At 41.3% G+C, this 72,089-nt stretch overlaps 1 protein-coding gene across 1 annotated transcript; it reads left to right on the top strand.

The window, feature by feature from the left end:
* Nucleotides 1-30,368: 30,368 nt before the first annotated feature.
* On the top strand, nt 30,369-70,434 carry ANKRD50 (ankyrin repeat domain containing 50). Its single transcript, XM_054633745.2, has 5 exons — nt 30,369-30,557; nt 31,348-32,625; nt 52,673-52,902; nt 61,662-65,209; nt 67,437-70,434. The coding sequence occupies exons 2-4, from the start codon at nt 32,147-32,149 to the stop codon at nt 65,204-65,206; spliced, it is 4,254 nt and encodes a 1,417-aa protein (XP_054489720.2). The 5' UTR covers nt 30,369-30,557; nt 31,348-32,146; the 3' UTR covers nt 65,207-65,209; nt 67,437-70,434.
* The last annotated feature ends 1,655 nt before the right edge of the window (nt 70,435-72,089 follow it).

The raw sequence follows: 72,089 nt of genomic DNA, 5'->3' as shown, positions 1-72,089 counted from the left end.
ATCATAGACAAGACAAACAGAAAGCAATGATGCCCTGGGATTCTGTTTGCTCTTACCAGGGGAGTTATGGAGAGCCCATCCCTAAAAATGCAAGCACAGCCTATTTAAGGCGTCCCCACATTTGCTCACTTTTTGGTTTCCACTATGCTGTGGCTGAGTTGAGAAGAAAGTTCTTCAATCTTGTGGCCCTGTGGTGACAGAAGAAGGGCAGCTGAGGGTCAAATTTAAGTTTTATGCAGCTGTATTGCAACACTTTGGGTGCTCTGGAATTAAAAGGGGAAAAAATCAACTTGGCTTTGATTTCCTGCGGTGAACTGTTTAATGGTGGGCAGGAAGGATAGTCCATGGTTTAGGAACTGGCTGCACACTTAGAGGATTAAAGTTCAGCTCAGATGAACATTGCAAGGGGGCTTGTGTTTCCACAAGCAAATATTCTTAAAAATATTCTTAAAAATATTTAAAATCTTAATATCTTAAAAATTAGATTTTAATAATGTACATATTATCAGATTATATAATAAAGCCTGGTTTAGCAGCTATGACGGCCTGGCACATGCTGGGGTAAGAAAAATTCAAACTGCAAAGTTTCCAAAAGCCTTCCAAGAGCTACTGACATGGTGGCGCCTTGCCAGGCTGATTTACAGACAAGGCTCATTTTTATTTTCCCAAGCTGTCTCCTGCTATCACTCTGGATACCCAGATGTCATACATTTATGAGTCCTGAAGGAGTTCAGAAATAAAAATGTGAGCTGCTTGCAGAGATATGTGATCTCTCATTAAAAACAACCTCGGGTTTGGAGGACTTGTGGATAGCTGATATTTAAAACAATAATTCAGAGGTCAGCAAATCATTAGTGTGGATAACCCTGACAACTGCATGTTTGAAAATCTGGTCAAAATGTTAGTTATAAGCAGAAGTTGTCTGGTATCGTAGCAGAAGCGAGTTAAACCAATAGCCTTTGCGAGGAAAATGCCAGCTCACTTTCTATCAGAAGATTCAAACTGGAAAAATCAAGTAATTCATAAAACAAACCCTGGTTGACACTATAGGCACAGGCTTACAAAAAATTCTTGTCCTGGAGCATTTGCCATATTAAAGTCAGAACATTCTGATTACTCGGAAGCACAGTAGGCAGTTGAGGAGTGGTTTAGCTTTACTTTTTAAAAGTACTCCAAGGCTCTGTGTTAGATTAAATGCTTAATATACTTCCTAATCATGTGAAAGGAAGGTGAGCAGCAGGGAAAGGCTGCTCACTGCTGATGGAAAGTTATGACATGAGAAGTGACAAAGTTCAGTGCCAGAGGGAACTGTTTGCTTGCTGAGGTCCAAAAGGCTCGGTTTAAGAAAGGGACCTGGCAATAACCCTGCAGCTGTGCTTAATGATGCAGAAGTATCCCTTTCTTCCTACATACAGCCATATCCATCCAAAAGGGAATTAATTTAACCAGTGGATCAGATGACAAAGTACACAGGGAAAAACAGCATCAGGATTCAGAGTATGGCTTCAGCTACAAAAGTTGTATAGAATATTCATTAGGTCGTTTTAGAAAAGATATTGCAGATTAAACCTGAAAGATGCTGAGAGAAGGGCAATAAGAATGGTCAATGGGATGGAAAAACCTCTCATTTTAAATGACTTTAAAATATTAGGACTGTTTCTCTAAAGAGGTTTTACAACACTGGATACCATAGAAATATTTGAAGTAAGGAGTCATAAGTAAAGAAGCATATGAGACACTTCTACTTTTTTTTTTTCTGTGATTATTCAAAGTTATGACAATTTATGAAAATGGAAAGCAGAGAATTCAGATTTCATTTTAAAAAATATAATGGAAGGTTGAATCTGGCAAGGTGGATTCATAGGAACATAAGTTAAACAAATATTGGAATATTTGATAGCAGAGTTATTTTCCGGGTATTTTTCAGACACCATTGTAAAAAATGCAAGTACTTCAAAGTTTATGGCCATCTCTAAATAGCAAAATGACTAAGACAAGAGTCTCCCAGACACTCATGAGATGTTTTCTGCACATTCTCAAGGATCTGGCTGCAGTTTGATGTGCTGCTTCTGCATGGCAGCCTCTCTATTCCTAAATTATCTATTGCCATTAGTGAATGAAAACAAACAAACAAAAAAAGCCTCTTCCAAGACACTGAGTGTCAAATTTAAGCCCAACTACTAAAATAAGATGACATCAGCTTCACTCAAGGGATATGGTGAGGCATCTTCTAATACATTCAACCAGTTCCTTAACCTTGATAAAGATGCTTTTATAAATGTATCATATATATTTGGTTATGGGCATTTATTGTTTGGTTCTGCCAGTTGAGATTAGGATCAGAAATCAGGAGCCAACATGAAATATTTATGGCAGGCATCCTGAAATGCATAACATAATTGATAGGGAGAGCAGGAAATATTGCTCATTTGGCTTTTTTTTTTTTTTTTTTTTTTTTGTATGAATGCTGGTCCTATATTTAGCTCTGTTAGGAATTTTTGGGCTGGGATGAGTGATCTCATCAAATCACTGGTTTCCTGATTGCTCTTTCAATCAGGGTCATAAAGGATCGATGGATGCAAAGGTATAGATGGAGGTACAGAGTGCTAATGTAACTTGAGGAGAACTCCTCTGGAATTCAGGCCAGGAACAGCCCAACATAATAAAAATAATATATGCAATGCAGGGGTATTATAGAACAAAGCCTATGCTTGGCAGTATTTTTGAACCTATTTTTCTGTTAACATATTTAAATATCTGTCAGCCTGAGTTCTTATATACAGTGTCCCGAGGCATTAATCTCCTCAATAAAATGTTATACTTTCCCACAGAAGCCAGCAACATAAAAATACAAGGGAACCTGTGCTCATATTTCACAGTAAAAGTGATCCTAAAGAATTGCTGAGTGCAGGGTTTAAACTGTGTAAGTCTGCTGGCTAACCCCCTCCTTGGAGATAGGGGCTGTACTGAGGATACCCCATGAAAATGAGAGGTGGGAAGAGCATGTGAGCTGAAAACATGACTAGAAGGGTTAATACATGATTTTTGGAGTACTTTTCTGGACTTTTGGTTATTGCAAGTTCCCACGTCTCACTGCCATCAATAGAGGCACGAGAGTAAAATCTGTCCCTGGCTGGTCACAGAAAGGGCTCTGAGGCTTCTCTGTGCAAAAAATTTCATGAGCTCATGGTGGCATGGCTGTGCCTACAGTGACACTGTAGTAAACTCCCAGTGTGGCAGGAGAGTTCAAGAAGCAGGTGCAATACTCAGTTGAGGGTCAATAGTTTTACCCTTTGAAGCTTTTCCCCTGAGGGACTCTTTTTCCCCCCTCTCTTTCTGACCATCACCCTGCTGTGTGGCTTAGCCACTTGCAGGCTCCATCAGAAATCCCTCCTGGCACAGAGGGAATTATCTCAGGCACTGCAGGGAGCAAAGAGAGGACTAGTGCTGTGCACAGACTTTCTGTCATCAGCTGGGGGCTGCTCCTGTACAGCACCAAGAGCAATGAATGCTGCCTGGTACCTGATCCTTCTGAATGCTGTGGCAAAGCACAGAAAAGTACAAATGATGATAAATTATTCATCTCTGAGGTGGATGAGTTTGTCAATCCCATATATAAGATGCTATAAGGCACAGCAGATTTGTTGCCCTTAATTTTATCGTGCCACGCAATTGGATTCTGCTAGGGACACTCAGAGACCCAGTAAAACGTGTAAAAATGGAATGGGACTGTATGACCTGAACAAGGCAAAAAAAAACATATTTGAATCATAATTTGTATTAGATGATAGATCCTAGGGTAGTTTTCCATCAAATAAGTCATTCTTACACTCCCTGAGAGAATGCTTGTTTATAGTTGCCTGTCTGTTCTTCCCATCTCTTTTATTGATGTAGCAGGAAACAGGAGGAGGTTTGCTTGTGACCAATCTATTTGCTGCATATGCAATATGTGCAGGTCACACATAGTGCACAAGGTATGGCAAAGCATTTTTCTGTAGAATTTAGCAATGTGAAATTGCTTTTCAAGTTTCTTGCTTTTAAGTGCCTCTGGTAGAGATTCATGTGTTATTTCCCCGAGATTATTTCTGGACACAGATAATGATGCCATAAGCATTTGAAAGCTGTCATTTCTGGTCAGATCTCCACCCTGAAAAGGATTATTGCATATTGGTATCTAGGCAGCTTTTGTCAGTATAATTCAGCTGACTGGGGACTGGATATTCTAATTCTGTGAATTGTCACAGTCCCTGGACAGGTCACCCTGACTTTACAGCAGGGTGTTCATAGCTAAGGATGCTTGAGTTTAGCAAACCTTTTCCTTCATCATTTTTTCCCCCCTCTTATTTATTTTTTTCCATCACAGGACCCCCCTGCACAAGCAACAATTACCTCCCAATTTCAGGGAGTAATTTCACAGGTATTTTCACAGCCAGACCTATTGTGACCAAGGAGACAAAGTGATCTCCAAAGCTATTATGAGCAGCCGCTAGCCGTGCAAAAAAAAAAGAAAAAAAGTGAAATATCTCTTGCCGCTGTCCTTCTCTCAGGAGAAATGGCAGCTCATTACCAGTCTGTAGGTTTAAGTAACAAGTCTCTAGGCTGCAGATTTGTTTGACCCTGCTGTGTAGTGAAGCACAGTCAGTCAAATGCAACAGCAAAATCAGGATGAGTCCATAAGGACTGGTATCCAAGATATTTTCAGACAGATACTTGGTGTGAGCCTTGACTTTGAAAAATGAACAAATATTCATTGATTAGACTTGCCTTTTTATAACATCAGAATGACCAAAGCTACTGACATTTTTTTGCAGCCCACTACTTTTTCCTTTAAACATACCACGGCACTCATATTTCTCCTCCAAGTAGAAATGGCATAATTCCCCAAATGGGTAAAAATTCCACACAGTTATTGCTAAAATTTCTCATATAAAAATGAAATTATGTTTCCAAGTGCCTGGGGATTGAATACTATTTTCCAGAGTCATCCAGACAATCCCCCTTTCCTCTAAAGCCACGCTTTGAAATCAGCCACACAGCATGCTCTGCCACAGTATCCTGAATCTAATTATTCTCCCATTTACCAGAAGGTGTGAAACAAACCTACAATCTCTTGCATTGCTCTTACACTTCTAATTATATCTGCAGCTCGTTATCAGAAGCACAATGAGATGAGGTGCAGCGGGTCCCGGAGCTGGGTCGGGAATTGCGGCGGGATGGAGATCCGCGATCCGCCCAGCCCGCGCTCCGCTCCTGCTCCCATCGGGGCTCTTCTGGGAATCCAATAAACAGGGATGGCTGCTGCTTCCACACCACCCTGTCCTTTGTTTGCTTTACTCCACATCATTTTCCACTCCCCTTCGGGAGAGAGTTCAACTGATTTCAGTAATAGCTGCCGCTGCTGTAGCCTCCGCAGTTTATGAAGTAAGAAAATACCCCAAGTGTCACTTTCTAACTTTAGCAAGTTTGAAGTTAGCTAGGTGGATGACTGGTCTCTTTGGAATAGAGACATGGACATGATGCCTCGATGGAAATTCAGGCACTTTCTGATTAGTTTCAACTCATCAATCACCTGCATGCAAATGGAAATCTTTTAGTATTGTACTCATTTTTACTATCATCATCATTATTGCTACCATCATCATCATTGTTAATATTCTATTAAAAACTCTTTTGTTTCTGCATAAAGCTATGATCCTCATATTGATCCATGAATATCCAAATGATGCTTTGCTGTATCTATTCAGAACTACAACTTTCACCATAAAACTTTGTTTCTGATTCCAAACTGGATTGATTGAATTTCCTCCAGACCTCTTGTATACGGAAGTTCAAGTTTCACTCAGCTTTTTTAATTATTCAAATCATCTGAGTGTACCCAAGAAAAATGAGATTCAGAGTGGACTTCTAATGGATAATGCTGCCAGTGTGAAGACATTGTTTCTAAATGGCATTTCTCATCACAATATTTTTGCATAACCTCAGCTGAAAATAACCTTGCTTACCCGAACGTGAACAGAGAAATGAGCCACGAGAAAACATATTTTTATACAGAATATCATTATCTAGGCAAGTTGCAAATCCAGCTGAGATGTGTCAGCCTCTTCTGAGCGTAGCAGGAACCTGCTGAAGATCACCATACATTCCATAAAGATGTCATGCTGCTAGGAAATCGCTTTGAAATATGTTCTGAGAGGCAGGGAAATTGAAAATAAAAAGAAAGGAAAACGAGAACTTCTACAAGGGAAGTGCAGCTGAGATTCCATCGGTCCCCAGAGAGGTGACCCATCAGATGGCACTGAGGTCCCCACTGACGTCTCGCTTTCCCGAGCTCACAGCAAACAAAAAGCCATGCAGGGAAGTGCCTCCAAAGGATTTCATTCCCATGCAAAGATAATTGTCTCTCCTCAGTGAAATGCATGTCCCCTGGACATTTCTCTTTACACAGGGACTTCAAACAGCTTTCGATAGGTCCTAAATGACTGGCTTGGCTCAGGGACTTGCCTTTCAAGGGGATGAAGGTACAGGGGAACAAATATAATTCTCAGTGACAGGCTACAAGAATGAAATATCTTTTAGATAGCATATCTATCTGTCTATCTATCCAAAAATATGAATCCCTCTAAGTAAAGGCTCTTTTTTTTTTTTTAAATGTAAAAAGCATATTGGAAGCAGAGAGCACACTCCAGCCTTTTTCTCCTCCAGATGTGTGTGTGCCTTCAGCCTTCCTTTCCCCATCTTCTGCCCCATTATTTTCTTCTACCTCCAAGCTGAAGAATAAAGAATGTTCCTCACCTCACACTCTAAGCTGTATCTCAGTGACCACGGCAGATATCAATAAAACATATTTATTGCAGAATTTCCAGTGAAATGAAAATAGATTTGCCTCAGAAAGCAGAAGCAATGAGCTCCTTTAACAGAAAAGTTTTTCCTGCATTATGAATCCAGCAAAGCATCCTCAGAGGACCTTGAGATTAAATTAATGGTCCCAGGTGTCCTCAAGACTTTTGAGAACCCTGAGAAACTTGAAAGATTTCACACTGTAGGGCCAACAAAGGGACAAAACTGTCCCTTTTTGCTCTCTTGCATCTGCCCACAAATACACCTCACCACGTTTCAGGGGATGGAAGATTGATGATGGGATTATTTGTAATATAATACTGGATTCAATAACTCACATTGCCTTTTTCAGCTGCAGGCCATTTTATCCTGTGGTCCTCTGAAGCCAGAGAGGAAACTGGGCTATGGAAATAAATTAACCTAAAAAAGAATACACCTTCCACTAGGCAAGTAAGAAAATTATAAGATGAAACTGCCAATTTTTCTCATGAAAATATCCCTTATGATTTGTTTAATGACATATCATGAGTTAATTTTTAAGGCCTGTATTTTTTTTTTTTTCTGTGGGAAGTTTATCTGAAAACAAAACACTAATAAATGTGGTGGGAAGTTCCTGAACTTCCAGAGCTGCAGCAGGAAATATTTGACCTTAAGGGCCCCCTAACTGTGATGTTTTCATCAGGGAGAAATATCACTAAGCAGTGTCTACAGTAAAACTGTCTTACAACAGCAGTGTGGAATTTTAAACAAAATATGTCAGGAGTAATTAAAATCAGGAGAATGATCAAGTGTCTCTTAGCGTTGCTACATAAACAGCCACTACCAAAACAAGAAGCAAAAACCCCCAAAGATTATAGAGACAGCAAGAATCCTGTTTAAGAAAATGTACAAGTTTAGAGGTTTTGGGTGAGTACATCCATCATTTATTCCACTGGAATTTAAGCTGTTCATATTTGCCTTTTTTGGTGTCTTTCATGAAGTTTAATTACAATACAGTAAACAGACAGAGACAGAGAGCATTTCTGTTGTGCAATAAAGTTCAATCCTGACAGTTTTAAGAGGGATTTTTAGACCTGTGGCAAGTTTGAAAGGGAGTTTCCTTACACATTTTGCCAAAAGCAAGGAGTGCCTCCACTCAAACCACGGCAGCACAAAGAGGCTTTTTAAAGACTGGTGGTAAATAAACAAATAACAATAAATAAAGTAATCTCTTCCATTTTGAACTGACTTGCACCTTTCAAGATCACAGAACACCTTCGCTATGGGTCAAGCCACTCTCTAGAAGAAAACCATCAGAAGAGTCCAGAATAATTTTGAAGAGGCAAAAAAAGGAATGCAGGGGGACTGTCATGGAGAAAGTGCTTGTCTGGCCCAAAAAAGGCTGGGAACACCAAATCCATGTTACAGGTGTAGTTTGTGTTTTGCTCTCCTTTCTAGGGCTCCCACACACTTGGGGCTGATGAGCAACTCAGTGGAAATTTGTTTTTTTTCTTGGGATTGTCTCCTGGATGGGCCAGAGCAGACACATAGGACAGAGCAAAAAAAACCCATAGCACTTGGAAAAACAAGTTGAAATTGGCTGGGGAACTGGTTGTACATTGTGCTTGGATCCAAGACCTGATATTCCATAAATCCAGGCCAACTCCAGGTCCTGATGCACTCCCACTGTGATACTGAGAGGTCTTTCAGACTTAAAGGGGCAAACCATCTGAAGCACCCAGAATTTCTTTAATTTCTTCTATTTGCATACAATCAGCTTGCAAGGCTTCACAGGTTAAGGATGCCAGGTAGGATGGCTGAAGATATGATAAAATTAAATGTGATCTAGATAGCAGAGTCCTACATGCTGACCGTGTAAGTTACTGTCCCTGGATGGTTTTAATATGGCTTTGCTTACACCATCCACAATTTCAGCTCAAAGAGTACCATTACAGCTAATTTTCTGGTGGTTTTATGAGGATCTCATGCCTGACTTCTAAATTAGGGTAGCTCCTTAAAAAAGACCTTTTAAGCAAGCTCCTATCAGAACAAAGTTTCCCTGATGTTCAAGGTGATAAATCCTACAGTCCAATTTTTCCACTTGGAACCTTACAGGGCTTCTGAGGGAGTAGCCATTTGCCACTTGCTTCTTTGGAAAAAAATCCATTTTTTTACTGGCATGAGGAAGAGCCTTCTGGAATCCACACATTGCTTGAACTCTGGAGCTCCTTGTAGTGACTCTCTAGAACGTGGAGTGTGCTGAAGGCAAATTCAAACCACATAAAGACTAATGTTGACTAGTACATGATCAAATTATTGTTGATATCATTACTTAGATTCTTACTCCAAAGCATCAAAGGAAAAGTTATGGCTTTGTTGATTATTTTTAAAGGCAAGACTGACTAATGAGAAAAATAATCACAGCATAGGAAATCTTGGGCTTTTTTGGGCTCTACATGACAAAAGCCTCTTGAGATGTTTTTTTCCCAAGGTCAGGTTAAAGGCTTTACTTTGTACAAAAGGGAGAAATAGCAACCCAAGTTGTGCAGTCTCCAGTGCTTGAATTAAAACAAGATTCTACTGGAGATCTTCCCATCTTCTGTCTGGAAAACATGTAGCTTTAAGATCTTTTTCATTCTGTGTGTGTTTTGTTTTCCTTTGACTTGTGTTTGCTTAATGGAGAACATCTTATTGCCATAAATTGCTTTATGAAGTAATAACCTACGGATGTCATGAACTGGTGAATCAAACCAAGAATTATTTAAAACCTTATGTAGGTATAATGCTTTGCTAGGTCTCCCAGAAAAGAAGCAGGATTCAGAGGTGAATGTCATCATTTGCTCATCTGATTAAAACATAAGATGTGATAAAAGAATTTGAGAGAGAAAATATCTAGATTGTGGGTGCAGATGGTTGATTAGTACAAAGACAAAAGCATGCAGAAAGTGTATGGCAAATACTGTTTTCTTTCAAGATGTTCCTAACACAAAACACTATCAATGGGACATCATCAGGAACACTTTCTGAAAAGGAGCCACGGAGATTTAGAAATTAAAATACTTTGTGGTTTTGAAAGCACGACTATTAAAGCTGGAACTCATAAAATTTTGGGACGTTGTTTCTGTAAATAGAGGCTGAACTCTTTCATGCAGAGGAGCTGATTCAGTGTTGTACAGGAGCAAGAGAGGGTGTGTGTGTGTGATCAAAAGGAGCTTTAGAGGCCTGGTTGCTGTGCTGCACACTCAGTCCTGCTGCTCAGTGCTCTGTACTGCTTGGGGGTGTACGCTTGAGTGCAAGCACCCATTCAACCCTCTTGACAATGTTGGTCCTGTCTGAGGTAGAGAAATCAAAAGCAGTTTTCTGACATTATGGCTCTGCTGGAGACCATGAAGGTGACTGGGGTCAGCAGCACCTCCTGTGTGAGGCTGGGAGAGATGGGGCTCTTCACCCTGGAGAGGAGAAGGTTTTGAGGTGATTTAGGGCATCTTCCAGTACCTGAAGGGGCTACAAGAGAGCAGGACAGGGACTTCTTACCAGGACATGAGGGCATGGCCTTAAAATGAAGAGGGTAAAGTTCATTAGGGGTTGGGGAGAAATTATTCTCTACGAAGGTGGTGAGGCCCTGGCACATGTTGCCCAGAGAAGCTGTGGATGCCCCATCCCTGGAAGTGTCCAAGGCCAGGTTGAATGTGGCTCTGAGCAACCTGAGATAGTGGAAAGTGTCCCTGCCCATGGCAGGGGGTTGGAATGGGATGGGCTTCAGGGTCCCTTCCAACCCAAACCATTCTGTGATTCTATAATCATGTCACATGGACTAAGAGGCACATAGGGGACACTCAGTACTTAAAACAGGACTTTGAAAGCTGCTCCATTGCCTGCTGTAAATGGTGAGGCAGGGTGACAAGTGATCATTTGTCACTGACCTGGATTTTCTACTAAGTGGAATGTGAAAACTGTGTATCCCTGTCATAACACTTCAGCCCTTGTAGGGGGATACAGTATGAAGGTGGTATAGAATGTAATCTTATCCCCTAAAGAGTTGCAGCTGGACCAGTTACTAAAGGTCAGGAGCAGGCCTGATCCTAACAGGCCACACCTGTAGCCAATAAGAGCAGTGGCATAAAAGAGTGGATTGGTGGGCTCTGGAGTCAGGTGGCTGCTGCAAGGATCAGGAACAATCAGTGCTTGGAGGAGCTGCCCGTGAGAAACATGGAGGAGGTATGAAGCTCTGGTGATATGGATTCCTTGCACTGTAATGATAATAGAACTCTTGATATATGAGACAACAAGTCCTGGCTTGGCTTGTTCCCTGTTCTTCAGGAGGTGAACCAGTGGACAACAATTTTATTTGCTTCCTAGTACACCCATGCCTGTGGTAAATGACTGTGTTTCAATAGATGGTAAAGCTAAATGAGAAAATATGTAATTAGTGTCTCTCTCTGCATCCATTGGGGGAAGTGTTTTGGTTGTGTGACTCTAGGAAGAAAAAGCTGCCAAAGGAGCTTGGGCTGGAAAGTGCTGGGGTTTGAAACAGGCTTTAATTCTTCTGTAAATGAACTTCCCACTCTTTGGAGTACCTTCCAAGAGGACTGCAGCTTGAGATCAATGCCTTCAGCTGGCTGCAGTTCTGTAGAAATGCTGTGGGGAGTGGGAGGAATAGCCCACATTACCTCATTCCTCACATGTTTTGGACAGAATGACTGCACTTTGCCTTTGCCACCAGCCCTTACCCTGGGAGATCTTCCCTTCCTGCCTGGTATGCCAGCATACAGAACCCTGCTTCCAATTTCAGCCTGAGGAAAGCAAATCAAAGGAATCTGGGGACTCCTGTGATGTAGGTGCAGGTATGGAGCCAGCTGTGTCTCCCACCAGCACCCAGGCACCCAAAAGCTGCCTCTGTACCCAAAAAACACACACACAAAAACAAGATGCTGCAGGAACACAGGGGAGACCAGAGGCTGGGGGAAACTGGGAGGAAGGAGCACTGAGATGCTCTGGATGTGGAGGACCTACCAAACCAGCCTGCCTTCAGCTGGTGGCATGGCTTCCAGCCTGGAATATTCCTGTCAGGAAAGAGGTGACTCTATGCGTTCAGGGAAGGGCTGGCTCTCCTCTGAGCACGAGGAGCTGCAGCAGCCCAAGGGCTCCTTGTCCTTCCCAGGGCCTGAGAGGGCACCCCAGGGGTTGAAAGAAGAGTTTTAAAGCCTCCTGTTCGTGTGCTCCCCTCGCTGCTGCCCCAGCCCTGCCAGCAGGGCCAGGCAAGGAGCTCCTCACACCTCCTGCTCTCCTCTGACATTCTCATTGTGGCCACTTCTGCTGCTTTCCTAAGATTTCACAGCATGGATTCAGGCAGCCAAAGGATCAGAAGCAATGTCATGTGACACATAATCTGTCCTCTTCAACCTTTCAAACAAGACTTTTGAAGAATAACCATGACAATTCTTACAGTGACAATTCTTCATGAGTGTTTCAGAAATCCTTTTTTTTAATTTGTTTTGAGGTACATGAGCAATTTTTTTTAATCAAAAGGTAGTAATTTCAGCAAGGAATGTTCATTGTCTTCTGAAGACAGTGACTTTGCTAGAAAGCAAATATTTGCTTAAAAAGAGCCTAATTATTGATCTTTCAGCCAGGCAGTTCTGAAAATGGAAGAGCCCAAAGTATCTAATGGGACTCACGGAAACGCCAGAGCAGGCAGGTAATTAAAAAGGAAAGGAAATTTTACCAGTTGTACTTTAGATTCAGTCATATCTTTTAAATTCTATTGTATGTTTAGGAAATGTTAGATAACATGAGAAACCCAATTCTTTTGAAACAAGTCAGTAATATACCTGCATCTGGTTTACATCACGTATGGGATACAATTTCTATGAGTTAACCCTTCTAGGGATAATTTGAAAATGGGATTTGTCAGGCAGTTTGTCAACAGAATGCAAAAATGCAAACCATTTATCTGTTTTTGAAATTTTTTGTGTGTTTTGTTTGGGTTTTTTTGGGGGGGGTTGGGTTTTTGGGGTTTTTTTTCTTCCTTGTAGTGTTGTTTAAAAAGCAACATTCAAATCTTCATTGCTTTTGATGTGCTCCTGCAAATTACTACAACACAGCTTGAAATATTTTGTGGCTCTTAATTTATTATTGACAGCAAAATTTTAAACTTGCAAAATAAGAACTTATTTAAAATTCCAGGTTTAGAAATACGAACGTTTCGTTTGACGCGTTAACTGACCAAAAGTGAGAAGTATATTGTAATAAATGTTTCATTTGGTTCTCTCACATGAGCCATTCAGACTAGTACATCTAAATTTTTCTTATATTAATTTATATTATATATGTCAGTGAAGAAGCCCAACTGATTTATTTTTGTTTTCTTGTGACTCTTCAAATTCTCACATTTAATATCCTTTTTCTCCATTTACTCTAAGTTTGAGGCAGGGATAAGGCCTAATGACTCATTCTTACAACTGACTATAAAGTACTTACTCCACTTTAATTGAACCACCTGCAGAATATAATACAATTTATTGCCAGAAAGATTATTAAAAATCAAACTTTAGGTGCCTTAGTCAGGTTCAAGACTTGTTTTTGTAGAGAGACAAGAAAATCCATTCTCTAGGAGGTTTTTTGAATCCCAAAATGCTTTCCCTGAATTACTTTTCCAGTGGGCCTTCCTGTATGCCACAGGAAGTTATGAAAGCACTCCAATACTGAAAATACATAATTATTAAAGCATTTATCAGTGTGCAATATTAATTAATTTCTTTGGTGTTCATACATATTCTCAGAGATACTTGAAAAATGAAACTTTATCTTGTCGCAGGGACAGACAGGACAAATGGAAAGAAGGAAGGGAATTTTCTATTATTCTCTGGGGATTCCTTTCATCCTGGAAAAGGGATTTGTACCATATAATAGCATTAAATCACCTGTCCCTGCAAGTCAACTCATAAAACCCAGGCCATTAAAAATGAAGGTTGTAGACATTAAAATAAATGGAAAGAAAAGGTTTTAAAAATTGTTCAGTTAAATGTAAAAAAATTGCTGTGAAGTACTCTTTTGTCACAAGTTTCTGAGGGCAAGAAAAAGTGAAGAAAGGCAGAAAAGTGTAATTGTTTCTATGAATTCCTCTCACTTAGGGTTTTTCCTTAGGAAGAAAGGAGCTTTTCCTTGGCAGAAATTAGTCCTTACCCATCCTTTGCACCTTAAAAACTGCTGGGTATGGCCCCGCTAGTAAAGCCTTGCTTATGGCAGCTGACAGATTTAAAATGATTTAGCAAGCTCATTTCACCATTGCATTTCACAAAATGTCATTAGATGACACACTTATTAAAGTTTGGCAACTATTTGGGAAAAAAAAATCTGCCATGTGTAATGAAATCTAATAGTTATAAGAGAGGCTTAATTCACATGCTGCACCATAGCAAGGGGATTCATTTCCTCTGGGGGAGAAAATTAATGAAGAGATTTAAATATGGTCTTCAAATCTTGGAAAGGTCAAGATCTAAGGATATTTATCTTAGGACCCCCTGATAAGGCAGTAAGTCACATGAACACGTTATTTCATAGTAGATGGGTTATCTTGCATTTTCATTGCCAAATGGAGAAAATGAAGCCATTCCTGAACTAATGCTCTTTTAAATATTTCTGTTGGTCTTCTATGGATGATGGTTTGGTATTACAGAATTCTGTGTGCCTTCAGTTTTAGCTTCAGTTACTTTATTTACAGTGAAACTGGGAAGCACATTTTGATTTTTATTTATGTTGGGACTGGCAACTATGTTTGCCTCTTGTCTTGAAAAGAAATGTGTTTATGAAAGTATTTAAACTCCACATTTGCTAAAGACAAGTATGTCTGTGCTTCTTCAGAGCAACCAAGCACATCCCAGCTACAGCTCAAAGCCAGAGGTTATGGCTTCGCATTCCAGCTCTGCTCCCTACAGGGCAAACAGGTCTGAAGGAGAATACTTCATCCAAGAGAATGGAAAATAAATGTTCAGGGATATCTGTGCCATCAGGTGAGCAGCAATGCAGATCTGGCATTGCAACTGAGATGTGATGCTATCTGTGGCTGTCTCCAGTCGTGGGGGATTCCACAGCCTGCCTTCCTCTCACTGCTGGTGCAGCCCAAAGCAACTGGGACAAATTAAATGCACGAGGTTTTGATGACTGCAAGAGGGAAACTCATTCTGAGGTTTCGTTTTTCTCCCCTGCCTTCCATCCTGACCACGCATTTTGCTTCAAAGCTGCAGGAATCTGGTGAGTGATTTGTTTCCAGATGTTTGATTCAATGTCTTTTCCCTCAGTAAAAAGACTTTAGCATGTCCTAGAAGTAGCTGACTGGTTTCCCAAGTATTTTTTTCCACCATTAAATGGCTTGTAGAATGCTTTGTTGGAAAATGAGGAGTCTTCCAAACTTAGATCTGTGTCCAGTCCAATAATTCCTTCTTTCCAATAACTAAATATGCCCATCAACACTGAGCAGCCAACCAGACACATGAGTCAACAGAGAAATTGTGAACAAATACTGCCATACCACTATCCCATGTCAGATGGTACATGGAAAACCTTAAATATAAAAGATGCCTTCTTACCTACAGATAGAAAGGTAATTTTTCTTTTTCTTCTTGGACACAGCTACTTGCATGGGATGGGACTCATTTTAATGGGAAACAAAAGGTTCATTTTACTACAAACAGGTTAATCTTTAAGAATGTGTCTAACCACTTTGCATGCTCAGAGTACTTCATGTTCAGGAATGACCATAAATTAGTGCAGAGCTGGCAAAATTCTAAATGTACCCATTTTTGTAGCCCTTCCTGACTGAAATATGGGTGTGGATAAATAACAGTTTTGTCCCTCTGATTCCCTCTGATCTGTTCAGAAAGCAGCAAGCAGCTTTCATGCTGGAGGGACAGAGAGAACTGTCTGAGAGAGCTCATGCTGAAAGTGTTCACAGGTGGAGCTGCTCTCTCACAAGACCTAGGAGGAGGTACAAAGATTGTGTTCCTGTCACAGTGGATTGGAAATCTTGCAAGTTTTTGGCCTAATTCTGTTGGATTCACTGAAGTTCAGTGTCATTCTCATTTCTACAGCCTCTCAGAAATCCTGAATTTAAGAGCTGGATGGTTATCTCACAGGATCCATCCAGTCCCCTGCTGTCATTGCCAGAACTATTTTGTCATGTCTCAGTTTCATCTGGTTCCTCACCCAAATCCTGTTCCTGTCATATTTGGTGTCCCCAAGTCACAGCCTATTGGCTTCTCCTGATGGTGGTGTCGTCACATTGTGCTAGGACAAGGTTCCTGGGAAGCACTGACTGAAAATATAACTCCAAGAAACAGGGAGGTGCAAAGCCTTGACTGGCAAGTAGAAAGCCTTCCTGGTGTTCCCTTTCCCACCATTTAAATGAGAGGCATTTCCAGATGTCATGGCCAAGAACCTGCTGTCCCAGAGCTTAAAAAGAAATGCTTTTTGTCAGCTTGCTTGCAAAGCCCCAGTGCTGGTAGATCACCAGGAACTGTGCTCAGAGGTGATTCTTGCATAAGGACAGTGAGCAGCATCCTCTGGCAGATTGGTGTTTCACACCACTTCCCACCAAAGGACTAATATCCTTGGCTGGAGTCCAGGAAGCATGCTCCTGCTCATGTTTATGGGTATTGGCATGTTTATACCACATCAAGGGCTGGACCAATGTTTTAATTGTGGTTAAGTGTGCAAGGTGACCCAGAGAATCAGTCTTTGCGTGGGAAGAAAGCTGTTCTGAATTGCTCAAAGTCATGTCTTCAATTTTACCTGAATCAGATTATCAGTCTGTTTTCTTTCCAATACCTCACTCCCATCCTGGGGCAAAAATAGACTCTAAGCCTTACACATCAAGATTTCTTTTACACTTTCCTTGGATGCCATGAACTAATTTTAATTTTTTTTGTTGCCTTTGGGTTCAGCATAAGGAGAAGCAGTCCCACTCGGCATCTGTCAAAGCATTTTCCTATGAGAAATCTGCAGGGCTGTTACCCAAAATTCTCTTCACACATTTGCAGGGCTCTGCACTTGTCCTTGCCTCCAAGAAATAATGATTGATTTAGAGGGCCAGCTCTGTGCTGTGTTTAATTAAAGCCTACACTGCCCTCCTTTTTGCTATACTGTCTTCCACATCCCAGAACGCTTTACAGAGTGTATAGTTGGTGTTGTAATTAAATCCTTCCATTCTGGGACCTTGTTTTTTATTACTAACCACTGGTTTTTCACCTTTAGAGCAAAGTTTTGCTATTCCTAGAGTCCCATGACTTATGTCCTAGAGTACAGACTTCACTCTTCCCTGTCAAGGCTTCCTAACTTTCCTGCCCTGCCAATTTTCTGACTCTGAGGAGCCTCAGTACATCAGTGGCCTTGGTACACTGCTCTTGCCTGGACACATGTGGCATGCTCATGGTTTTATGGCCACAAACCCCATCTTTCCAGATATTCCTGTCCCTGTAACTCTTCAAAACGCTTCTCTAGACCCTCAGCAGCAGTCACAGCATTTCTAGTCTCATGTTTCTTGCAGAGGACCTTGTTTTCAAAGGTCTGCTGGGCATACCCGTAGCATTTTCCCCAGGTAAAGGCATTTATCAGCAGCTATTTAACCAAGGTGTGTTGGTGTTCACTGAGTGCTGCTTCAGGAACATTTCTCAAGTTCACAATGCTGATGTGGCTATGTGAAGGGGTGCTTATTCTTATCCAAAGACTTGCTGGTGAGTAATCTTTTTTTCCTTTACCAAGGAGTTTATAAAGTTTGCCTATTTGTGTTATAAATAGACCGTAACAAAACAAATTTGATATTAAGTGATGCTTTAAAGAGGTCTACATATCAACAAAGACTTCTAGTGGGTTTTCCATATGAATATATTTATTATGTATGAATCTGAATGGTTGCACACGCTGAATGCCTAAAGGAAAGCAATTCAGCTCTAAGGATCAAATTTTTAATAGGTGTCCAAGTAATCCATGATATTCTTCCTTGCATAACTTGGGTTCTCAGAGGCAGACAGGCATCTGTGGGGTAAATAAGCATGTGCTAAATGTCTGTATTTACACACCTTCCTGTGGCACAAAGGTACATCTGAAATACATCAGTGGAAGTTTGGGACTTAGGTGAAGGTTACCTCAGGCTAATGCTGCCATTCTTCAAAGCCACCTCCATAAAGAGGTCTGAGAAAACCAATTTGAATATGAAACCTTTATTAAAAAATAGCATTTATGGCATTTATATATTATCAGGCTCCCTCACTGAGCACAATATGTGCAACTTAATCCATTTTTCATCCACTTTTATCTTTGTCCTCTGTAATCTGGCTCATTTCTTCAGTGTGGGGAAAAACACAGGGAGTCAATCTGCTTCACCTTCTCCTCTAAATATAGGATCTGTTTAATGCAGCAAAGAGAGCAAAGCCAACAATGAATAAATATTGACACATTTAAAATGCATCAGAAATCCTTCCTCTCAAAGTATCCCATAATTTTGAAAAACTAACTCAAAAAAATTATACTATGTGGAAGACAATTTGGGTTTTTCTCCCTTGACTTGCTAAATGAGACCTTTCCTAATTGCAATGAGCACAGTTCAAATAATCTAAAAAACCAATTTGATTAAAACAAAAAATTGGTTTCATTTCAGTAATTTAAATGAAATATTTGAAGTACCAAAAGCTTAAATAGGAGAATGCAGATTTAAATTAGCACAGATGCTATTAGTAATAGAATATAAATTTGCAAATCACTGACAATGAGGATCATGCTTCATTATTAACTCAGCAGGATTAAGTCCAAAGTTGAACAACATTATTTGATGTGTGTGCTCAACACATTGACAACTTCAAGGTGTGATTTGAACAAACTGTATTGGATGTCATAAAAATGTCATAACATTTTAAAGGAAATGTTGTTTATAATTCTATTTTTTAAGGGTGGTAGAAGAATCTTCAGTGACTCTTTCAGTTTTTCTATATTAAGGATGACTGTTTCTCAACAGTAATGACTAAATCTTCTTTTTTTTCTTCCTGGATGAAGTAATCCAAAAATACCTGGCAACTGTGAAGAATGATATGACTGAGATTCCACCTTCCCTGGGATTTTGCTTCTGTAGTGACAGTAATTAATAATTATGAAGTCATTAGGATTAAATGGAAATGTGACATTGATGTTATTATTAATGAAGCAGGTTCTCCTAGAGGTGACAATGTGCCTCGCTTACAAACCAGTGTGATGACAGCCACTACATATTTTTGTGGCAACTGGTGTGGTCCAAATTTTCTATGCTCCCAGGAACAGCAGCAACATGTGTTGGAGTCATCTGGCTCTATAATCAGAACATGAATGTAATTACAGACACACACACACACTGCTCTGACTCCGTGCCCACGAGGGCTCCTGCTGCTGCTCTCTCCTTGCAGCACCTGGGGCCAGCTCCCACTTCATGCTGCTTCCCGGGCAGGGAATGCATTTATCCTGGGCTTTTGTCCCGTTCTGGAGCTGGAAACACTTCCTGTTCAGCCACAAGCTAAGGAAAAGTCTGGGTTTCTGAAACACTTGTGTTGCATTTTCCTAACTCGGCTTGTGCTCGTCATCCCTGCTCCCTCCCAAAAGCTGTGCATAAAAGCAGGCATTGGATTCAGAGTATTTAGGAATCTGATTTCCTGAGTTGATTGTAATTCTAATAGAGTTAATAATGTTTCTCAGAAAGCCAAATTATCCAACTAATTATTATACATTTATAGTGAGATAACACTGAAGCTGTCAGTCAGCAGCCAGCGATGCTGTATTTATTAAAAACGAACACAGTTTCTGCACTCCTCTGCTTGCCTTTAAGTGGTGGCTGGTTTAGTTTTGTTTTGTTTCAACTGCACAGCATCTACTAATCTACTTCTCATTAACAGCACCAAGGCAAATCCTTTCTTTCTGCTTTGGCTGGCAGTTTCAGAACTGTCTGTACATAGAGTGCAAACAAATTTTGCCTCATTAACACCAACCGCCCACCTCCCGCGCATCTGATGGATCCGCCTAAGCCATGGCGTTCGAGAAACACCTATTGCCATGGTGTAATTACATTGCCAGATTAAACAGCATCTGATTCCACTGGGAGGGAAACACCTCTTGTGGCATGGGTGGGTCTCATGGAAGTTTTGGAAGAAGCTCCTTAATGAGCTGCTGGGGGGTTTAGTGGTGGTAACTCTCTGGTGGGAAGGCAAAGCACTGAAGAACGTGACCAGCCCGCGTTTATGGGAGAACAAGGAGAAAGTGAAAGAGTGAAATTGGTGAAAAAAGATATTGATGGGAGGATGGAGCCTTGCTTGGACCACTGCTGCAGTCCCCACCACCCTTGTGTACTGCTCACATCTAACTTTGGTTTATGCCAATAGGATTATAAAGCTGTTGATCCACATGAATGCTATTACCTCCAGTAATAAGATGCTGAATTAGTAGTAAAATACTTAATCTTATTCCACTGAATTTAATGCTGTGAATATAGCGCAAGAGAAAACACAGACAAGTCTAAACTTCCTCAGAAACAGACATTTAGCTATTGACTTCCCTTAAAGGCACCTACTTGACTTCCAGGGATTTCTGAGATCTGGAACACTTGTCAAAGGAGGGAAATTATTTTTTTCCTGTGTTGGCAATGGCATTAATGAATGTCTTAACATGGACAGTTAATATAGTGGCTTCATACAGGGCCATAATTTATCATTGTTAATTAGAAAATCTTTGAGTTTGTTTTCTATTTTTTGACAAAACCTGACAGAACTTCTGATAAATATGCCTTGAATCAGTTTGGTTTGATTTACTGTAAGAGTAATAGTGATTAGTGGTGGAAGGGGCAGAGAATAAATAGCTGCTAAAAACTGCAGAAAAACACAGCAGATATGATGCTGAAGCCCCAGGCACCAAATGGATTCTTACCCCTTGAGAAACACAGATTAATCTGAAAACAGTTGCAAAAGTATTCTAAAATGAGGCTCTCGGCAACGAGATGGAAAAGCTGTTGATGTCATGGATACACTCTGATTTCTAGTGCATGTCTATCTGCTGTACAGGCAGCTTCCTCAGTTATTTTCAGACTACTTTCAATCCTCTCCTTTACAGTAAGATTGTCTTTGCCATGGTGACTAATGACTTTTTCCTACGTTTGTCAAGGTTGATTTTTGTGCTGCCCTTCTGTCTCACTTCACCGAGTCTCTAGTGAGACACTGAAGGTTCCTTCTCACACTGAGAATTATTCCCCAGGCCGTGGATAATGTGTGAGACACAGCTTCAAGCATTTCCACCACTGACTGTGTCACCTGAAGGGAAACTTAACCTGCACCAGCAAATACAAAAATCCCTTTAGTCCCAGCACTTCTCCAGCAATTCACACCTGACTCCCACCCTGATAATTTAATCTGTGGAGGCTTCAGAACTCTATTTATCATCTCTCCCTCTTCTCATTTACAAGACAGCTAAAGTTATCTCCACCTCCTTCTGCCTGGGTCCCATTACCCCCTTAATCCATTTAAATCCTTCTATTATTTTTTTTTCCCTCTGCTAAATCCTCAGCTTCAAGGTCCTATGTGCCACCCTGAATGTTTCCAAGAATATTCAGCACTCAAGTACTGGAGTGGTTTTTGCCAAGACTGAGTAGAGCCTTGCTGACAGTTAATCTTTGGCTTTTTTCCTGCTGCTTATGATTATGCAGCAAAATGGACTTTGGGTTTTTTTTCCAGTCTTCTTGCAGGTTCAGGATCTCACCTATGAGGAAGTGAATAATGATTGGACTCAATGATCTTAAAGGCCTTTGCCAACCTAAATTAATAAATCTGTGAATGGTCAATTTGTTTAGTTGTGTACAGCATGTCAACAATAGACCAGTTTTGTTTGGTTTTTTCCCCCGAGGACAAATTCATGCTTTTTACTCTTTTAACCTCAACTTCATTTGTATTTTTTAGACCTTTTGTTATGAGACTTGTTTCCAAGAGAAAGCTAAAATAAGAAGATGCGTGCTGCTCTACATCTAAATATCCTTTTGGGCAGCGTACTCCATAAAACAATCTCATAAACTCTCTGCTGCCTCAGCCAGGCCTTTACCTCCTCTCCCAGGTTCCACTTCAATTGTCTGTGTTGTAAGAACGTCAAAAGGATTTTATGAAGATGACACACACACATGGAAACAGCCAGAACCCAACCCCTTTGATCTTGTGTCCTAGATTTTGACTTCAGTTTGGATTTCTACAGGGTGCTAATGCCACAGGGAAGAGGCAGAGAAGGGTGCTGGGGAATGCGAGCTGAGTGGTGGGAGATCAGCCAGTGGAAGATGCTCAGGAAAGCACCACCACACTCAGGGCTGATGAAGAGCTCTTCCAAAGCTGTCATCGTGTTTGTTTCCCAGGTTCCCTGACACTGACTGGGCCAATCCCAATGCTACTGCTTTGGAAATCCAGACTGCTTTGGAAAAGTCTGCATCTGTCAGTTATGGGGAGGTTTTTGTCCATTACCAAAAAATAGGGAATTTGTGGAAGCTGTTCCTGTTATTGATATTACTACTATTATTCTGGTTTATGACATTTCATAGGAACTGCCAACAAATATCCAAACTTAGTATCTGCCCTGAATCAACTTAATGTACTTTCTGGATCTCTCCTGAGTTACCTTTACCTTCTGAAGTGTCAGTATATCATAAGGCTTATGTGTTTGGTAAGTGCAGAAATCACTGGTTTTCCCACTATGACACAGCAAATTCAATTCTACTTCAAAAACCCCGGATTATTTTTTTTTTTTATGTGGGAAAATAGCAAGTGGAAAAGTTGGTTGCTTTGATGCAAGTATGTGTCAAAAGTTTTGAGTTATTTTGTTGTGTTGCATGAGGAAACATAATTTGATTCTTTCCTTTTCATTCCCTTTAAAAGGGATTTTTTTGGATTCCTAAAATCCATTAGAATAAACAGTCTGGATGATGAAAAACAGAGCGAGTTCCTTATTTAGGGGAAGGGAATGAAATTCTGCTTATCAAATGACACTAATGACCAAACTAAACTCACTTCCACACAAAATGCACATGCTGTTTTTCAATCAACATTAATTTGTCTTTCTCGTTCTATTTTCAAAGTCTAATGGGACATTTCTAAGGATATATTTTAGCTGCCTCTTCTAGATTCAGAAGATCTGCAATTAATCTAAGCAAGCTTATCCAAAATATGCTCTAAAAATTCTTCATCTCACTGTGTCTCATCTGTGTTTAGAAATGTGTTAGAAGGGGACTAATCAAGTGGTTTCATAGATGCAGCGAAACAGATTAAAAATCTTTCATATTTACCCCTGTTGATTACAATTTGTCATGAATAATTTTATTTTCTGAGTGTCTACAAGGGTTTAGTAGCCTCAGCCTGGGAAAAAATATAGTTTATATTGCAATATTTTTTAGGATTATGCTGATTACTTGTATTTACTAACTTTGTGAGTACAAAAATGATTTTGAGTATTATGACTATTCAACTAGACCTTGGTGGAGCAGTGGAAGATGCTGAAACAGTTTTGCAGGGGCAAAGGCCACAGCTGTCCTATGAGGAATTTTGCCAGCAAGGGCCACCAGGACAGCTCTGAACTTGCTCCTTCTCCTCCTGGCTCCTCCAGTGCTCCCACTGAGCTCCTGCAGGTGCTCCCTGTTCCTTCAGCCTCCTCATAAGAAAGGAAGATCTGTATTTGCTATTTTGAGCACACTTTATGCTAAGGAACAAGGATGGGCATGATTGCATTCCATATTATCTTCCAAAGTGCTGATGAGTCTGGAAGCTGAGGTTATAGATAACCCCAGATTTGCATGTGATAGATGCAGCTCCCATACAGGTAAGGGGATGGAAGGCAGAATGCTGCCCTGGCTTCACAGGAAACAGGCTGGGTGGGTGAGGTTTGTTTGAAAGGATGGGCAAAATGAAATCCTGCCATTTTCTCACTTCTGAGGTGCTGAGTTACAGAGCCCCCACAAATTGAGAAGAAGGACAGCAGTCAGGGCTAAGTGACCTGGGCAGCCTGCCTGCCTGCCTAAGGACTGCAGTGGAGTGCCTAAAATGCACAAATTCACAAATAGCACCAAACTCTTGAGCCAGGGTGAACTAGATGGAGAGAAAATGTGTTAAAATGACTCATTGTAGTATCACAGTGTGCCTTCTTGCATAAAAGCTTTTGAGCTACTACAGGCTTAGGGCAGAAGTTTGTGAGAGCTTATACAGCAAAAAGTATTTTGGTTATTTATTACTCCTGGTTTAGCCTGAAGAGTTTATCTTGATTCAATAACATCAGTCAAACTTAGCTGGTTGGAGCAAGTTTATGCCTATCTTGTGTTACTGAAGTGGTACAAAATATTTTGGCAAACCTTACTTTAGCTTGCTATTTGACCAGGCAAAAGAAAGGAGATAGGAAAGATTTACTGTTTTTATTGTACTGATGGAGAAATAGAAGCAGGTAAGGTGACATGAGTTGCTCAAGATCACAGAGCAGGTCAGGGCAAGTGTTCAAACACTGCCTGTAACACAAACTGATAAAAACACTGAGATTATGTGAGAAATATACATATATATATATTTTTCCTTATGTTATTTGTACTCAAAATTTCCCAAAGTTCACAGCTTATTCATGTGTCACATAAAGCAAATATTTTGTTAGGTTTCACTAGGTTTATACAGAATCTTGTGCCAGCATAATATCTTTTCTAATTGTAGTTATTCTGCATATTCACATGTGAATCAGTTGCCCAAGAATGTAACAATTTCATTCATTCCTGGTCTGAGAATGGTACTGAATATACTTCTGGACCAACTCACATAAAAAGTCACTTTCATGATTTAGTTTTCTCTTTTGACTTACTGCTATGGATTTATTTTCTTTCTACTCCACAGACATTTTCATGCCATCACTTAACAGCATCTAAATTCTTCCCTTCCCAAGGAACAGACAATTATATTTTCATCCAACAGGACAACTTATCAACTGCAGCACCTGTTTTCAAGAATATCAATTGCTTTGGTGTTAATTTTGGCTGGCCTTGTGCATTGTCAACTGTTATTAAATGGAAGGGTGATGTTATACCACAATTCATATTGCACAAATATTGGGTAACGTGTTACTTCAAGGTAGGAGGAAGCTGAAGCAGATTCATGTTCCTGTACACACAGAAGTATTTAAAATAAGAATGACACAGGCTGGGCAGACCACAGCACTCCAGAGCACTACACCAACTTGTATTGCTTGGATACTAAAACCGGTTGTTTGGGATTTTTTGGTTTTTTGTGTAGCTGGCTAAAAATTGTGATGCATTTTGCAGACACCCAGCTAAACCCTTGCCCAGTAAGTATCAGAGGTTGAGCATCAATTATTAATCAGAAGATTCCTATCTTCCTCTGTGAAGATGCATATTTGTGTGTGTATAAATATTACACATACATATAAAAAAGATGTTGCAGCAAATCTTTAAAGCCAATGCCTGAGTTTTGCTCAAGAGGCACAAAAAGTGCCTCCAAGCCTATTGACTAAATTTAGTGTGCAATTGGGAGGACGGTGCTCTCCTGTCAGCACAGAGCAAGAAAAAAAGCTACTCCTGGAGGAATTCAGAGCATTTAAACTGATCCCCTATTTTGAACAGTCACCTGGCAGAGTGTTTTCCTTGACAGAGTAGCAGTGAGGAGCAATGGTACCAACAGGATGATAGTAACACACAGCAGTAGTAGATGTAAGCACAGTTATAACTACATGTGATCCAAATTATCCTTTCCAGCCATGGACAGCAGGTCTTTGGAGTGTATCTTAATTCTGTTATTAAGCTGCAAAATGAACATCCACCACTGCTGGGTATTCAATGCACACATGTATTTGTACAGAGGACGAGGATATGTGGGTGCAAACCTCCTGCTTTCTCTTTTCTGTGGCTACAGGACAGACCCCGGCCCCTGGGTATCAAGGGACAGAGAATGCCTTTTCTAACCCAAAGCACAATAGCCATTTCTCAAACAAAATGCAACTAGATTATGTTGTGGTGGCAGTTCTGTAATGACCTAGAAATGAATGCTGTCAGCCTGGAAACTGGAACTATTTCCTTTTCAGGGAAAATGCGAATTCAGCTCCCTCCTCTCCCGGCCAACTGTTCCAGCCACCACATGATCCTATCCCAGATCTTTTGTTTAATTTTGCTTCAACTTAGTCATTCTTGCATCCTTTGTTCACAGAGCTCCAGTTTCAATAGATGGGATAGATAGTACTCCTACCCAAATTACCTGGTAATGAGGAAGGGTGAGGAAAGAGCTGAAAGGAACTATTATGCTTCCTGGCTATATTCTTATGTAAAAGAACACTATTACCTTCATCTATTGAAAATCGAAATTGTGAGTGCAAGTCCCTGATAAGTAGGGAAAAAAAAAAAAAAGCCAAACAAAACCAACCTGCATTATGTTCCTCTTTAAAAAAGACGAGAAGGAACAAGATGGTCAGCCTCACTCAGCTCCTGAGGAGCTCAGGAAGCACATCCTCTTGGAGTCCATTCCCAAGTACGTGACTAAGTGACCAGCTGACTCTGAAGGATCACATAATTGTGAGTAAGAACTAACCAGCCCTTTCTGAGGCCTTTGACATGCATCCCATTTAGGAGCTGAGGGATTCTGACCTGGGGCATTGGATGACCAGAAATGGATGGATGGATGGATGGATGGATGGATGGATGGATGGATGGATGGATGGATCAGAGACTGGCTGTGGCTGCCAGACTGGACATGGGGCATTCAGGAACAGGGCTTCCAGGTGATTTTGTGGAGGCATCTTATATGATACTGACAGTCCCAAGTGCATCTCAGCCTAGACAGAATTTAGGACTAAGACCTGAAACATCAGTATCAGAGGAATGCTTTTGCCTGAATACTCCACATGATAAGATTTTCACTATTTGTTTGGGAAATTATAATTTTTTATGTTTATATTCCTATGTTATCCTAAGTCTGCACTATCTTTATTTACCATCAACCTCACTAATTTTACCTGTCAGAGAATGAAAGCATCTGAATTAAAAGACAATGATGCATGAAAATCAGTAACTCCAAAGTTACAAAAGCAGTAAAATGACTACTCCGTGCTTAAGCAGATAATCACGCCTCAGGCCCACCCTTGCAAAACATTTCTTTCTGGATGTGAATCGCGGCCTGCCCAAAGCTCTCCCCAAGACAGGAGGAGCTGGGGAGGACGTGCAGCCCCGGCTCCGAGCTGGCTGGGAGCTGCGTGCACCCCGACCACCCAGGGACCCGCAGGGGTGAGTCATGCCCCAAGCACCGCGGAGGGAGCAGCGCTCCCAGCTACACGCAGAGCCAGCCCAGGTTTGTGCACACACGGGACGGGTCAGATCCTGATGGCTTCGGGTGGGATCCGTCATGTTCTCCCGTCCATCAGGACTGCCTGCTTCCACACCCAGGGAACATCATACTGACACTGGTGAAATAACTGAACAGCACGTAGCAGCCTTTCCGAATACTTTGCAAAAGATGGGGCAAATCATAAAAGATTTTTGCTTAACCCAGCCCCTCAGGTTTTTCCACTGTTACTGCAGACTTCTTAATGTTACAACTTTTTGTTCAATCTTTTGACTCCAAGTTTCTTCTTTTGTTAGCCTTAACTGGCTAAATACAAAACCATACCTAAAATCACGCACAACACAAACATCGCATCATTTAAAATCAGGTGCCTCCATGTGGCTCAGATCAACCAGGAAGGTTCCCATAGCTTCAGACCACTGAAACAAAAAGTATAGAGTGTTTTTGAGTTGTTTTTTTGTTGGTTTTTTCTTGTTTTTTTTTTTTTCCCAGATAGGAAATTTTGCTCTGTTTCATCTTGTTTTAGGCCTTATCTGTCAGCCCTGTAGCCTGCAAGGTTGCAGCCAATTAGATCATGGCTTGTTTGCTGTCTGTGTCAAACTCAGTTATACAAAACCACAAAAATAAGGTTTGGTTCTTATCCTGATACTGTCTCATTAACTACAACGTTGCACAATTGTATCAGAAATAATCTGACCCTCAGCTATAATAATTCACCAGGATGATGTCATCTGAGCTGTCACCTTAGGTATAGGAGGTACTACACAAATAATCTTAATAACAAAATGCCTCCCTTGCTTTTGAAGGTTGACTTCAGGGTCTTAGTTTCTTGTGTACAGATGAAAGATTGTGGCTGCTCCTCTTCATGACAACCTTGAGTTTTTAACCCTTTGAACTTATTTTTAAGAGTTTTTTTCTTTTTTCTAAAAAAAAAAAAAAGGGATTTACCACTGAAAGTGTATATGCTGTTGCTTCCTAGTAGTAATTTGAGGGGAGGGTCAGTGCAAGGCCATTCACCTTTAGCTTGTACACAGAAAGTTTTTGGAAGGTCACACTTTGGACTTTGCAAGATTTTGCCTAATTATACTTTAGGCCTGCCACTTTTTTTTTTTTTTCCTAACTTCTGTTCCTCTCTCCCTTCCCCTCTCCTTCTTCCATTTGTAATTCCAGCAAGTATTTCATACTCCTGATGTCAGCTGTAGGAGTGATATCCTGAAGGGAAACTTAGCTGAGATAGAGTGCCCACCAGTCAGTTTTAGGGGGTCAATTATTTCATGTCCTCTGTACCACCCAAAATCAAATTATTGTCATCTGGTTTGGGATTTATGTATTAGCATAAAAGGTTAACTATTTTCACAGTTATTATCTATAACTCCATCATGCTAAATATCTGATTTTAGCAAACCATGCTGTTATTCCACCTGCTTCACAATATTCACACCGGATGTTGTGAAATCTGACAGCGCCTTTTCATCTAAATTCGGTTCTCACTTGTGTCTTGGTCATCAGAAAGGCAGAAGTTGCATTTTCCCCTGCATCTCATCATTGTCCAATTTCTTTTTTTTTTCCTCCTTGGGTCACCAATCTAATGCTTGTGCCAAGATCTCATCCTTAACGTGTTGAATCTGCAATTATTTCTTGTGGGGTTTTAACCTTTTTTTTCTCTCTATCAACTTCTGTTTTTTCTCTAGCCTGCTCAGCAGACTAGAGCTGCAATACCATCACTCCAACCATTATCTGTCTCTATTCCTTTATTGTTAAAAGAAAAAAAAAAAGAAAGAAAAAAGAAAATATTTTACAGTTCAAAGTCTCTTGAACTTGTATTAGCATTAGTTTTGGAAGTCTTGAGTTTCCACAACCATTCGAAATGGAAGGGTGGTGCAGCTAGGAAGAAAAAAAAAAAAAACAAGCCTAGAGAAGATTATTTGCCTAAAATGTAGGGTTAAAAAAAACCAACCAAGTCAGAAAACTTAAAAAACCCCAAAACAAAACAACCACACAGCATTTTCTTACTACTAATCTTATTTCTGTTTCTCCCCCACTCCCCATTGCTCTGCAAATTTGTAATTCACTGCTTCCAAAGGTTCTTCAAACTTGTTCTACTGGTTTTCAAAAGCAGACAGACTTGTTTTTCTAAGCTCTTCAGTACACCAACTGAATTTATTTAATTTTTCATTTTGCTCCTGCAAAGAACCCCGGGATGCTCCTTGAAGGGCCCTAAATCAATCACTCCGTTGTATCCTATGGATATATTCAGTGTGTACTCCACAATGCCATAATTACCTGGTGTACAAAGCCAAAGCTGTGCTCAAATGAAGGCACTATTTAACAACCATATAGACCTTGATCCTTGATGGAAAGGTGCTTTATCATAACTAGTGCAGCCAGCTGCAAGGGGAGCAAATTTTAATGAAAATCCTTCCCTTGCTCCATCACAGACAAAATAAAGGAGGAGAGCGATTGCTTTGCTGTCATGGGTGGAAGGGGCTTCACAAGGGCCCCGTAAAGGAGCCAGATCCACCCTGTTTTCTTCCATATCAAAGTTGTCCTGGAGGAAGCCCTGCCCTAGTTTTTTCCATATTAAGGTTCCAAGGGTTGGTTGGGATTCCCCAGCTGTAAAGCTCAAGGGTCATTTTAACATGGCAGGATGTGGGATGCCCCTTTGGAGCTGCCAGAGCCTTGGAAACATGATTTTTGCATGTGTGTAAACCCCGAAGCATGGTTGGGAAGGTGGAAAAGGTTCAGAATTGCTGCTACGATCTGGGGAGGCTGTCAGGGTAATTAATGGGAGTTCTGTCTGAAACGGGCCAGTCCGGGGCACGAGCAGAAAAGGCAGTGAGAAAATCTGAGCACTCTGAGGTCCGTGCTTGGCTCGGAGAGCCGACTCAGCCAAGGGCCCGTGCCAGCCCCGCGGCGAGGGGTTCTCGCCTCCAGCCAGGACCTTTTCCGCCCGAGTCCCGCGGCCGCGGAGCGGGGCCGGGCCGGGCCGGCGCCCCGGGCCCGCGGCGGGAGGCGCGGCCGCCCCCTGCAGGGCCGCGCCGGGAGGCGCCGCGGGAGCGGGCGGGACGGGGGCGGCCTCGGGGCCGGGACAAAGCCCGGGGCGGCGGCAGGGGCACCGCCCGTCTCCCTCCGCCCCAGATGTCCCCGCCGCCGGAGGGGAAGGGGGGCGGGCCGAGGCGGGGCCGGGGCGGGCGGAGCGGGGAGCGAGGGAGGCGCCGAGCAGGGAGAGCACCGGGCGGGCTGAGGCAGCGGCGGAGCGGGGTGGCCGCGGCCCTGGCACGGCGGCGCCCGGGGGCGGGAGCCCAGGGGCCGGGCGGAGGAAGAGGAGGGGCGCGGGCAGCGGCGAGAGGAGCCGTCTGGAGCAGCCGCCGCGCCGAGGCGGCCACGGAGGTGAGCGAGCGGCGGGAGGAGGCCCCTGCCCGGGCGGGGCTGACACCGGCCCCGGGGCTGGGGGGTCCCCGCCGGGCGCGGAGCGGGTGCCCGTGCGGAGCCGGGTGTGTGCGCGGCGGAGGGCGGAGGGCGGCGGGCACGGGGTCGGAGCTGAGGCAGGGCTGGGGCGCTCCCCAGCTGCTCGGGGTTCCCCGGAGGGAGGGGGTCGCGCTGCCGGGCGGCTCCGAGCCGTGGCTGCCCGGGCGGGCAGGGCAGGGCTGAGCCCGGGCCGGCTCGGGCGGTGCTGGGGTGCGCGGTGCCGGCGGGGCACGGGGCGGCGGCGCGGGGTGCCACGGCGTGACCCCGGGGCTGCCGGGCGCCGCTGCTGCCGCGAACAAAGAAGCGTGCGGGGAGCAGCGCTGCCCTGCTGCTGCACAAACTCCCGAAAACGCCCGCAGCCGGCAGCAGGAACACGGGGTGAGGAGAGGATTCGCTGGTGAAGCCTCGCTGGGAGGAATGTTTCTAGGATGGAAGGATATATTCGGTTCTCCTCGGGAGAAGATGCAAGACTTGCTGTGGTTTTGAGGCCACTGTCATATCTGCTCATTGTTGTTGGGGATTTTTTTTTGCATGTGGCTGATCACGCCTCGTAACGAAAAAATTTCTTTAAAACGGCTCTCTCGATTAATTCAACAGTATTAGGAAGAATAAGGAATACGAGCCCTTGACTTTGGTCTTTGTTGTCTGCGTTTGCAGCTGACTGAATTATGACTTGCATGTAGGGTTAAAAGTGCTGTCTCCTTTATTTCAGAGCTCTAGGGGAAGATGTTGTCTCTTCTGACATCTTGCGATTGAGATACCTGAGAACAGGTTCAGTAAGAATCAAGTTCCTGAAGAAGACACTACGAATGTATTGAAATAAGAAGCTGTAAACATTTTTTTCCCCCCTGTCGCCTGTGCTGCATAAGAAACCGTAATGTGAAGCACTTCTCGGACACTCTCCCAGATGTATGAAGTCTGCAAAGCTCGCCGGCCAGACTGGCTGCTTTAGTCAGTGGTACTTGCCACATTTGTGGTGTGTATATAGTACTCTGAAGAGAAATCGCATTTTTTTATGAAATTCCCAGAAGGAACATTTTATTATGGACAGCTTTTTCTGTATGTATATCCAGAGAGATTAATGCCTAGAGTTGAAAGGCGTTTAGTATACACTGCAGAGTTGGCTTTCCCTCAGCTTTTCCAGATGTATAGTCTCCCCTGTACGCTGGGAACACGCACAACTGCCTGAGCCACAGATGCAGCCATGGAGCTGCGCGAACTCGTGAGCCACACCAGGAGTCTCGCCGAGGGCTGGTCCCAGCCGCCGCTGCACGATGTCAGCTGAGCTGTGATGGTGCCGTGCTGATCCCGGCACAGCGCACAGATGGACTGACACCCGTCCTGCAGAGGAGAGGCTGCTGAGTTTTACCCTGAGCAAGGGTGCCCGGTCGCCGTCACCTCTGCCAAGTTCTGCGCGCAGGATCGTCCCGTGCCGGAGGCATCTCCCCGCTCCTGAGATGCTGAAGATGTGCTGCGGCTTATGACACATCCAGGAGAAGAAGCTTTATAAAATGGCTCAAACCAGCTTGCTGCAGGGAAAGCAGTTTTACTGTAGGGAGTGGGTTTTCCACAAGCTTCAGCACTGCCTCCAGGAGAAAGCGAGCTGCAGCGGCAGCGCTGCCAACAAACCATCTCTCGTAGCCAATCCTGGGAATAACAGCGGTGTTGTCTCCGGGAAAGGACCTGCCTGGGGTGTGTTGTTGGTAGGAGGGCCCGGCAGCGGGAAGACAGCCCTGTGCACTGAGTTACTGTGGCCAAGCTCACCTGCAAACCTGCAGCGAGGCTTGCATCGCCAGGCCCTGGCCTTCCATTTCTGCAGGGCCCAGGACTCTGACACGCTCTGTGTTGGAGGCTTTATTCGAGGTCTAGTCACACAGATATGCCGCAGTGGACTGATCCAGGGATACGAGGACAAACTAAGAGATCCTGCTATTCAAAGTCTCTTGCAGCCCGGGGAATGCGAGAGGAACCCTGCTGAAGCGTTTAAAAGGTAAAAACAAATTAAAAAAAAAACCCCAACAAAACAGCCCTATTGAAAACAAACCCAGAATAAAACAAACAAGAAAACTCTGCTGTTTAGGTCTTCCTTCCAGCGAGCCTAAGATGCAGATAGTTTAAAACATGTTTGTTTCATGGCTTGTTATCTCTGTCAGAGCGTGCAGACTTACCATGGAAAAATCTAACTTTGTCCTTATAGCTGACATAAATAAATATTTACTTTTAAAACAAAGTTTATTATTAATAGTGAATTTATTTACATTTGTATGTTAGTACCCTCAGATGTTACTGGATGTTTTGGAAAGACTTGAAAGTAATTGACTTCAGAGTGGAAAATACCTAGTCCGTGGTCTCTGTGTGCCATGAAGGTAGGGCAGTTGTCCTTCACAGACCTGGAACAGACCTTACAGGACCCTTGGAAAAGCTTCCAATAACATGCTCTGTCTAAGAGGAAACTGAGCTAATGGATCTCTGGGTCTGATCCAGCACATCGGTTTTATGTTTGTCTAAAAATATGTGGTAGGAAAATGTCAATTAACTCCTTATGTTTCTTCTCACAATATGCACAGATTGTGTCAAATCTTTATTGCTGCTTCTTCTGTAAGTACTTCAAAGTGTTGATGGGATCAGGAATTGATCAAGAAATTGATCACCCTGCCCCTTAAGAGGTTTGTCAGCTGTCTAAGCTGAATGGAAAAGAAACAGACTTTTTTACTCGTGTTCCCTAACAAACCATAGTCTCCTGAGTATGTCACTGATAATTCTGTTTCTGTGAGGATAAGGGTATATAAAAGGATACATTACATGTATATATAAGTGTATATCCATAGATCTACTTAGAACAATGTACAGTCTTGAGCACAGCCCGTGTCAGCCTGTGTCTATTGGTCTTTATTCCTTTGGGTCACAGTGAAGGAAAATTCATGAAGGGTAAGGCTTGTCTTCATCAACAGAGCGTCAGTTGAATGTGCTGCCAGCATAAAACTTGTCTGAAATATTGGTTAAACTGAATTTTTTTTTTGGTACCGTATAGTGGTGTAACTTTTTTGTGGTACTAGAGGGTTTATTGCATGTTTCCAGTATAAATTTCCTCTATTTTTTTCTCTCCTGCCTACTAGGATGGTGGAGGCAAGTACTGAGGTTGAACTGTGGTGCTTGCTCTCATTGTCATGGTGGTGTAAAAGAGCCTTCTAGTTCTGAAAGCTGTTATGTCCTTGCCTGCTGAATAAACAGGATGCATGTCTACATTGTTCTCAGCATAGTGTCTTAAAACAGATAGTCTAAACCGAGACTAGTTCTGGATTTTTTGTTTGCTGCTAAGTGAATATGCAACTTCTAACAGCTATTAGGGTCCTAATTTCAGAGGTATTAAGCCCTCTTAAATTCTAATGAATAAAAACTGGGTGCAATTAAGTGCCTATAAATGGAATAGCAGACTGGCCATCTAGCTTTAGGCAGTCTTTTAAAATCATGAAAGTGGAATAATCTGGTGTGTAAGAGCCTGTTTATGTTTAAAAGTCTATTATAGGGAAATCTGACTAATTTAGTACAGCCAAGTTCTCAGTAAGAGCTGGAATCATTCCTCTTGTGAAAGTGATTGCTGACTGCACAGAACAGGAGCTAGGTAAATATCTTTAGACGAAAATGCAACCTAGAAATATAAAATACAAGCGATATTTGTTTAGACTGATTTTTATAAACATAGGGTTTATAAATGATGGGCTGGTTCGAGGAGCTCAATATACATGGTTCTTGGATTTGTACAAAAAAAATAAAATAAGCACAAGATCCAGCAATGGTCATTTCCTTCTCAAATTGTGCAGCACTGATTGTGAACTCCTGTTATTACCCTAGAAATACTTATGGGGTAGTACAGCAGCTTCAGTCAAGGAGATTTTTCTTTTCACCCTTCATGTATTCCCTTGCTCCCACTTATGCTGATCTGCTGCTCTCAAAAGCAGCCGTGGTGGCTGGTCCTGGTTCTCCTGTTTCAGGTTTAAGGGAGATGAGGTGTTGGAGACAAGGTGCTGTGCAGGGAATATAAGTTTTCAGCACTGTTTTCAGCAGGGGACCAGGAGGTGGCTGCTGACAGCGGCACCAGGAGCTTGTTCTGCTGGGTGATACAATCTGTCCACAAACAAGAGGCACTTGGCCACCCCCTTCCCACCATCAGGCACCTCGATCGTTTGTTTGATTGAACTTCTGGCAGTGTATGAACCGTGCAGGGAATGTTTTAGCAAAACTGTAATTTAGGATGTTCTGTGGTTTCTAAGACTTGCCGCTGAGCACTTCCATCCTGGGCTCCGGTGTGTTCAGAGTTTATGTTAAGTGGAGGTTGTTGTGATGTGAAATGAGTTCTAGGAAGACTTTCCTGTCAGATGATTGCATCCCTCATTGTGTAAAGGCACTGAAGAAACACAAAGTGCTTCATCGATTCTTGCCTTATTTTAGTTTTTTCAGTAGAAGAGGAGAAAGGTTTTTCTTTAAAGGCACTGTCAAATTTTTGCTCTGCTTTTCACAGCTGCTCCAGACCCAGCCATGTATTCATGGCCTAAAATGGAAAGACTTCTCTTCATAAGTGCTAAACAAGATGATACCACTCTATTTTTGTGCTGATTGTCCTGGAAATACTGAGAAAGAAAAGCTTCTTAAAGTCTGGTAACATGCTAGTTTATAAACAATGTAAAGTTTGTTAGCTAAAATGGTGACATGTTTTCCTGAAGGATGTTTCTTAAATAGATTTTCAGCAGTCCTGATGGTCTTAGTGATACATATGCAAGGAGTGACCCTCAGAGTTAAGATGTTTCTCACACTGTTTAAACGTCTCCTCTTAAAAACTTCTTATGAATTTATAATATTAAAATGCCCTAAAAATTCTTTTGGGGTAAATCTTTCAAAGAACCAGAAAGGCTGAATTATACAAATCTATTTAACATTTTGAGTTTGTTGCTGCACTGACAGCTGAGAGAAAGAACAGCTACTTGCAGCACTTTTCTTATCAGGCACTCAGTGCTGGAGCAGAAAGCAGCTTAAAATGTGAGGGAGAGTGCTGAACCCTCACACTCAGATTTTCAGTGAAAGTAAAGCAGAAGGGAAGGAAAAGATGTTACAGACACCAGAAGTTAAGAAATGATGTGATAAACAAAGAATTTAATTCAAAAGGACCATTAAGCTCTTCTTCCCTGTTGATACAGAAAAGTTAAATTCTGAATAACCCAAATTTTGTAATGCTGTCTCTAGGGTTGTTTTGGTTTTGCTGCAGCAAGTTTGTGCTTCCAGTGATTTGGTAGGAATACAGGCAGATACCATTTATCCAAGGCCATGAGGGCATAGAGCAACTCTGATACAAGCTGTGGATAATGCTGAGCTTTGTGTAAACCAGGCTGCAGAAAGGCATTTCCCTTGTGTTCCTGGTTTATGTTTTCCAGACAGAGGAGATGCCATTGAACACCTTCAGGCAGTAGGGAAAGGAACACCATTCCCATGTGCTGTGATGCAGCTGGGATTATTGGTGGGAGGCAGAGCTTGCTTCATTCACAGCCCAGAGAGTGTCTGTCACTGGAAGTGTGGGCATAGTTTACCCTGCAGAGCTGATTCTTTTTTCCAGCCATTGCTCTTGAGTTTGAGAGGTACCCAAAACCAGAGAATTTAGAGGTGGAAGGTATTAAATAACATCATGTTTTTAAGCTCCTACCAAACTCACCTTCAGTGTGTGTTGGTCTGGTACAAACTTAAACCAAACTTGGAATTTTGCTTGAGTGTGTTGCTGCAATTAATAAATCACCAAAAAGTGGTAAATTTCCACATCTCCCAGCAGGTTGGTTGGAGGAGCTGCTTTGTTCTCACTCACAGGTGAAGTTTCTTTCCAGCTTCTGGGTGTCTTTTCAGGGAATTTCAAATCTTGTCAGACTTTTCACATCCTTATTTCTCACATACTGAATTTGGGTCAGTGGTGTCCAAGTGGTTTTTGCTTGTGAGGTATCCTATCATGTAATTACTAACGTATTTCTCATACAACTACTTTAATGTAAGAGGGTCTAAGTGATTTTTATCAGGGAAAAGAATGAAGCCGTGAATTCAGATTTCCACTTACTGCATTGCTAAAGTTGCATTCCCATGCAAGTAGATGTTGCATTCCCATGCAAGTAGATGTCCCTGATCAGTAGAGGCCTAAAAAACCCAGAAATTTAAAAGAAATAAAGCCACAAAACCAAATCAGAAAGAGCTGCTGAACAAATCTATTACTCTTTAAGAGCTTCACAGAAGTTCTCTCAAGCTGATCTTACATCCTCTTTACCAAAAGTGAATGTAGGGAAGCTGTATCCCAGAGCTTAAGTATATATATATATATTTTTTTTTTTTTTCAGAAAGGACACCAGATTCTATGCATGCTGGTGCTAAATTCAGTGCAATGGTTCCTTTTGCAGATTCCCAGACTATCAGAGCTTTTCTTCTAACTCCTCATCTCTTTGTGAGCATCAGGTTTGCCTTGTGATTTAACCTGACCAATAATGTTAAGTGATTAATAGTTTTATAGTTCTCTAGAATATGCCAATACCTGTAGACTTGAGTGTAAGAAAGGGGTGTGAGAGGTCATGTAAGGTTCTCTGCTGACTGCAAGTTTGAAGCAGGGGTTTATGTTGATTAAATTTGAAAGCCTTGTATGAGTTGTGTGAGTCACTCCCTTGGACAGCGTTAAAGTGCAGCAGGGCCTGTGCCAATTGCTGTTATCTATGTAAAGTTCCTTCTGCCTGCTTGGAGAACTCCAAAGGGTTGAGCCTCTGGTGTTTTGTCTTTGGCAATGTAATGGAAACCTCATAAAGGGCAGAATTCAGAGGAAAAACCTCTGAGTGTCAGCCAGAGCTAACAAGTATTTCCTTCCCCCAGCCCTTCACCTGTATTGCCTTTTCATGCTACTAAGTTATTTATCTTCCTTCTTCCCTCAAAAGTCGTGTATCATCAGAAAGTTGCAAATTGTAGGTGATAGAGTTTTTACTCCTATCTAAATTATATGGGAGTAACAAGTTTTATTCCAAGTTCTGGATTCTTTGTCTGACAATGTAGAAAAATAGTGGTTTGTTCAGTAAACCTTCTGTGACTTTTGTTCAGGGACTTTCAATCTGCTGTACTGAAGTGCATTTTTCCTACTTAGATGGAGGAAAAGATTCAGACATTGAGTTGTAAACGATGACAGATGAAGTGTGAAGAAGCTGCTCATTTTTAGATCTCTTTGTACCATCTTTGAAGTCAGTAATATAATTAAAATTATAATGGGTTGTGTAGGCTTTATTGAGCAATTAACTAGTGAGCTTTTTGTTGGTTTGGAGTAGCCTATTCTTAATTGCAAAAACCTGAGTGCATTTTGGAGTAAATTTGAGATGAATTAGGAGTATCCTGACTTTGTAGGGTACAACCCTACAAACTTGGGAGTTTCCCTTGCTATGAATTAACCAAGGTACGTGCTTCTACTGCAGTTTGCAGCACCCCAGTTCCAAGACTGCTGTGAAAAGATGAGAGGCAGCACATTGGAGACAGGTAAAGATACCTGAGCTTGGGCTACTGGAAACCCAAAAGCTGCTGGGATTTCTATCAATTTACTCTAGAGGACATGAGTAATTCAGTATTAATCTTTCATAGGTGATAAATGACTCAGTTTTTGTCACGCAGGTCTCAGACTGTCTGGGAGTGATCTGCTTCTTTTTTTCTAATCTACTTCCTTCTGGAAAGGGCTGCTGCAGAGCCTTTCCCTGTGCTTCCAGAGCTTCAGTACAATCTTGGGAGCTGTAGCTCTCCAGTGGTTGCAAGAAGGGTGTGAGTATATAGATTTTGTTAGACTCTCTTAATTTTGTAGAGCTGTAAATGGTAGAAACAAAGGCAAGCACTAACTGCATCCTGTGTTAAACCTTAAACCTTACAGGATCATTGCAGATCCTCATGCAAAGAAGGATCTGAATGCATAATACATTAATTTGCAAGATTCTTTAAGAAGTAAGTTAAACCTCCAGTGTGTTTGTTATACATTTACCACGTGTAAAGTTCAAATGTGCAACTGACAATTGAGAAGGTTGGGAGTTCAGAAAGATCAAGTCCAGCATCTCCTTCACCAGACAGGAAAAGCTGAAGATGCTGCCTTCATCTGCTCTTATGCTTCACAGTTCTTCTAGGAAAAAAAAAAAAATCCATATGTTAGCCTGCATTGATTTCTTCTTGCTATAATCCAAGTTTTTTACTACTTAGAATTTATTCTCCATATTTCTGGAGAACACCCTTTCTTTCCTTTTTGGGACAGCCTTTTACGTCTTTAAATACAGCTTTTTTCTCTTTCATCTCAGCCTGAAATACAATAATTCATTTTGTTAGTGTGTCCTCAGAGGTCACACCTAAGAATGTGGCATTAAAAATCCCTTACCTAAATAAAAGGGTTTGGTTTCTAAAGGGAATTTTTCTTACCAATGTTTTAGATGTGTAAATAGGCAACATTCTACTTCTGTACTTTGCCAGATTTTTGTCCATTCCTGCATCTTTCACTTATGCTTGACTAGAATCCTGAAGCTAGTTGGACCCTAGCCCAGAAGATCTTGATCTGGTTGAAGATTGAATTCTCCTTTTAGTGGGAGTTTTCAGTTAAAAACTATCTCATTACAGTTAGAATCATATTGTTTTATTTGTGGTTTATTTAATACTCAACAATGATGGAGGCAAGACACCAACTGAAAATCATACCAATTTATGGGTGAGATGAGAAACTGTTTCTGTAAGAGCATGCCACAAGAGGGTTAAAAAGAATCTGCCAGCTCAGCCTGTCTTTCCAGTGGAGTTGCAGAAGGTAAATTTGCTTTTGTGAGAGCATCTTGACTGTGCTGGAACTTCTGAGTGTTTATGTGTAACCGGGTCTTTGGGCTTTTAGCTGGTGCTGGGTTTCATAGGAAGCTCTGTGTTCTGGTGTTCTCCAGCCCATTAGAAGCGTTGAGCATTGCCTGAAGCTTAAGCACTTTGTGGCATGTTTCTCTTTAGGCTTTTCCCTTAAATCTGTGGAGTTAACGGGTCACATAGCAGCAGTCAGTGTTTCTGCAAGAGCAAGCTGTATGTTCCTCTTTCATTGTATGGAAGCACAGCCTACAGACTGAACATAATACCGTTTAAGGTTTTAACCTTTTCAGATTAAATTACCATAAGAAAGTTTCCCCGAGGCATTTTAATAATGACAACTTACATAGACCTTTTTGTCTTCTACTTCTATAGGCATTAACATTTTGGCTTTAATCAATGTGGCTCAGACTTAAACCTTACAGGTTTTCCTATAAGCTGTTTAGTTAGATGGACCTTCATAGCAATTCTTACTTGTTAATTATTTCCCTTCCCTTCAGTTTTCTGTGCACATGTTCATAGCTTGTGCAAGGGTTTAGGTTTCTTTTCCTGTCTTCTTTTTCAATGAAAAAATGAAAAGGATTTTGTGGATTGTGAAGTAGAAAGGATGTAGTGTGTCTTATATACTGGGAGAAGGTAGTATTGAAATACTGCCTCCTGAAAGCCATGACTTGAAGAGGTTTCAGTTTCTTGTCTGTGATGATGTGTACAATGCACTGGGAATGGTGAGAGATCTTCTGTCTTTGTCCAGGAGCAGGAGTCTCTCCAATAGTTAATGTCTTTACATTTTGTGATTGAAGAATGACTGCTGAAAAAGAAATAACCAGGCCAAAAAGGCAAGAAACTAATTACATTGACCCAAGGGTTGAGTTGTACAGAGGTGTTCAAAGTATTGCAGAGGAGGTGCCAGAAAGAAGGAAGTGGGTAGGTTCCTGGTCTGCTTGTTGACATCAAAATGTGAGAAAATAGCATGAAAATAGAACTGAAAATGAAATCATGAAAAGAAGGCAATTGGGGAAACATACATAATGAAGAAATAAAAGGGGCAAAACAATTGCTATCAAATTCCTCTCTCTGTCACATTTGCAGATAACTTCACACAGAGCGAGGACCATGCAGGCAGGTAGGAGACATCAGACTTTTGGGCTCAGTTGTGGTTGCTGCTGTTTAAATTGGTGGGAGTGAGAGGAAGGATGGAATAAAGGATCATATGTGATGAGTGGACTTTGAGTCCACAGACCACCAGCAGTGTCTCTTCCTTGGGTTTTTTACTTTGTCATGTCCTAATAAGAGCTGGTAGTGCTTATGGGGAGAAGGGAAGGTAGGCACAAGATGCAAGTTGTGTGCTACAGATCTGTGATATCTTGGAGCATGAGAGAAGGAAGGGGCCCTGGCAGCACCTTATTTTAGGTTATTTGCAGCATCATGGAGTTGTCCTGGAAGAAATAGAGCACTGTTCAGAAGTTAAGGAAAGGAAAATACCAGCAGTGTAAAGATGACAGTAGCAGGCAGGTAGGAACGAACCTCAGGAGGAAAATCTGTTCAGAATGGGATTACAGCATGATCTCCATCTTAGAGCAGTTAATTAACAAGTCTTGGTTTAACTACATCAGCTCTCCTCCAGCGATAGTGAGCATGATACACTAAGCTACACTCTATCCTTTCTCTACACTTTCCTGGAGTAGAATTCAGCAGGACATTAGAAAAAAAAGTTCAGTTTGTAGGTAAAGTGAAGCTGATCCATGGTAAGAGAAATTGTGTCCTGTAGGATTTTGGATTACCCTAAATGATCAAAGTCTAACAGATGGAAACTTCAGCAGTTGACAGCACAACACCAAATCATTCTGTGTTTCTATGGGTTTTTTTTGTTAATACCTTCTTTAATTTTAAATGGTGCTTTTCATCCACAGTAAACAATTTGTGTATGAATAATTGGAGGGAGGAAGTGGAAGTTGTAGTTTCTATCACTTGTATTGTAGCTAAGGCTAATAAATATTAGGCTACAAAATCAGTTCCAAAGCTAAATACAACAGTGCAGTAAGATTATAGAATCAGGGTTACACAGTGCTAACCTAACAGTGTTTCTTGAGAGTAAATTATGGTGACAATACAGAAAGCATCAATTGGAGCTTTACAGGCAAAACAGAAAAACTCTATCTGCTGGGGGCTGGGGATGAAAAAACCCAAACCACAAGGTAGCTGATAAGGCCCCAGAGTGATGCATGAGGAACATATGCTGTGAATTGTGCTTTGGGGAGTATGGGAGAATAATTTTGAATGGGACACAGGAAAGCTGCTCCATCTGTTGCCTCTTCAACTAAGTGCAATAAACATTGGGATAGTCCGTTTTACTAAGATGGAAAATAAGATGGATAAAGATATGTGGTAACAAACAGGAAAGCTGTCTTAAGTGTGCTTGACTTAGGAAGGTAAATTCTCAACAGCTTTTCATCTGGTATTTGTGCAGAGGATTTTCTCAGAATGAGGTTGGACAGTATAATCCTGCAGTCAGTTCAGCAGTGGAAGTGTGAGGTGCTCTGTGATGGCGTGCAAGACACGAGGCAGGCAGGTGTGGAGCTGCTTGATTAGGGAAGGATCAAGATTTTCAAATGTCAGTTGTTGGTTAGCCTGGTTCTTCCAGGCTGGCAGATCAAGAGCCCCCTGTTCTGAAGGAGCAGTTTGGTGTTGAAACAGCCACTGCAGCTCCTCGTCTTCCTCCTTCCCAATCTGTAATGTTGGGGGTTTTTTTCCCTTTGGAATGCATAGGACAAATCTAATTAATTTGGGGATTATCAGACTGAACTGCAGTAATGGTAGTGGCTCTTTTATTGTGTGTATTAATCTACTGTATTCTCTTTTATGGTCATGGAATAATAGAACATAGTAAAGAAGCATATAGCCTGACAACAGGCACACAATTGAATTTATTCAGTGCAGTTTTCTACCTGCCTCATCTGGGAGTTTTTCTGTTTCTTTTTGTGCTTAGCATTTCTCTCATGCCAGCAAATACAATCATATACCTGGAAAGAAATATCTGTTCCTTCAGTTGTGTTTATGCACTGCATAAATAGAAACAGAAAAAGGAAAGGGATTTTTGTCTATCTCCAAAATGTAGAATAATAACCTACAAATTCAAATGCCTGTAAAGCTACAAGAATTGCAACTCTGTTGCGTAGTAATGTGTTCAGATAACACAGCTTATAGAAGTTACATTCTTGTTTAACAAAGAAATATTAGTTTTGCTACAACTAGGGAATCAGGTAGTTAATAAGGAAAGCTGAAAAGACTGAATGTATGTGGATGTGTGTGTATATATATATATATATATATTTCCCTCATTGTACCTTTGATTTCATAAATGATTTAAAACTAACCTTGTAATTTTGATACATTCTGTTGCATATATAGACTTGGTCATTTTATTATTGTGGTGCCCCACTTTTACATGTTGCATTTCAACAACAGGCTTTTGAACATTTGCAAAGTAAGTTGTTATCTTAACTTTACATGTATGCAAAATAATGTGAAGTATAGGCAATTCTCTCATTTCTACTAATGATAGTTTTCAGTGAGTCTGATTTGATGCTTTCATCTCATGCATTTGATCTAAAGTGTACATTCTTTGGCACCTCCTACTTTTTTTATAAAAAAGAGATGGATTTGCAGGAAAAAAATAACATTGAGAACTTAATTGATGCTTAATAGAAAGAAAAACACTGATTTTTGACCCTACGTAAAGAGCTTTAAAGCAAAACCTGGTGGATGACAAATTCCAGGAATAAATCTAAATAACAGCAACATAGACAACAGCTCAAAAACTGGGGATGGAGGAGGAGGGGAAATAGGCTTAGTCATGTAGGTCATGGGACAGGCAAGAAGATAAGTCAGGGAGTAATCAAATGCCTTAGGTGTCTTCATACTAATGAAAAAAAGGTAAGGGGTGAACAAGCAGAACTGGAAATTTTAGTGTACAGTCAAGATTGAGTTCAGTGCTCCAAAAGATCTGTCAGGATAACTTGTATAACAGGTATGTGTTTAAAAAAAGTAGCTTGTTTTGTACATTATATGCTTGCTTGTAGTTCTAGACTAAAGTAAAGAAATTAAAGCCACTGGAAAGTCTGATTAAAATACATATATCACATGTGGTGGTAGTCCTACATGTGGGGTTTCCATTTGAAGGTTTGTTGGTCAGCCTGTTCTTCCATGGACTGTAAATCAAACTACCTATCAGACCACCTTGTGTGTCTGAGAGTTTACCTGCTTTGTCCAGATTGGGTTTGTGGTAACTCAGAGAGATTCCCTCGGCTCAAAACTTCTGTAAGATTCCAAGTGCTTTACCCCACCAAAACAGCAAGCTCAAGTAAGCAAAGCTGCTTTAAGATAACAAATGGTGTCACCCATGGCATAGAATTTGGATGATAATGTCTGTCTCTGGTAGAGTTAAAAATCTGAATAACAAATAGGAGATAAACATCAGCCGGGAAGGCGTGATACAAACAGGAGTCTGCCAGTGACCATGCTTCTGATGTCAGGAAAGAGAGAATAGTTAGTGGGGAGACATAGATTAGCTTCAGTCAGATTGGGAAAAATCAGCTGGGGAAGTGAAATCTTTTGGATACAGGGACTAGGAAATGATCTTAAATGCATATGTTGGGTTAATGGTTGGACTCAAAGGTCTTTTCGTAGAATCCTAAATGATTCTATGTTTCTTTGCTTAGAAGGGCAGGAAGAAGAAAGGCAAACTAAAAAGGATGGAGATGTTCACCATCTCAGAGGGTTTGTGAGTAAGATCTGATGAAGACAAGTGTAATGAGAGAAAGGAACTGGGAAGAGCACTGAGGTCCCAAAGCACTGTATTAAATGTCTGGTTCGGTGAAACTGAGCTCCTCCTCACTCACATGTTAAACTCAGCAGGAAGGAGGCAGGAAGAAAATAGAGCAGCCACTAAATGTGAAAGTGAAAGAGTAATGTAAAAATGAGAGCAAGACTGCAAGTTCAAGGTGCATTGGTCATGTTTCCTGTGAGGTGTGTTTTACAAGAAGTAACTCCATTTATGTTAGCAGAAAAAAGACAATATCCAGCAAGTGTTAGCCTGCTATTCCTTGGGGAGAAAAAACTGGTAACAGTAGGAAAGATAAAATTTCAATGCTCCTATGTATTGCCCTTTCTTTAAAAACAGTAATTTTGCAGTCAGCTAACATAATTAAAAGTAGCAAGAAATAGGTAAGGTTAAAGAAAACCAGCCCAGGCCAAAAACCTCAAACAGATATCCAACATAGAATAGGTGAGATGTTCTCAAACTTACTGATTGTCTGCAAAGGAGAGGTTATCTTTATCAGGATTGCTGAAAATTCAGAGTTGAAAGAAAAAATTGTGTATTTAGTGCCTTGATTTAAGAAGGACATAAAAGGCGTGGGGAATTAGAAGTGTGTCAGTGGAGATGAGAAATGCCAGAAGAAATTATCAGACAAACTATTTGCAGACAGCTGGGAGATAACAAAGAGGTGAAAAGCAACTAACACGGTATGACATGGTTTGGTTTTGATAAATTTAATCTAATGCCTGTTTGGAAGAGTCACAGGACTGATGGATAAGAGATAACCATAAATGCCATCTTGTCTGCAGACTTGCATGGGACTGCTGCAAACAGCCCATGTGCAAGGTAGAACTATATTTGACTACATGGAATAAGAGGTTAGTAACTGTACTTAATTATCAGTACTCCACTTTCAAACTGACACAGCAAATCAAGTTGGTTTCATACCAGCTTTTTCTTGTGGCTTTTTTTTTTCCCAATCTGTTCCCTAATTCTGTCAAGTGACTGGAGAGAAATGATTGTAAATTTTGGGTACTGCTGGCTGCCTTGTAATCACCCTGGTGTTATCTGTGGGGCAGAAGTTACAGGGCAGGAAGTACAAGGTTTGAATTGCAGGAAAGCAGGTAAAGGTTAGACACAGGAAGGGAAGGAAAAAACTTCTCAGTTTCAAGAATATTGAAGCACTGGAATGGATTGTTTAGGGAGATGGTATTGATTTGTGGAAATCTTCAGGAGTGCCTAGGCTTGCATCTCAGGGATGGCAGCTGTAGAGCTGATGCTGCTGAAGGCGTGGCAGTGGACTAGGTGACCTCTCTATCACTATAAAACAGAACTGTGACAGTTTGTTTTGAATACATTGCCTTTTTTTTTTTTTTTTAATTACATGTTTGGGGAAAATCTTTTCATTGTCTTGTGTGCTGTTCCTCTCTTCGCCTTTGGGGACACAGATTTTTGTATGTCAGACTCGGCGTAATTTAGAATTTATTTTATATGTTAGGACATATGGCAAGTATATTTCATTTAAAATACAGTCAGTTTGCTCCTGGTAGCAGTTGTGAATGGTTTTCAGCCACAGTTGTCTGTCCTTTATAATAGCCAAGTTGTTTGCAAACTGCTCTGGGCAGTCCACTATTACACCAAAATATTTGCTCTTAAGGCTTCTATTTTCTGAGGTTTCAAGTAAATCCACAAGTAGATCTGCTGGCTGTGCTTTGTAGCCAAAAATCACCTCTGTGTTTGTGTGAGACTGTAGGAGGGCTCTAATCAATACCCAGGGTCCAGCCTGGCCTGTTTCTGTGGGACCAGTGGCGCTGGTTCCACCATCAGCTCTGCTTTTGTCTGGCCTGATGCCCTAGAGGTGGCTTTTGTGCCCTCCTGCTGGGGCTGCAAGTCTGCCTTACAATTGCAGATAAAATCCAGGTTGCTACAAGACATTGCAAAATCAGGTATTGAGTTGCACAAGACTTGCCTGCTGTTTCTAATTCACCACTTCTGAAAAGGCCAGACCCTCGATTTACATCTGTGTACTTCACCTAGAGCTTTCCCAATAGGTGATTCTCAGGGTGGGTTTTGTTTGGTTTTTCTGCTTTCTGCCCCTTCCTTCATAGGATTAACCATGGTTGGGTGAAATTGTTAGAGCCAGTTTGTCTTCCTGTGCAGCCTGCAAATAAATAATTTACTAGAAACAATAATCTGTATTACACCGTAGCCCAAGAGTGTGCCTTAATTCCAGTATTACACTTAGTCAGAAAGTGATAATCAGCTGCAGTGCACTTTATCTTGTTGAGAAAGTCCAGAACAAGCACCTCGATAACCAGATCAGATCTGTCAGTGTGTACACAGGTGTGCCCACATCCAGCTGGGTCACTTCACTTTTGCCTTATGGGTTCTATTTTTTCCAGCTTTTTAAAGTGTGGAATTGTTCTGTGCTTCACAGCCCTCGTATTTCATAAATATTCCCAGTTAGTTAAGGGTCCTGTGTGTCTGTTTTTCTGGATGTTATTACCAATATGAGCAGCTGGGCAATTAGTAAGAAGGAAAGGCCTGTATTCCACATGCATATAGTGCCAAGAATTGGGGCAGTGATATATAGAAAGCAGCTATTGATTTGATCATTAATTTCCCTGTTAATCATTAGCCAGAATGCATTATAAGGCAGGTAAATAACCTGTTTACTGTAAGTCATCCATAAGATGTAAATGCCTTGTCACAGGACAAAATAAAACTCACTCTTCTACAAACAGTGCTACAAGCAATTTGTAAGGATGCTCTAGTTTTTCTTTCTATGTGAATACAGCTGCTAAAAGTACTTGGAATGAGGGTAATATTTCATCAGCTGAACAGCAGGAGTTGTCAATTTTATTAGAAGTTAAATTCACCTTTTCTTTTTTTTATTGCGACCTGTGCCCCAAATGCAGTTTGGAAAACAAAAGAGAAAAATGCAGCTATTGGTGTAAGTCTGTCTTTGCTGAAGCTTCGAACAGTCTTTAACAGCTTTATCTTCTCTGGCTCCATGCTTTTAAATGCAAATTGAGAACTGGGGGTGGTGGGGACAGACAGCTTTAATGGATTATGCTCCCTGCTAACCAACCCCTGGATTATTACAATATACAAATGAACATGTGTCTGTAAGCATGGGAGAAGCAAGCTCTGGTGTTTGCTGTCGCTTGTGAGAATTTTTCAAGTAGGGATGCTTATAAAATACTTGGAGTTTAGCATTTTGTTTTCTATTCTTAGGCATTTAGAAGCTCTTAGGTTTACTCCATGAACAGTGGAAGTAGTGAAAACTCTATTGTATAGATTCCTGCCCTTGGGTACCTCTGTCCTTAGGTGTCCTGCAGTGGCCTGAGCTCCCCTCTGTAGTGTCTGTACAACATAATTCCTTCCCCTTTCCCTGGCTTCTGCTGCATCTCATCTAGAGGCAGCAGCATCAGCTTTGCCCTCAGTGGTTAGGATTTTTGCTAGGTCTCAGTGTGTGATTTTCAGGCAAAAATCCCACTGCTTCTTATGTTGCTGGCAAAAATTGCCACAACATTATCTAAATATAGTTGGCTTATTTACAGTCTCACTGTGCACTTTATTTTCAGTTTTTGCCAATACAACATAAATGGAAGTAAATTTCTTAAAAATCACATTGTGAAGGGCTGTGATATGTTGTAAACCGCTTATAAGAAGGAAGATGCTTGTTAGCTTTTCTGAAGATTGAGATGAGTGCTTGGAGAATTATTTTGTTATACACCAAGTATTGTTAAACTCTTTATATATAAATACATAATCACAAAGACATCGATCCAATATCTACAGAGGCATATTCCTGATCAATATGCAGGGTTCAGGAATATGACAAATAGCTGGTGAATTTCTTCAAGGAATCTGGTGTAGAAACGTGGGAAAAAGCAGGAGGAGGCTGTGTGGAGTAACGATGTTGTCTGCTTCTTTATGAACTTTCTTTGGAAAGAATAGTTTGTAAATTCCTGATGCAGACCTCTGGGATGGTTCTTCTGGAGGCTACAAATTGGAAACATTAAGATATAATCCCTTGGGAGGTGCCCCAAGAAGCACTTTGTTAAAGCATTGTTACACTGTTTAGAAAAGAAGAAGTAGGAGCTCAGTAGTAGTAGTTGTACAGCAGATTTCCAAGTATGTCATTTCTGTCATAAAATTTGAAGCGTGTCATGCTTTGCTAAAAGTAGCAGCACTTGGAGTCTGACAAATCGGGGTAGTGGTTGTGTTTTTCTTTGGGTTTTTTTTTTCTGGCCCTGTGTCTTCTGGCCTGCTTAAGAGATGATTTTTGTACCCTTGTTCTGTGTGTTTGTCAGTAGAGAATGCTGACAGCTGGGCAGAGAAACAGGAGCCCTTCTAGGATGCTGCATTCCCAATTTAAGTGGGGCATAGCTTTTTTATACACCAGAGACAGTCAAGTATGAGGAACACATTATGATTTCTTTTGCCCCTAGAGCCACTCATTAATTGCCACTTGGCAATGTGTTTGCTTTATTCTTTTTTTTCTCTTTTTAAACAAGTATGTGCACTCCTCTGTGACTCCTTTCAGCTTTTGTGGACGGTGCCGCTGTCTTTCTGCTCTGTTCTGTTGTGTCTTTGTGTTTTTGTGGATCCAATCAAAATCTCAAGGCCAGCCATAAGCAGAACTTCGGCATGGTTTGTATATATTCCTTCCATGTGTGGAAAATCATGTTTGCATGGGTTGAGTCAACTCAGTAGCAATCCTGAAGAATTCTATGGGATGGCTCATTGTTCTGAGGAATTCTTGTTTGCTGCAGAGCATGTAAAACATCTTTGCTCTGCATAAGTAAGTCATTAGATTGCCATTAAAATGAACTCCATCTTTTAAAATAACTAATCATGCTGTTTTCTCTGGAGATTTTGTATTTTTACAAATATCCTGGTTAACTTGGGGCTTTTTTAAATGATCACCACTTTTATAAATATATTAAATATAAAAGTTGTAAAGATAAAGCTGTTACCCTTTCAGAAGGTAAAGAAAATCAACTTCCAATCTTTTGAGAGGCACTCTGCAATTAAGCAATCTGTTACAACAATCTGTAGATGAATCACCCTTGAGGGAAGTGCTTTTAAAGACCTTGTTAATTCCGTGTTGATTTATGTTATTTTCCTGTGTAATCAAGAAATGGTAGGGGAGTGGAATTACTAAGTCCTGCTATGGAGGCAAACACAGACTCATAGGATGGTGTAGAAGAGACCTCTGAGATCACTGACCCAGTACTGCCCAGTCCACCACTGAACCATGTCTTGGGACAAGAGACTGACTTGGGGAGGGTTCACTTGGTGCCCCTGTCCAGATCAGCGATAAAGAAACAGAGCCGGCCCCAAAACTGAGCCCAGGCAATGCCACCTGTGACCTGCCCCCAGCTGGGTTTAACTCCTCTCCTTAGACTCCACCATCCAGCCAGTTTGGCCAGGAGGGTGATGAGGGTGACGCTGGCAGAGGCTTTGCTGAATGAAGTCTGGGTAAATGACATGCACAGCCTTGCCCTCGTCCCCTGAGCAGGTCCCCCTGTCCTAGAAGGAGATCAGGTTGCTCAGGCAGGACCTGCCTTTCCTAGCCCTGTGCTGTCTGGGGCTGATCCCCTGGCTGTCACATAATGGGGCTTCTGGCACATGAGCACAGCACTTCCCAAAAAGTTTCACTGCTGTGTTCCTCGGCATCCGCTCTGAACTTGTGATGTAAAGTGTCTCAGAAGAACAGAATTTTATCAAACAGTTTCAAAGGGCACTTAAAGAGAAAGCCTGATCAATATCTTGTTAATGCCACACTTTTATTAATATTGCTCTAAGCTGGGAGAAGTCACTGTGCCTCATTTCTTATGTGCATATATTTTTCCTAGTGGAATTTAAATTATGTTAAGATTCAGAAGTAGAAGTTTTGTGAAGTGGAAAGAAGCAGAGCACAGGGAGACAAGGGGCTGTGGAATAGCATTTTGTGGAGCAGCTTCAATATGCTAGGACTTGTCTGCCTGGCAAACAATAGCTCAGAGAGGCTGTGGCACAAATGGCATAGATTGTGGGAATATGACATATTGCTCACTGCCCCTTCCAGTCAGAAGTTGAAGAATGTCAAATGGAACAAGGACATGTTGGTTTTTAAACCACAAAAGGAAGGGTTATTTCATGCAGTGTGCAGCTAAGCTGCAGACAGCCTTGCTGTTTTGAGTGCCAGAGCTTTAAACCAGTTCCTACAAGACTTGGACAGACCTGCGGAAGGAAGTGTGGTCAGTTAAGGGCTGTTAAATGCAAAGGCTGAATCTCAGAAAGTCCCTGGAAGCAGTGGTGGCTGAGAATAATGGTAAAATTTGGTCTCCTAGTGCTTGCCCAGTGCTTACATTATTCCTTGGACATCTGCTTCCAGCCTTGTTTGGAGGCAGAGTGATTTGGGAATCTTTCCCAGACAAGACTGTTTGCTTTTCTTGGTGGTGTTCCCAGCAGGTAAAAACTGACACAAGAACGTTCCTGGATGCTCCTAAGGTATTTCGTAGGCATTTTTGTTAGGGTCACACGGATTTTAAGTGAGATTTTTAATTTAAGATAACCATTACTATTTCTTCATATCTCATAGTAACATTCATTCTCAAAAAGTAATTTCATACAGAGAACTATGTGAGAAGAAAATTAGTTTTGATAGGGAAAGAAATGTTGCAGGAAAAATGCCTTGACACAAATAGCTGAGGGGGCAGGGCAGCATTTTGGTGGGGGAAGGGGTGGAAAATGTGGTCATTTCCAACTGCCTCCTTTCATTGTGGGATTGGCATCACTTGGGAAAGTAATTTTAACCTCATGGCTACTTTAATTTCCTGTTCTGTAAATTGGTAGCTGCTTAACTTCCCAGCCTAGTGGGCAGTGATTTCAGCTGGAAGTCAGGCATCCTCTGAAGGAGTACCTAGCTGGGGAACTACCAAAGAGTTCCAGAAGTCTTGTGCTTCTGAAAAAGAAAAGGAGGGGAGGCCATGTTTCAAGATCCATGTAATACTGAATATTTTTAGATCACAGGTATTCTGTACTTCCTTTTTATACCTCTGGGAAATTTCCCCTCTAGTCGGTTCTGCTAAATTCTGTTGTTACTGTCAGACGTGAAAAGTGCACCACTGTTTCCATTTTGCTTTTTTCTCTGTCAGAAAACCAGAAAATAACAAACCTCCCCCTAACAAGGCTTATGAATAATTTCTGAAGTGGGTTAAATTCTTGCATTAACAGGCAGGATTTTCCTGTATTCCCATTTGAATGCTTGGTAGGTGATAATGTGTTGACCAAAGTCTTCTGAAGGTAAATTTGTTCAGTAAAATAAATGAAAAAAGGTTATTATGGTCTTGAGTAAAACAAAAAATACTTATGATGGGTATGCCTTCTGGGCATGTGCAAACAGCAAATTTACAAGAGAGTAAACTGTCAGATATGTATTTTTCTCACCTCATTTCATTTTCCAAATCCTTATACTATAAAGTCAAAGTTTACTTGCCAAGTGTATTTAAAGATAATTTAGTCAGTGAGACTTACAGGCCTAAATCACTATGAAGTTTCCCAAAAAAACAGTAGTGTAGTGTGGAAATACTGAATAGATGCATGATGGTTATGTAGTGCTATTTAAAGATACATGTAAATGTAGTGAGGTACATTTTTAAGAACCACCTGCTAAAGAGAGCAACAGTAGATGCAAATTTGAAATTTTTAGCCACACAATCAGATGTGTTGTTAGAGCTGCATCCCAAGGATGCAGATAATCCTTTCCCAGTAACAGGAGCTTGGCAACTTCAATATAAATAAAAGCTAATACATCAAAGTCACTACCAAATGCCTCAGTCTGCTACTAATTTGCATTTTATTTGTGAAGGTATGGCAGAAATTCTGTTCTTTGTAATAGTGTTATTCATTCTGACTTGAACTCTTTGAGCTTTGATATTTCATGTGTCTTTCAGATTTTTCTTTCATAACCAGCTATTGTTCACTATTAGTTTCTGATAAGCAGTAGCAACAGCTTTGGCAGAGACAACAGTAGTGAAGTTCTTAGGCTTTAGGCCAAGTAGCTTCTTAGTGAAGCAATGTTTTTCCAAGTCTTCTAATTGAACACTATTACATAATTTTAAAGCACTGTTATAAATTAGAAGTTCATGAAAAATAATAGTGCCTAAGAAAGAACTACATCACTACCTGTTCAAAGTATTTCTTTTAGTTTAGTCTACCTCAATATTTTGCATGGTAGCAATTTTCCAAAAGTAACTTCTCATTTGAAGTTGATCATAGCTTTACCCTGGATGCCCTATGTGACAGTCAATGTATTGTTAAGTGCATTTAAAACACCGATTTTGTGCTGTGTTCCTTCCAGGTGCATCCTGCTGCCTCTCTTGGGAGTGAAGCCCCCTCAGCAGAGCCTCTTCATGCTGGTGGACTCGGTGGACGAGGGCTGTAACGTTTCTGAGGGTGAACAGACTTCCACAAGTTTGTCTGGGACAATAGCAGAGATTTTGGCCAGCCACTTCGAGTTCTTCCCTCCCTGGCTGCTCCTCCTGTGTTCTGCCCGCAAGCAGAGTAAAGCTGTTACAAAAATGTTTACAGGTGAGCACAGAGCACAGGAGTTGTTTGGGACCTGTACCTAGGATGTTGTATTTACCAGCCCTGGGGATGGTGGAAAGCACTGCTGCATGCTTAGTTCTAAAAAAAAATACCAATAGCAAAAATAGTAATTGTAAAAAACACACATCCCTCTGTGGTATTTTCAGGGTCCCCCGTGGCAGGAAGGAAATGATGAATCTGACTCCATGTTCTTAGAAGGCTAATTTATTATTTTATGGTATTATATTATATTAAAGAATGCTATACTAAACTATACTAAGGAATAGAGAAAGGAAACAGACAGAAGGCTTAACAAGATGCTGATGAAAAACTCGTGACTCTTCAGAGTCCCAGCACAGCCTGACCACGATTGGTCATTAAGTCACAACAATTCACATGTTGGATAAACAATCTCCATCCACATTCCAAAGCAGCAAAACAAAGGAGAAGCAAATGAGATAATTATTGTTTTCCTTTTTCTGTGAGGCTTCTCAGCTTCCCAGGAGAGAAATCCTGGTGAAGGTATTTTTCAGAAAATATGATGGTGACATCCCTGTTTCCCAAGGACTATGGAAAGCTTAAATCCAAACATTTTAGAGTTAAATTTTATCTTTGCAAAGCATCCATGTTCTCTTCAGTGTCTTGAATTCCTCTTGCTTTGCTCATTTTAGGAAGCTTCAAACAGCATAGGTGATGTGTAACTGCAGAAGTATTTCAGCTGCATACACCCATTCCTTACAACCTCAGAAACTTTTCCTTTCATCTGCCATTACAATCTCTCCCCATGTTTCCAGAAAGTGGGTAATAATCTCTGAAGGTGAAATTGGAGAGAGGAACAATGTAGATGTGAATTCTTGGACTGTGCTTTTGGCAAAGGTTGCACAGTAAAAAAAAAAAAAATTTACAGCTTCTTCGTCCAGGCTGTACTGTGTCATGAGAACATTTCTTCACTGTAATGACATTGTTACTGGAAGTTCTCTGAAATTTAATAAAAGGCAATATCTGGACTGGATTCCAGGCCTATGTATAAAGCCTGTGTGTATTAAGGACACAATTAGGACAAAAAATGTGATTATAGAACTTAGACCCATAGGCTTGCTCATTGCCACAGTGGCAGAAGGTCAATGGGATAATTGCACTTTGGAATGAAGTACTGTATTAATCAGAGGCAGACACGAAGACTGGTATTTGGGAGTATGTGACAACTAAAAGAAACTTTGGGGTGGCTTCACAGGGTTCCTTCAGGCATTCCTATGGGACTAGTTTTGGAGTTTGGCTGATTAGATATGTTGTTATTGCCAAAAAACCAGGCAAGACTTTCTCACAACGGTCCTGTTTCCTTTCCATTGAATTGTACAGTGTTTCAGACTAGCCCTAAAAAATTGCTGTTGTCTTTTAAGTATATTTCCAGATGGAATTCCTGACAGGAAAAATCAGCAGAACTAATGGATATGCCTTTAGAATAAATTTAATTCCAGTGAGTTAATTTTTCATTTCCACAGAGTATGACTTGATGAATAGCATAAAGGAAATTGGTGTGTGATACTATAATCCCATCTTCACTGTGGAAAAGGTACAGCAAAGAAAGAATTGGATATAAGTTGAGAAGAAATTTTAGGGTCTGTTTGGAGGCAGTTGTGGTTTTGCCACTATGAAGGGAAAATGTGACATTACAGCCAATGTGCTGGCTGCCCATTTAATTCACTGTTGGAGGGTTTTCCTGTTACCAGCCAATATTCAGGTTTGCAGAAGGTGTAGTAAGGATATATGAGGAGCGTGGCTGAAGCTTCTGTTAACTTCAGAAACTGTGCAACTTGGTATTGTAAAACTGCAAATAACGTGGGTTTCTTTTTGGGTTCTGGCCTGCAAAGGATTGACTGACATTCACTCTTCTACTGGGGCAAACTCTTCTCCTCCTTTGTGGTATTTGAATGTTTACTTTCAGCTGAGCCAGTTTTTAAAGCTATTTCTGTTTAGTTGGTGGGCAGGCAGAAGTGGAGATCAACAATAAGTATTTGGACCAAATAAAAATCAGTTGCAGTGTAACTTGGTGAGAGAGATTGGGATCCTTTCAGAACTTACTAAGAAAATGTGTCCCATCTGTAGTTTTTTCTGTTAAAGAAGTTTTGGAGTATGGTATGAAATATACATTGACCAGTATTAATTTGTTTGCAGTGAGTTTGTATCTGTTTTCACGTAGAATTTTCATTCAGTGAAAAATTCTTCTGAATCCGTCTGACAAATAGGTTTAGCTCTCATGTCAGCACAGTGTTCTCAATAACTGGAAGCAGGCTTGCTGCAGTGGCCTTATCCTGATTGATGCTCTTTTTTGGGTGTGCAGTACAGATGGGAGTTGTGCAAGCAGCTCCTGAGCCAAAAATGGTGATGACATGGAAGAGAGAGTCCAGTCTTTCTTACCCACTGTCATCCTGAGGCTGCCAGTGGTGAATAATCTAGCACTCTTAAGAATGAGAAAAGGAGGAGGGGTGTTTGTTCTGGTCCTCTTTGTTCTTTCACTTCTGGTGGCAACTTATTTATGAAAACCGAATAGCCGTGCCTGCATCTGCTGCAGCTTGTGCTCTGGGCCCTTCTGTATTCCCAGATTCTGTAGTAGCACAATGTGCTAGGGATTTTTCCCCTTTGCTCAGATTCTCAGCTTTCATTAATTTAAAAAAAAAAAAAAAGAGTTTTGCCTCTTGTGGCTACAGAGACAACCTCAAAAATAAGAACCAAATGTGAGATGATGCCTGGCTGAGTCTGCGATCACCCTCCACAGCGAGCAAATGCCAAATGAGTTAAAAAAGGAGAGGGACAGATAACTGCCTTCTCTTCATATGCTCTGTCACCAACTGCCACATGCTGCCTGCTTGCTTTTCCTAGTGGCTTTTCCCCTAAATTTAACAATTTTGTCTTGCACCCATAGTTATCCACGTTGTCTCCCACATCATCGTTTGTTAACATTTGGCTCCAAGTGTGGGCACTCAAGCAGCTACATCAACACAGCCTTTCCAACATGAAAGTGGCACAGAGCATAAAATGTGCCACAAAAAATTACTTTTTTTTTTTTCATTTTTAGCTAATGAGCTAATTCTAATGCTTTTTCTACAATGAGACTAAATCTTGAAAGCATAGGAGTCATGCTTTTCAAAACCTGTTTTGAAAATCCCTCATAGTAGTTGGAGAATTTGAGGCATTTTAAAATCAGGCAATTTGACATAAATAAGTTGGAGTGAACAGCAGATAATTTCTCATTAACAGCATAAAGGTAAATAGGAAAAAGTGCATATGTACAAATGGTTTTAAAAGGCTTCTTTTTTTAATAGGCATTTACCTAATTTCTTCTTTTTTTTGCTAGACACATAAATCAAGTATCTGTGGCATGTGGCTTGATTATACCCCTCAGTTCAACACTGACATTCTTCTGAAGAATTCCTTCTCATGCACAAGGCAGCACAACCTGTGCAGGGTCACATCTCAGGGACCCATAGTTCTCATGAAGTTAATGGCAAATACCAGAAAGATACTGGAAAATTCAATAAAAAACTGAAAGTGGAGGTGAAAGGGTTCAGTTTAACCCCAGAGGCAGCTTTTAAGGTCCATTCACCTACTTGTCCATAGGCAGGAACTGACAATGTCATCCATTTTTCACTCATCCTTTTATTTGTCATTCAGTTCGAGACAGACAGGAACTTTTAGGAGTTGGTATTTATCTGAATTTGTTCTTGATGGGAAATCTCAGGAACATGTTTTTTCTCATGTTTCTGCTGTTTAAATGTCTGAATAGATGTGGAGGGTTGTTTTCCTTACAGCCTTTCCAAAGAAAAATTTAAAATTGGCAAAATTGTGAAAATTTTAGAGAAATGCAGTAAAAAATCACAGTGCAGCTTCTCTCAGAAACCTCTCTGTCTGGTGATTAGAGCTACTAAGGTAATTCTATTGCTGAATCCCCAAAGCAAATCAGTTGCCAGATTTGAAGCTGAACCTTTCTGCCATTCCAGAAAATAAATGGCATGAGACTACTTCAGGAGAGATTGCTTCCAAAATAAAAAATCTAAGTTGTCCTCTAATTTTTCATTGTAGGTTGGAATTTATTTGGGTGATTTCATGTTTCTTTGAAGTCTTTATGGGAGTTGGATTCTTACTGTAAAAGATAAACTATATATTTATGTGGTTGTAAAATTTACTTTTATAATATTGAAGCTTTGAAAAGGTTTATTTCTTGTTTAAGTTTGGGGTTTGGGAAGAAAAATTCTTTAGAATGCTTGGGAAAATATAGGGAGCTTTTAATTACTGTGTCCTTTCTTTTCATTACCACTTTGAAAGCATTGTACTAGGGAATTTCATATTTCCTTGTAAAAAGTTGTGTGTGAACTTGGAGTTTAATTGCCTTGTAATTAAAGAGGGAAGACTGAATTGTTTTAAATGGACTATTACCTGTAGATCTAATTCAATAAACTTCTGTGCAGTGACACGGACCAGTGAGAGCAGCAGATTTCAGCCTCAGTGTCTCGTAGCACCTGCAGAAGAGGCAGAGAAATTTGTAATGCACAATATACTGCAAATGCACTAAAAGCTAAGTGTGCTGCCTGAGTCTCCAGGTGCCCTTTACTCTGCTGGATAAGTTATTCTCTTTGAGCAGGTGTGCCTAAATGGCCACAGAAGTACCTAATTCAGTACGGGTTTAGATCAGCAGCATAAATTATTAATGCCAAATTACTGCCATGTTTGTAATAATTTGGATTTCTCTAAAGCTTACAATTCAGTTAAATACATCAAAATGCATTTTAAACTTCTGTTATGTGCTTATGTAAATCCATTTAAAGATATGAAAGTGGAAGGATATTTTTAAATACTGAAACTTGCTAGTTAATAGCTTTTTTACTATTAAAGTATGAAAAGGTTGGCATGCTATAAAAGTATTTATAACCAAGATAATTTTTTTCCCCCTTTTGAATGGCCCTAGGTCTTGCCAAGGAATACATTTGGAACAGATTTGTTTACAGAACTGCCAGAAATGTAATAAATTAGAACAATCCATATTGGAGCTCCCATTGGGTTGAAAGTGATGTGTTGTAAGAAAAATTTTAACAATGCAAGAAGCATGGTCATGGGACTGCAAGTTCTGTCTACTGTAACTTCTGTTTTGCTGAGCTTAAGTAGTTCATGGGAATGCATCTGAAACAAAATGAGCTTTCTCTTAGTATTTTGGTACTTCTTGTCCATGAAAGTGACTTATTGTATGGAGCAGGGTTGAAAAGCAAGTTTGCAGGAGCTTTGTTTGGAAATGTAAAATGACTTCATTTAAGCAGATATTTGGGGGGAAAAAAAACATAGCTTTGTTTTCCTTCTTCAAGCTAGCAACAAAAAATTCAGACTTTAAAAAATTCGGTTCTATCTATAAGGCTTCTTTTGAATTATTTGCTTATTATGGTATGGCCTGATGCAGTGGTTAAAATTAATATCCTGTTTCATGTCCAAAAGTCTGCTACAATGGCAGTTTGTTAATCCCAGCCCTTAAAGGGTGTTTTATCCCTGGGATGTGTGAAGGTCTGTATGAGTGTAGTGTGCTTCTTGCTATCCAAGCTTAATTTCAGATACAATATATAGGATCTCATTAACAAAGAATGTATGGAAATACTGCAGAAAAAGGGAAAAAAGGCAATTTTTGGTTTCCATTAACATGTAGCCAATCAAATAGTTTAAAACTGCTCTGAAGCCTTCTGAAATTTATTTACCTGTCTGAAGTGCTTAGATATTTGGTGTATCTCAGGTAAAGAACAGATCAGGGTAATATTTTTAGCTCTGGGATGGAATAAAGTAATCAGATCATCTTGGAATGTTTTATGTTGGAAGAGACCTTAAAGATCATCTCACTCCAACCCCTTGCCATGGGCAAGGACACCTTCCAGGTTATTCAAAGCCCCATCCAACCTGGCCTTGAACACTTACAGGGATGGAGCATCCACAGCTTCTCTGGGTACTGATACATCATTTAAAGGGAAAAAACAAATGCCAAATATACAAACCATTCCTTTTTTACTTTTTTGTTTGGAGGGCTTAGGGGTTTTTTGGTTCACTTTCCCACCCATTTTGGGAAGCAAAATGAAAATTTCTTTTCAAAGAATGCTTGCAGGACAGGCAAGAGTCTTTTGTTTTTGAAGCAGAGATACAGAGACTGAGACAGAGGCGCTTAAACAGTTACCACTGCAAGTTTTCCTGGGAAGGCTGGGAGTCAGGGGAGGTGATGTGTAATCATTAGTCAGGCAACACTGAACATCAGCTGAAATCTCAGGATTGCTGTTGTGCCAGTCCATCAGGGGTTTTCTCATTGCAGGGAAATGAAATCCACTGCTCAAAAAACAAACCATGGAAAAATAAAAATAGCTTACGTTTGCAGGTGTATATTGGGAGGCAGGATGTGGGCATGGGATTAATGTGAGATGTTGGGGATTTTGTGAGCAGGGTCACTTAGGTCTAAAGACATAGAGAATGATTTTGCAGATCTCCCTGCCTGTTCTTGTTGAGCCAAGAGACGGGGACAGATCTGTGTGAGGCGCAGCAGGGCAGTTCAGGGGAAGGTGAGTGAGCAGGATGCTGTGTTTGCTCCAGATGGAGCAAAACAGAGCTGTTCCCTCTGCACACATGAGCCAGGCAGAGGGACCCTTGTCCCTAATTACAGCTCCTTGGATGCATGTGACCGTGGGTCCATGCACCAGGCAATGGCTTTGGTGTTACTTTTTCATTTCTGTGTCTTCTGAAGGATCCTGACCTAGAAACAGCCTTTGCTTCAAGTGGGAGCTTGGGATCTGCACAATCACAGGGCACTGTCTGCTCTTACTCAGCAAAGTTCTTTATTTGGGTTATGTGCAAGAATTAAGGGCTTCACAAAGTTACATAGAGAATATTTTATTAAAATACATAGTAAAGCAATGAATTATGCCATCCTACAAGTCAGGTAAGGACATTACTTGAATTTCCGGCACATTATGGTGGATAAAGCTGTTTCTGTGTTTCCTTTTAGAGCAAAGAAAAAAAAAAGCCTCTGGAATGGAGAAAATAATCTTTCTTGTTTCTGGCCTTTTGATTATAAAATCTTCAAGTAGTCAATCTCACTTGTGTAGTCTTATCCTCTGAACTGACTGTGCAAAAGTGTCCTCTCCAGTGATTTCATTTCATGGAGAAGCATGATTTTGTTTTAGGTATTCTATTGGTTCAGTCCTGTTTGTAGTGCTTCCATAATTACTAAGGGAAGCAGAAATATTTTAGTAACACTTCCATAGTTGGCCTCTCTGTTCTCATCTGTGGTGTTTGTACAGTGCACATGTAGACTAAACAATTAACAGGGTGACCTTAACGGGACGTTCAGAACCTCTGCTGAAGCCACTGGGCAGCAAAAACCACAGCTCTGTTACCAGCCTGAATTTGCTGTCAGAGACTGAGCAGTGTGATCCACAGAGTGTTTAAATACAATAAAAACATAGATCTACAAGCAGCATGCTACAGAGGCTCTCTTAAAATGATTTTTTTTCTGTGGAGATGGGGCTAGAATTGAATGGAACACATCATCGATCTATGGTTGCTTTTCCTTTGGTATAATTTAGAGATTAGTAACTTAGCTTTGGTTTGAAGAGCAGTTGGTTCTGTGCCTGACTAGCTGAGCTGGCTGTAAGGAAGGGATGACAAGCTGTCCCTGGAGAGGTGAGGTGCAGCTCTGGCCTGAAACGCGGTCACTGGAGCTGCTGCCTCTGTGGTTTTCCCGTAACTTCCGCCAGGGCAGCGTTCGAACACGCGGTGTGTCATTAATGAAGGAGGGCAGGTCCTCATCAAGTGCTTACCTTGGCCCTACCAGAGCAAATGTTTGAGATGGCAGAGGCAGCCCTGTATCCACACAGCTCTGCCTGGGCTCAGCCCCATTCCCGAGAGTCCTGAGGCAGCGCAGGGAACTTCCCGCACGTGCTGCTGGGAACGGTGTCCCTTTCCTTGAGTGGGGAGGGGACAGACACATTCTGTGTGTATGAAATAATGTCCCTTTTTCCTCTAAGAGTAAAGAGGCTGGAAAAACAGAGATATGACTACGAGAGAACCTATGTCTTTATACAATGAGTCACCTACCGGAGAACCAGGGTGTTTATCTAGAACTCAGTCCTCACTTGGAAAAAGTAGGTAATTTCAGTGTGCAGAGTCTAAAGATGTGTAAAACTATTTTTGATTGTCTCTCCTGTATCATAAAAGCTTTTAAAAGGGACTGTGGTGGTCAAGTTAGTAATTTATATGCATTTTATCATGCATATGCAGCAGGTGTGAATACCCTCTTCTGTAATTAAATATACATAATAATTGTCTTAAGCTAAATAGCTGAAAATTACTTAGAATTCCATTGTTAACCACACTGGAGAAGGGATTACTCCTTTAATAATATAATAATACTTAATAATCTTATTTCAGTTGCAGTTTTGATGGTTTTGCTTAGGTGTTTAGTATTGTCCAAGGCAGACACACAATGCCTAATTCAGAGTGGTTTTCAATATTATTTTTGTTAATAGCACCTATTTTTTTTATAATAGATGACAATAACAGTGCATCTAATTATCAAACTTTTCTGCTATTATAATTAATTTATATTCACTGTGTTTCCAGGGGAAAATATTTTATTGTGGGTGTTCCCCACCCAAAAATGTCTTGGCTTTTATTTACTCTTCTTTGAACATTGAGTTAAGCAGAGCTGGATCAGAAATAATTATAACTTTCTCTCCTCTCAACAGGTTTTCGAAAAATAAGTCTGGATGACCTCCGAAAGGCTTACATTGTGAAAGATGTGCAGCAATACATTCTGCATCGTTTGGACCAGGAAGAAGCCCTGAGGCAACACCTCACAAAGGAAACAGCAGAAATGCTGAATCAGCTTCACATCAAAAGCAGCGGTTGCTTTTTGTATCTGGAGCGTGTCCTAGATGGAGTTGTGGAGAATTTTATCATGTTGCGGGAGATCCGTGATATTCCAGGAACATTAAATGGCCTCTACCTTTGGCTCTGTCAGAGACTTTTTGTGAGAAAACAGTTTGCAAAGGTCCAGCCCATCCTTAATGTAATTCTTGCAGCCTGCAGGCCCTTGACCACCCCGGAATTGTATCACGCGGTGTGGACCAAAAACATGACGATGACGATGGAGGACTTTCAACGCAAATTGGATGTCCTGTCCAAAGTGCTTATTGATGGCCTTGGAAATACAAAAATCCTGTTTCATTACAGTTTTGCAGAGTGGCTGCTGGATGTAAAGCACTGCACACAGAAATACTTGTGTAACGCCGCAGAGGGACACAGAATGCTGGCCATGAGTTACACCTGCCGAGCAAAGGATTTAACGCCCTTAGAAGCTCAAGAGTTTGCATTGCATCTCATTAATTCTAATTTGCAGTTGGAAACTTCAGAGCTGGCTTTGTGGATGATCTGGAATGGCACACCTGTCAAAGACTCCCTGTCAACCTTAATTCCTAAAGAGCAAGAGGTGCTACAGCTGCTGGTAAAGGCCGGGGCTCACGTCAACAGTGAAGACGACCGCACGTCTTGCATCGTCCGTCAGGCCCTGGAGAGGGAGGACTCCATCCGCACCTTGCTGGACAACGGCGCGTCCGTGAACCAGTGCGATTCCAACGGGAGAACGCTGCTGGCCAACGCGGCCTACAGCGGCAACCTCGATGTGGTCAACCTGCTGGTGTCCAGGGGGGCGGACCTGGAGATCGAAGACGCCCACGGGCAGACGGCGCTGACCTTGGCTTCCCGGCAGGGCCACACCAAGGTGGTCAACTGCCTCATTGGCTGCGGGGCCAACGTCAACCACACGGACCACGACGGCTGGACGGCGCTGCGCTCGGCCGCCTGGGGAGGGCACACGGAGGTGGTGTCCGCGCTCCTCTACGCCGGGGTCAAGGTGGACTGCGCCGACGCCGACAGCCGGACGGCGCTGAGGGCGGCGGCGTGGGGAGGGCACGAGGACATCGTGCTGAACCTGCTCCAGCACGGGGCCGAAGTGAATAAAGCCGACAACGAGGGCAGGACGGCTCTGATCGCGGCTGCATACATGGGGCACAAGGAGATCGTGGAGCACCTGCTGGACCACGGCGCGGAGGTGAACCACGAGGACGTGGACGGGAGGACGGCGCTGTCCGTGGCCGCGCTCTGCGTGCCGGCCAGCAAGGGCCACGCCTCGGTGGTCAGCCTCCTCATCGACCGCGGGGCTGAAGTCGACCACTGCGACAAGGATGGCATGACTCCACTGCTGGTGGCCGCCTATGAGGGACACGTGGATGTGGTTGATCTGCTCCTGGAAGGAGGAGCTGACGTTGATCACACAGACAACAATGGCCGGACGCCGCTTCTGGCAGCAGCCTCCATGGGCCACGCCTCAGTGGTGAATACTCTCTTGTTTTGGGGTGCAGCTGTTGACAGCATCGACAGTGAAGGTAGAACAGTCCTGAGCATAGCATCTGCGCAGGGCAATGTTGAGGTAGTACGGACTCTGCTGGACAGGGGGCTAGATGAAAATCACAGAGATGATGCAGGCTGGACACCTTTGCACATGGCGGCTTTTGAAGGTCACAGGTTGATCTGTGAAGCTCTTATAGAACAAGGTGCTAGAACAAATGAAATTGATAATGATGGACGGATTCCTTTCATATTAGCTGCGCAGGAAGGTCACTATGATTGTGTGCAGATGTTATTAGAAAATAAATCCAACATTGATCAGAGAGGCTATGATGGGAGAAACGCTCTCCGGGTTGCTGCCTTAGAAGGTCACAGAGATATAGTCGAGCTACTGCTCAGCCACGGAGCAGATGTGAACTACAAAGATGCTGATGGCCGGCCGACACTTTATATCCTAGCATTAGAAAACCAGCTTACAATGGCTGAGTATTTTTTAGAAAATGGTGCAAACGTCGAAGCCAGCGATGCTGAAGGAAGAACAGCACTCCATGTTTCCTGCTGGCAGGGCCATGTGGAGATGGTGCAGGTGCTGATAACGTACCACGCTGACGTGAATGCTGCAGACAACGAGAAGAGATCTGCTTTGCAGTCTGCTGCATGGCAAGGCCACGTGAAGGTCGTGCAGCTTCTCATCGAGCATGGGGCTCTGGTCGACCACACTTGTAATCAAGGTGCTACTGGACTCTGCATTGCAGCCCAAGAGGGGCACATTGACGTTGTCCAGATATTACTGGAGCATGGTGCTGATCCCAATCACGCTGACCAATTTGGGCGCACTGCTATGCGGGTTGCAGCCAAAAATGGACACTCCCAGATTATCAAATTACTGGAAAAATATGGTGCATCGACTCTGAATGGTTGTACTCCATCTCCAGTCCACACAATGGAGCAGAAGCCCTTACAATCAGTCTCCTCTAAAATGCAGTCCTTAACCATGAAGTCAAATAGTTCAGGGAGTACTGGAGGAGACATGCAGCCTGGGATGAGGGGATTATCCAATGGGCCTGCACACGCCTTCAGTTCTCCTTCGGAGTCTCCCGATTCTACTGTTGACCGTCAGAAGTCATCTTTATCAAATAATTCCCTGAAAAGCTCCAAAAATTCCTCTCTCCGCACCACGTCCTCGACAGCCACCGCTCAGACGGTGCCCATCGATAGTTTCCACAGCCTGTCCTTCACGGAGCAAATCCAGCAGCATTCCCTGCCACGCAGCAGAAGCAGGCAGTCCATTGTCTCCCCTTCTTCCACAACTCATTCCCTGAGTCAAAATCACAATTCACCCAGCAGCGAGTTTGAATGGAGCCAAGTGAAACCTAGCTTGAAATCAACTAAAGCGAACAAAGGGGGCAAAACAGACAACTCCAGCAAGTCTGGGTCAGCTGGAAAAAAAATAAAGCAGAGTAGTTCCTCCCAACCCAAAGTGCTAGAGTATGAAATGACTCAGTTTGATAAACGAGTACCTATTGCCAAATCTGGCACAAGCATGCCACTGAAATCAATGCCTCCAGAGCCACAGTGCAAGATTTTGGTCCCTCCGGCTCAGCAAGAAGTTGGTCGATCTCAGCAGCAGTTCCTGATTCACCAACAGAGTGGGGAGCAGAAGAAGAGAAATGGCATTATGACAAATCCAAATTACCATCTTCAGAGCAATCAGGTTTTTCTTGGCAGGGTTTCTGTCCCACGAACAGTGCAGGACAGAGGGCATCAGGATGTGTTGGAAGGCTATCCCCCTGCAGAGACAGAACTCAGCCTTAAGCAAGCCTTAAAACTTCAGATTGAAGGTAGCGACCCAAGCTTCAACTACAAGAAGGAAACACCATTGTAAAAGGTAACTTACCTAGTCACAAAGGAACCAAATGCCTGCATTTCATTTAAAATGTGCTAAGATTACATTTTATTATCATTTACCATCATAATTGCTTACGTGATGGACGTTAAAATCTTTACCTGTCAAGTATTTCCTTTGCTGTCATTTAAAAGCACCAGCCATAGAGGAATTGGATCACTGTCATGTTGTCTGTTGAATTCAGTTGCTCAAATTGTGCCCCACTGTCTTTGATAAGTGAGTTTCAGGTGGCAATGATTTGGAATTTGATTTTCATATGTAAGGACAGATGAGAATTTCAGTTCTTTATATTTTCAGATACAGTCTTTATTTCATTATTTACAAAAATGCTCCTCAGAAAGTTTCTGAAGGTTCTTCTAAATTATAGGCAACCATTTCTCTGAATGTGGATTTCAAGGGTGAAGCATAAGTATAAAATAATATTCTAAAGCTCTGATTTTATATTTCTGTTACTGTAAAGGTAATCCTCCCATAAAAGTGGTGGCTTTTCTTAGTGCAAGAATATAATCTATGTTATAGTACCAATTTTCTGACCATTCTGTTGTTCTTAATCAGTGCAGGTCATTTAGATATCTCACCTCCTCTCCAATACTGAATTTTAAGCTGAAAAAGTAATTATAAGTCTCCTTTTCAGACATAAATTGTCAGTGAGTCAGCTAAAATAGTTCTATTTTTCTCCCTCTTCCTGTTGAGGTGTATGATTTTTAGGGCATTTGGAATGTTCTAATGTTTTCTATTGGAATTTCAGAGAAGCAGAATAAGAGGTTTGCCCACCTCTTACTGCTTGCTCACTTATTTTTGAAAACCTTTTTTTGTGCATGAATGCAGCATTTTGGACAGCTCAGGCTGCTGCTCCTTAGAACAAGAATGTTCTTGCCAGTTCTGACTCAGTTCTGCTGCAGGTCATCAGAGACAGTGTTTCTAGGACAGTTGCAGGTGGTGCAGAATCCATACATGGAAGGTCTTCAGCTGTCAAAAACACGTCAACAGGCATTTTCCCAAAATGTCCTGGAAATAAGTGATTTTAATGGAATATATCTGCAGACGTGGCTGAGGTCCCTGGAGAATTGCAGAGCTATAGAATATTGTGCAGGACCCAGTTGGGCTGGCATTTTGGTTCAATTAAAATGTTTGGAACAATACAGTGTTTTAGAAACATCTGCACTAGAGCCTGCACATTTGTAAAATGCAAATTTTACCAAAGGGTCAGATGAGCTGTGGGGCAGGACAGCAGGAACAGTCATAGAGAGGAATCATCAGGTGGGAGAGAAAAGTCCTTAAGTCTTCATAAAAGTTACAAGGACTTCAGATTCCCACAGTAGTACGTCTTGCCCAAACAGGATTAGAATTTATTTGTAATTTTTCCTGCTTCTGTAAAGCTTTAAAACGTGTAATTAAGGATTGTATTTCCTAACTCTTACGTGCCTCCACCTGATGTTCACTGCTTGCTTTCATGTTATACTTTATTGTAAATCCATTGCATGGTTCTGATGTAGAATGTATTCATCTGACCTGACCTGTCATCAAAAAACTGGTTTGGGTGAATTTTCCATCTTCCTTTATTTTAAAATATAATCAGCATATAAAGAAATCTGAACATTCCACATATAATACTAAAATTTGGCTTTGCTTTGTCTGGAACAAACGGTGTGTTACTGAAAATTCAGGGTTTCTCTCAGTGAAGTTCTTGGTTTTGCAAATGGCTAAAAAATGAGGTGTGGATAACCAAATGGTTCCTTTTGCTTTTCTCTTGACACTTTCCAGAGCGTCACTTTAAAGATGGGAGTTTAGAACAATTCTGTGTGGATTATGAATTGCTTGGCACAGGCTGCAATTTACCTGCTCTTTTGCTAAATCTCAAGCAGAAAAATGGGTAATTTCCCTGACTGGTGGATAAATGAGTCACCTGTGGGAAATCACATCAGAAATACTCCATGGGAGCACCACAGGAATGGCTTTTCTTTCCTGGCTGCTGCTTCCCAGCCTTTCCAGGAAGCTCTCCTGTTGTGGGGACTCTGTAGGAGCTTGGGTTGGCAGAGGGCACAGGGAATCAGTCACAGGACTGGGGTTAGGCAGGAAGCACTTTTCCTCATCAGGTTGTTATTGTGTGCTTTTGACTTTAATTAGGGATGATACAGCTCCGTTTCTGACAGTGCTGTTTGTGTTACAGACTATTTCAAAGCTCAGTGTTTTTCTTTTGTACTTGCAGGCCAATTCCATGATGCTGTGAACAGAAGCGCTTCTGCTCCCGATGATTTATCAGCTGGCTGGGATGAAAGCAAACAGTGCTTGTTTAGTCCACCTAGAAATTCAAGAATGTGATTCCTACAGTTCAGTTACCTTAATTACTGTAACGTGCCTACATTTTCAGGCTGCCTTCTCAGTATAACCCTCTGTGCTTCGAAATTTTATTTTGTGTACTTTGTATTTAATACACAGAATGAGCACTTTTTTTAATTGCAGAAAGATATATGCTGTATTTCCCTGACCACAGCTGAAAATGGTAAGAACCAGGAATTCTGATTTCCTATTCCAGATCGCTTGGTAGAGGTGCATGTGCCACAGTGAACTGTGTTATGGAAAAGGCAGTGCTTTTTTGTATTTATTTTTCTGTGGCTAAAGAAAACAAGCAACGAGTTTGTCACATTTGCATTGTTGTCATGTATTGTCAGTTCCCCGTGTACTTCAAAAGGTTCCCTCCAGAATTACAAGTCTTGTAACAGTATTTTATAAATACTGTACTTGTGTGTTCTGTCTGTGTAATTGCTGTTCAGTGGTGGCAAAGAAGTCGGACTGCAACCACCTGCAGTGTCTTTGGGATTTTTAAGAGGCAAAAATCTACTCTCTGGTACTATAGCACCAAATCTGGATGGCAGACTGGGACCACTGAATGCAATAGGCAAAATTTGGACCCTTGGTCTTCAATAGGCTTTGTTATTGCTACGGTGATGAGGTAACTAATGTGGGTATGCCTGAGGTGCTAAAAGGTCTGATCCTGCTTTCTTGTATATCTCTATACATTAGAAACAGCTCTTTCTCTTTTCCAAGGTAAAGGACTATTTTTGGGAATGTCAGTAAAGCAAACCATGGAAAATGCAGACCCTTTGTGAGCGAGGCTGAGAGAATACCCAGCATGAGTGCAGTGGAAATGCACAGCGACAGCGTTGCCTGGGGAGTACAGAGGTGGCTGAGTTAGCCCTGTCCTGAGACAATAACTCCTTAAAGCACAAACTTGCATGAATGTGGTTACTGCTTCACGGGGATTAGGTAGAGCCAGCGTGTCTCTGTACCTGGAGCACGGTGAATCAGCAGTCAGGAGAGCCCATCCATGGATAGGGGAAAGCTGGTTTCCTGCTCTTACAGCAGAGGTATTTTACTGGTGTGAGAGAGAGCAAAGTCAAGGGCACTGGTGTGAAAGTGAGCAGTGTGAGTTTTCCCTTCGAATGTGCACATCTTACTTGCACATTTCTGCAAGTGATAAAACAAAACAAGTGGGTTCTATTCTCCTACAAATGCAAGCTATATTCTACTATATTCAGCATTACACAGCCTTGCTCTTTAGAAAATAAGCCTATTTTTGTATGCAAGTGTTTCTTCTAAAGGCTTGGGTTTCATCTTTTTCATACTCTAATTCTGATCATTCCAGAAATAAGATGATGGAGAGCTGAGGTTATTTTTCATAGATGAATAATTAGATCCTTAAACTTTGATGAATGGCCCCTGGATGTAGATGTAGTGCATATTCTGAGGCACTGAAGGGCTCCATGTCTGGTCATTATGATCAACTGTCATCAGAACACTTTTTTACTTTTAAATCTTGCACCTCCATTCTTATTTGCTTTTCCCTAAATGTCAAAAAAGCATCTTTTATAGTCAGGCATTCAGCATATAGTAAAATTAGATGTTAGAAGCTGACACACGGCAATATGGATTATTCTGAATGTTTCATGTATTGAATTTCTTGTCCCCGTGGGACAATTATAAAATAAACATAACAGAAGTCTGGCAGAATGGCCTTAAGAGGGTTAGTGGTTTAGAAAAGAGAAAGTACCAAAATGTTCTCAGCAAACTTGTTCCAAACCTCAAGAGCAGTACATTTGCAATACTGTGCAAGAATACGACTTTCCTTAGTGATTAGATGTATGTTTTGTTCTGTGGAAAGGGATCCCTGAATGCCAACATTTTTTCTACTGACCTTGACTGTCATTGGGATTATATTTATTTAATTTTATTGTGTTGTTATGAGTTGCACCTTGTGGACAGAGGACGTAAAAATATGGCCAATTTCACAAGGGGCCACAACTGACAGATAGTCTGGTGGGTTTTGTGTGAATAGTATTTACATTTGAAACAGTCACTGGGGAAACCCTCTCTCCAAATCAGCAGAAGGTAGACCTGTCAGAAATGTTTTCAGAATGACAATTCTGCCACATTTGAATATCCCTTTGGAACGGGGCATGAATTGCTTTAAATCATCTATTTTCTCAGATGGTCTGTGTAATTCCACATTGCTGTTGCGTGTGATTTTTAGCATCACCATTTGTGAGGGGTTTTGTGTGCCAAGCAAATTTGCTGTTCCCCCATTGTTCCCTCTGCCCTGCCCTTTCCCATCTGTAAATGGAGTGGAGGTGAGCAGAGAGGTGCAGCTGTGACTCAGCACAGCTCCTTCTGCCAGGGCAGCAGTTCTCACCACCCAAAAAACCTGAATAAAACAGGAATCCTGTTTCTCTTCATCCCATTTCGCTGGTCCTTCCAAGGTCATCTCCACAAGTCATCCAAAATTCTTGATGGGAGAGCTGGGGAAAAAGACTGTTTTGTGGACATGGATATCAATACTGTGTGCATGTGGAAAAACTCATCTGGAGAGAAATGCATTAAGAGATACCGAGGCACAATTGATGCATTTTTGTCTTCTCTGTGATCAGTATTGAAAACATTACCATTTCTTTAAAACTAAAAAGGTGTTTTCCCTCCTCAGTTACTCTGCTATGCAAATGTCTGTTATGCTTAATATTCCCCATCTGAACTCCTCAGTTAACTTGGTTTGCAGATAGACTGTTTTTTCCTGGAGTGGGTTGTAAATAGCCTTTAATGTACATTGAATGAATTTCACATTGTAAAATTTTTATTTTATTCCTTGTATTATATTAAGCGAAAATCCCTGTGTATATTAAAGTGCATAATAAATATATTTGCTTTTCAGCAGACATCTAACTGTTTTAATTTTTCTACCTCATTTCCTGGGACATTTCAGGAAAAGGTTATTAAACTTGATTAACTTTCATGTAGTACTAAATGAAGCGTGATGTGTGTTTCCAGTAAGCAGCCCGGGCTAGCCAACTTCAGACCTTGGCATTAATTCCTGTGGCTTTGAGCATATGCAGGAGAAGATTTGCTGCATGTCCTTCTCTTTAAAGTGACCATTATGTACTGTAAATAGCACAAGGGCCAATAAATTAACTATTTCAGTTGCTGTAAGTTCTTAACAAGTTCAAATGGGTTTTGTTAATTATTGCCTTGATGAGTGTTTCTCTACAGTATTTTCAGTTTAAGCAAAAGCTCTCTTACTGAGGGTGATAACTCATTTTTCTGGAATGTGTTATTAGAAAAGGTAGGGGAGAGAAGTTTCCTGGTCCTTGCAATAATAATACCCTTTGTGATCTTGTCTCACTTCTTCAGATCGTAGAGCCACCATGATTTCTCTGCAGAGGCTTTTTGAGTGTGCAGGAGGAGTTTGGCTGTGCCTTCTGCAAATGATGCTTCAGGTTTCTCCCCCAGGTATTCTGGTTCACACAGCTCGACTGATTCCTGAGATTAGGTGAATGGCAAAATTGTCATTGTCTGCTGACTTTTTTTCTGTGGATTTCTGTTGTTTCTCACAGCAATTATTGACCCTCTTTTGTTAAGTTTTCAGTCTGAAACAACAAAGTATGAGATGCTTTAATTCAGTGGCTATTTTTTATTGAAGCAAAGAATTTTTACTTAATTAATCTTAGAATAAGTTTTATTATGTCCCGGAGACAGACATTTTCTTCAGATAAGCACTGTAATAATATTTAAATAAAATTACTCATTACCTATTTTAAATCTCTTATTCTGTGGAATATACACAGTCCCATTAAATAATGTTTCACCTCCTCTGTGAGATCCCTGCTACAATTTGGCTTGTGTATTACATGTATTTTCCACAAGAAAGCTGAGATTGTTTGGCAGAGCAAACTAAAGCCTTTCAGTTGGAGGCCCTTGGGGAGACAGCAGTGAGCGTTTGGCCTTGATCTAAATCCTAATCATCTTGTGCTACAAAGAGTCACAGAAACAGGGTATGGGACTCCATATCCTATTGGCAAAAGAGTCCAAATGTGTATGTAGATAATATAAACAGATTGGCCTTTAGAATTACAATGTAATTTGCTGGTTGCCGGGACAGAATAAGGCATTGGGGTCTGGTTGTTGGTTTTGTTTTTTTATTTCCCCCAATAACTTTTTTAATGTAACAACTTTTAAGCCTGCATCTCTTAGTGGAAAAGTTGTTTTGAAATACTAAGATAAGTAATAAAATTCCCTCCTCTTAGAGTTAAGGCTGTGAGCAGAGCTGTTGTGTGTTTGTTATGTCTTGGTGAACATTAGGCAATCTCAGAGAGAGACTTTAAAACTCAAAACTTTATCCATAAATGACAGAGTGTACCTTTATTATGATTTATTCTGTCATTTTCCATTATGCTGGCTATCTGGTTCACATTGTGAACCAGAATTAAGCCCTCCAGTCTTGCTCCAGCTTTAATCATAGTGTTGTTGATAGTTCTGTTGCTCTCACAAAAGGTGTTGCTATTCGCCAGTAAATCCCAAAGCGCTTCACAGAAAC

Source organism: Agelaius phoeniceus, chromosome 4, assembly GCF_051311805.1.
Source record: "Agelaius phoeniceus isolate bAgePho1 chromosome 4, bAgePho1.hap1, whole genome shotgun sequence".
Lineage (NCBI taxonomy): Eukaryota > Metazoa > Chordata > Aves > Passeriformes > Icteridae > Agelaius > Agelaius phoeniceus.
This window is presented reverse-complemented; position numbering and strand designations above follow the sequence as displayed.

What these genes read in the sequence shown, in the direction of transcription:
- ANKRD50 (XM_054633745.2), top strand. Translation starts at nt 32,147, where the DNA reads ATGGCTCAAACCAGCTTGCTGCAGGGAAAGCAGTTTTACTGTAGGGAG. An exon ending in CCTGCTGAAGCGTTTAAAAG is followed by an intron (nt 32,626 to 52,672) that starts GTAAAAACAAAT and finishes TGTTCCTTCCAG; the next exon opens with GTGCATCCTGCTGCCTCTCT. An exon ending in TGTTACAAAAATGTTTACAG is followed by an intron (nt 52,903 to 61,661) that starts GTGAGCACAGAG and finishes TCCTCTCAACAG; the next exon opens with GTTTTCGAAAAATAAGTCTG.